General features: G+C 40.4%; 4 protein-coding genes and 1 long non-coding RNA gene across 9 annotated transcripts; 3 read left to right on the top strand and 2 right to left on the bottom strand.

The window, feature by feature from the left end:
- Positions 1–25274: 25274 nt before the first annotated feature.
- LOC122965664 (alpha-N-acetylgalactosaminidase-like) lies at positions 25275–31165 on the bottom strand. 4 transcript variants are annotated; one of them, XM_044329821.1, is made up of 10 exons: positions 31148–31165; positions 29852–29885; positions 29047–29203; positions 28402–28542; positions 27552–27763; positions 27361–27455; positions 27100–27261; positions 26444–26641; positions 26187–26327; positions 25275–26104 (listed from the first exon to the last, which is right to left on the bottom strand). In XM_044329821.1, the coding sequence occupies exons 3-10, from the start codon at positions 29199–29201 to the stop codon at positions 25904–25906; spliced, it is 1305 nt and encodes a 434-aa protein (XP_044185756.1). In that variant the 5' UTR covers positions 29202–29203; positions 29852–29885; positions 31148–31165; the 3' UTR covers positions 25275–25903. The 4 variants fall into 4 exon arrangements, with proteins under 4 accessions (XP_044185756.1, XP_044185755.1, XP_044185754.1 ...); XM_044329820.1 differs by having other exon boundaries at positions 29047–29206; positions 31148–31164; XM_044329819.1 differs by lacking the exon at positions 31148–31165 and having other exon boundaries at positions 29852–30133.
- Positions 31166–34425: 3260 nt separating this feature from the next.
- LOC122965658 lies at positions 34426–39882 on the bottom strand. 2 transcript variants are annotated; one of them, XR_006398279.1, is made up of 4 exons: positions 39793–39882; positions 39354–39403; positions 39042–39133; positions 34426–34883 (listed from the first exon to the last, which is right to left on the bottom strand). It is a non-coding gene; the product is annotated as an uncharacterized LOC122965658 (long non-coding RNA). The 2 variants fall into 2 exon arrangements; XR_006398280.1 differs by lacking the exon at positions 34426–34883 and having other exon boundaries at positions 39354–39469; positions 39793–39854.
- On the top strand, positions 34877–39002 carry LOC122965656. The gene is made up of 2 exons (XM_044329810.1): positions 34877–36203; positions 37392–39002. The coding sequence occupies exons 1-2, from the start codon at positions 36185–36187 to the stop codon at positions 38780–38782; spliced, it is 1410 nt and encodes a 469-aa protein (XP_044185745.1). The 5' UTR covers positions 34877–36184; the 3' UTR covers positions 38783–39002.
- On the top strand, positions 39794–50490 carry LOC122965657 (adenylate cyclase type 3-like). Its single transcript, XM_044329812.1, has 20 exons — positions 39794–40482; positions 41277–41426; positions 42445–42581; positions 42692–42803; positions 43046–43173; positions 43546–43704; positions 43794–43953; positions 44209–44316; positions 44530–44606; positions 44848–45009; positions 45262–45349; positions 45660–45776; positions 47112–47383; positions 47564–47645; positions 47841–47999; positions 48267–48413; positions 48554–48670; positions 48779–48905; positions 48996–49120; positions 49298–50490. The coding sequence occupies exons 1-20, from the start codon at positions 39808–39810 to the stop codon at positions 49472–49474; spliced, it is 3279 nt and encodes a 1092-aa protein (XP_044185747.1). The 5' UTR covers positions 39794–39807; the 3' UTR covers positions 49475–50490.
- Positions 50491–51480: 990 nt separating this feature from the next.
- On the top strand, positions 51481–67781 carry wdr26b (WD repeat domain 26b). The gene is made up of 14 exons (XM_044376920.1): positions 51481–52100; positions 54255–54354; positions 55702–55758; positions 58487–58623; positions 59599–59696; positions 59817–59973; positions 60360–60498; positions 61091–61231; positions 61646–61765; positions 62470–62615; positions 62783–62861; positions 62989–63118; positions 64466–64660; positions 64984–67781. The coding sequence occupies exons 1-14, from the start codon at positions 51796–51798 to the stop codon at positions 65007–65009; spliced, it is 1830 nt and encodes a 609-aa protein (XP_044232855.1). The 5' UTR covers positions 51481–51795; the 3' UTR covers positions 65010–67781.
- The last annotated feature ends 3466 nt before the right edge of the window (positions 67782–71247 follow it).

Below are 71247 nucleotides of genomic sequence, written 5' to 3'. Positions count from 1 at the left end.
TGGCAAACTTTTTAGCATACAGTTATATATTTACACACCCAGCAGATACAGACAAACATTAAAATTTATGTGTTCGTCATGTTTCTAGACACCTGGTGAACGTAAGATAAATATTCACTCTCTTTAGCTCTGTTTAGACTGTCTGACGGAAATATTTGGATCCTTAGCTTCTAAATACTACACTTTGTTCACCAGCTGGTCTTTAATGGTGTCTGTCTGCTGTTTGGCACCGGGCAGGGAACAGAGTGAGCTATTAGAGCGTTTTCGCTGAAAACAGCCTGCTGCGTCTGAAAAAGACAATAACGAGAGCGGTGAATCAAAACAGAAAAGTCGGATGTTGTAAAAACAAAATGAGACGAAAGATGCTAAAGTGGGTTTGTCACTACAAGCAACAACTTTCACATCACATGAAGGGACTTGATTCATTGCTAAAAGAAAAATAGTATAGCATCTTTAAAAAAATACAGCTTTGTTATTTAAGGTTTTGATGTAGGTTTTTTTTTTTTTTTACAAACCAAAGGGATTCAGGTCACAATGCACAATTTTTTCTTGCTCTTTTCTTCTTGTTCATATCCTGGCATACAAAGAGCTGACACAATGTCTCTCTGACTGAGAAATGGAATACTATTTCAGGTCCAAAGTGACTGAGGATTGAAGAGCAAAGGACGAAGTGAAAATGTGGAACAATGGCAGCAGGTTTGATTAAAGGTCCTGTCAGCTTTAAGACCTGAGGCAGGCGACGTGCTCTCAGGCAGGTAAATGAACCCAACGCTGCTGATGTAAAAGGAGAAGAAATCACGACTCGGCAAAAGCCCCTCCCTGAGGCGTGTCCACAGGGTAGTCAGGCGTGATATGTGCTCACTCACACGTACTACGTCTTTAAGGCTTCTGATCTATATTTACCCACATTTCCAACTGATTGTGACACTGAAAAATACCCTCCATGAGTCATGAGGCAGGGAACCGGAGAGGGAGGGAATGGGAATAAGAGTGAAATCAGTTTAAAGAGGGATCAGTGGAGCAGGGTGGAAAAGAAACTAATTGAGCTGAAGGGGGGAGGAAGGGAGAGAAAAGAGGATAACAATTGGATGGAGGAGAGTATGATAGAGAAGGAATAGGTTGGAGGACTTGAGAGAGGTGGAGAGCTGAGGTGGAGTTGCACTGATGTGTCTCCCTCATCTGTATGTGTGTGTGTTCGCTTACGCAAGACAGAGAAAGAGAATCAGTGATAGAAAAACTGAGGTAAAGCCAGGAGAAAATGATTTATTAATTTCCTGTCACATTCAAAGCTCCTGTAAAACTTGATTTATAGATTACAGAAGTTTTAAACTTGCTACATTCTGCATCTGTATAACATTTCAGTAGCAAACACACGGCTGGTAAAGATGGTGAATGTGGCTTTGCCGCTCTGGCTGCACCCACTCACCCCTCACATGGGCATAGTCCAGCTTACACTCATTACCACAGCATTACCATTCACCAGGCATATCTGAGAGTGTGTCTGCATGTGCTTTTGTCCGTGTGTGTGCATTTATGTGTTCATGTGTGCATGTGCTTGCCAACGGTCGAGTTTATTGATCAGTTGGAAAGTCTTCTTTTTGTCTTTTTCACCTTAATTTTCTTTCTCTCTCTTTCTTTGCGTCCTATATACATCTGACAAACATGTCAAATTACACTTTCTGACTGATTGAATCAGAGCACAAGTGTTTGTTTAAAGGAAATATGCAAACTCCCTTTCTTTCAAGAGTTTCTCTCAAGAGAATATCGACACAAGTTTCAATGGTATCAATCTTCTTGTGTCACTCTCGGCAAGACACCAAATAAGCGTATTTCCCAAAATGTCAAAGTATTCCATCAAGATTACGTAACACAGAAGACACTCTAACGATTGTGATATTTCCTCAATCTCCTTGTGGATTTTTTTTTTTCATTTTGCCCCTGCTCAGAGAGATTCAAACACAGGATCAGGAGTAGAGCAACACTGGGGGATGTCTTGCTCAAGAACACAGCAGGACAAATGCTTGCTAGCCCCGTCTGCTTGTACACAGATTTTCGTAGGCCTCCCCTAAAATGTGACTTTTCAGCGGTTTTATTAAATATTTTGAAGGTATTATAGTTAAAAAGTACTTTCACTGTAAAGTATGTCTGCGAAATCTGCAAGTGAGGAAGTGATGTGAGCTAAGGGAATTACAGCAGATCAAGCAGAAAAGAGCTGGATTTATGTTGTGTTCTTGTATTAGACAGGCCCGGCCTTGTTAGAGAATCCACAAGGGCTCAGTGTTAAAAATTTGGCTCAACTATCCAACTCCTGATCAACCACAAATCACTTAGAAAACAGGCGAGGAAGCTGACTTGAAAAAGCATGAAATTTTAGGATTAAGACTAAGAACAACACTGATTTACTCTTTCATTCACCCAAAAGAAAATCAGTGATTAAAGGGTCAGAGATGGTGGTAAATTTGGATTCTTTTGTTGAAGGTGGATACAAGAATTCTCTCACATTGAGACTTGACTCTTATAATCCTAAAGTCCAAAAGGGAGTTCTGACTGTGCATGTGTGTGTATGCAAGTATTGTTTGACTTCTTATCCTTGCTACAAAGGCACACTATAATAAATTGCTATAAAAATACAGCCAAATTCTAAAAGTAAGGTACTGTTCTTTCTAAATACGATGAAATACTTACATTTTGATGCTTTTTGGAGCCAAAACCAAGAACAGACATTAACAGTAGGCTACTGTAAGATTTGACGGTAAAATACACTATTTTCATTTTTGCCGCCACAGTAATGGAAGGACAGAAGCCACATGAAACCATCAACATCATATAATCATCATTCATCCTCCTTTGTGGAATCAAACCAAAAGGTCAATAACATCATACTGAAAAAAATAGAGCTACATTAGTGCATCTGGTTACACAATTAGTGACTACATTTAATTTTTGCTAACATTAAACTGGTATAATCCTAGCAATCACCTGGCAGGCACAAGAGAGCTTTTTTAGGTAGTGTTCTTCAGCAGTTTGAAGTTTGAATTACTGGTATTTAAACATTATTTTCACTGCTGCTTGCAAGTCTAGTTTAAAGATTATTTTTGGATGACTGTTTTCTCTTGAACTACACATCAGTGAATGCTAGCGTTGGTCCGGGTTGGTCTGTACCTACACATTGTTTATCCCACTTGCAATTCATGATAAATAATAGCCTACTATCTAAAGCACATAACAATTGAAGTTCATTCAAATATGTAGCCAAGTTGATTAAGATATGTTGGCTGATGAGCCCCAAAAGACAAAAGAGTGGTTATTTCAGTTATCTTAGCTCAACCCAAATGCGTTTCTAAGCTGTAGCTAGGTTGCTGCAAAGATACTACAGTTTGTTGCCAAGCTGTACTAAAACCTGGGACATGATAGATGATTTATTACATGTTGTTTTCAGATACCTCATTGTGATTAACCCTGAGAGGGGAACAGAGGCCAGCCAGGGAAAGTAATGCCTAAGAAGACGAACAAGCTTGCAGTGAATCCTCATCACCACTGTTCTGAAGAACTTGATGTTGCTTCGTAAAGGAAAGTTAGGTGTCCTTCTTGTTTAAAAGGGTTCTCTCCCCCGTTTTATTGTTTCATTTCTCTTTCTCTCACTCTGTGCTCAACTTTCATTGTTGGTTCTTTCTCACTCAGTAAGCTGTGAGCCTGGAAGCCTGGATGCTGACCTTCTGCCAATTAAAACAGAGGACATTTGAAGGCATTACAAATTGTGTATCCTGTGGTCTGTTTATTTGTGCTTTTATATTTTTAACAGTAGTTTGCAAAGCAGTTGCTGGTTAGACTCATGGATAAGTTTTGCTGGTTTAACAGCTTTACATTGACCCCATGCGAAAGGGCATGAACCTTTTTATTATTTTTTCAAACACACATACTTGAAAATAAGCTTAACATTAAGATTGAAGAAACATTGTTATTTACATTATATGTCTGCAATTTACAGTTGTTTTTATTAATATCAATAAGAAGAAAACTACAGTAAGAAACTGTTAATGTAGATTACAATAGCAACACTGTAAAAAATACAGTATATTACTACAGGCTACCCTACCCTAGCTACAGTATCTAACTGTAAACCTCACATCCTGTAGCAGAATACTTAATATTTTTTACAGTAATTAACTATTAAAATAAATTGTGGTAGTGACACTGTTAAAAAAAAAAATTACAGGGACATTTGTTACAGTGCATTTTGACATACACATTTATTGACATCCTTCCAATAATATCTATGCTTAATAATATAAGTTTCATAGAATGATTTGTGTCATAGTCCTGAAATACAAAAACAATTCTGCAATTTGCTACATTGTTGTTACACTTACAAATGTCACAGCAAAAGTAAATAAAGTAAATTTGGAAACACTAAAAATGAGCAGCAGCATATATGCAGTGGTGGAAGAAGTACTCATATACTTTACTTAACTAAAGTAGCAATACTACAGTGTAAAATGACTCCTTTACAAGTAAAAGTCCTGCATTTAAGATCCTAGACAGTTTAAGTATTATCAGTTGAATTTACTTAAAGTATGAAAAGGAAAAGTACTCGTTTTGCAGAAAATCAGCCGCTGTGACTGTGACTGTGACTGTGACTGATATCAGCCAGATACAGGCAAGAATCAAAAGGTTCTGCCACACAATTTTTGATTCATTTTTCAGATTTTTCTCTAAACTTCACATTTCTGGGAAATATTGGAAAGTCTTACCTCTTTGGGTCCAAACAATTATTTATTTGTTTGAACTGCTGACAACTCAAACATCTGTAACATGACAGGGAGCCACAACTACACACAGAGGCTACAAGCCAAAAGTTTGGGAACTAATGGTTTAATCTTTAACAATCATCTGTATTTTATAAGCTTATTAGGTATTATTTCTAATCTGAAAAGTAACTACAGCTGTTGAATAAAAGTATTGGAATAAAAAGTATAATATTTCCTTCTGAATTGTAGTGGAGTAGTAGTAGTACAAAGTAGCATAAATGGAAGTACAAGTACCTCAAAATTGTGCTTAAGTACAGTACTTGAATTGATGTACTTAATTAAATTCCATTATTATTATGCTTATATATTCTTCTGTTTCATTGTGTTTTAGTGCAAACTGCTCATTTTTAAAATCTGAAGATTATTCTACTATAAATAACAGTTTGCTTGACTTTGTTTTAAATAAGAAAATGTACATAACAGCTCTGTATAAATACACTCCCAGGTCTATACTACAGACTCCTCCACAATGTAAACATTTTGCTCTTTCTCCCACATACACTTTAAATCTTATATTTCTACCCTCCTTAACATTTCACCTATATCTCAACCCCTTCACAGGGTGCTTTAGAGAAACATAGAAATGATAAATGATCCAATGTGTGTCTTATTTTACATTAAGTTTATTCTCTTCCTAATAACTGTGCCATCTGTTTTAAAGGTAACTCTCAAAAGAGGTAACATTTTCCAGATTGTTTGTTTTGTCTGACAGTGTTGTTCTGTGACACCAGATTGTGATACTGCCACGTCACAAGAGTGGAGTTTGTTGTTTTTTTTTCTACATTCGGTCAAAGTTGATGCCTTCTCTTTGTCAACCTCTCCCTCCTTTTATATGCTTTTTTTCACCCCACAACTCATTCTTTCTCTCCCTCCTCTATGACTTACTTCTCTGATCTCACTCCCTTAAGGCGGACACAGGGATAATTTTTTTTCTCTTCTGAATGACCACAACAAACTTTGACCAGAACATTTCACTGGCATCAGCTGCCCAAGACAATAAACATGCTGTGCAGCGTCTCCTTGACTTTTCCCATAATTAACCAAACTCTGCCCCTCTAACCGCAAACTGCTCTGACTGTATGACATTTCAGCATCAGTTCAGTAGAAAAGATTGTGGGGTAGCTCTGCTAATTGAAAAAATACATTTTTTGAATAAACCCACATATTTGTGTTTAGCCAAAAAATAAACAACTAAATAGGATTACAAATTAGTGTGATTAACAATGCAGTAACTTCCAGCTATGACGTGACTAATATGTTGCCATTCAGAGTACATTAAATATATGGTTAACAAACGAGCAGAGAAGTCAAAAGTTTGAAAAAATTGATAAATTGTTGAAAAAGTTAGCTAAAAGTAACATATTAACAGTTGAAATAGCTAAAAGTAATGCATAAATGGTTGAAAAAGTAATTTATAATAGTAATAGTTAGCTACAAGTATGGGTAAGTAGGTGAAATAGCAAAAAGTAATGGACAAATAGTCAAAATATTTAGCAGTTGAAATCATTAGCTAAAAGTAACGGACCAGCAGTCAAAATCTTTGGTAAAAGTTATGAATAAACAGTTGATATTGTTAGTTTAAAATTACAGCTTAACAATTAGCTGAAAGTTGTGGACAAACAGTTGAAATCATTAGCTTAAAGTAAACAGAAATGTATGTTAATCAACCACCCAAAACTGACCCAACCTGCAAACCGCCAACTTTTTTTTACCAACACGATGTGGCCGGGGAGCAATGCGCTGCGCTTTTCTTGTGAAATGTGTGCTTATTACGACCTTTGGACTACCAACAGGAAAAACAAAAGGGGTAAGCTATGTTCTGCTATTACTCTGGAGCTTATTTTCTGCTCCTTCGTTGAGGAAATAATGTTGTTTTAGCTGTGTGTGCTCTGGAGTGGGTGACTTGTCATTGCGGGGGTGTTTTCTTGTGAAATGTGTAGTGATTGATGGAGGCAGCTAGCTGTCTCATTAGCTGGAGAGCTAATATCTGTAGGGTGTTTCTAGTCGCATAGCACCTTTTTTGTTGTCTTGTTGTATTGTTATGCCAGTTGTTTGTTGACAGGGGAAAGGCAAGGCACTTGTCCAAAAACGTCACTTCCATTGGATTTTTGCTGAAAAATACTGGGGCCTTCACATAGAACATTACATTACATTACTACACGTTCACTCATTGGCAATTAAAAAGATTAAGACATGTAAATTGCTTCACAGTTCAACATATAGAAAATTTAAACATTTGAAGCAGCTAAAAGTAACGGCTAAATGGCTGAAATGGTCATATGACAAACCAAAATTTTGTATTAATTGTATTAAAAAATATATTTTTACAATATCCACTTTCATATAATAGTGTTCAACAACAACCACTCTAAAATCAATGAACACATTTAGAACATGACAGATGTGAGGTATCATCTGATATGGCTGTGTACATCGGACAAATAAGGTTGGGAACCACTGGGCAAACAAATTAGAAAGTTAAATTTAGGAAAAAGGGAATACTAACTTATTTATAGAGAGATCATTGATTTTGATTAATAGTATTTGGCTATTTTGTTCAACCTACTATGACGGTATTCTATTTCTTGTGTTGAAATAGATTTAAAATATACACAGTACCGTGGAAAGGAGCCTACCTCAGTGTGCGATACACACATCTATGCACACAAAGGCATTTGCAACATGATATGAGCGATAAAGTCAGGTTCCAGCTCCAGACAAGCGATCTGTACAGCTACGCTAGTTATCCATGATTAATGGCTCCTTTTAAAAATATGAGACGTTATAATGTGTACAACAGGTAGAAGTCATGCAAACCATGCCTCGTTGTTTTATTGCGTAGGCTGACTGGTGGTGCCGCTAATTAGCCATAGCTAATTGTTGTTAACCAGACACACCATGTCCAGGAGCAGTAGATATTTCTGAGAGATTAGCAGTTTGAGGGGCCACTAAAAGGTGAGATTAAGACATTCCCTGCATGTTCTCTGTGAAATCGGCCTATTTCTGACCACTTAAATCATTTACATGTGATTACTTTTGCTTCACTGAGCCGTGCCAGTCTATCAAATTGCATGTGAGGGGATGAGGAAAGGAGAAGTTATGTGGTCAAGTGTCTCGTAGAGGTGATTACACCGTCTAATGAAATACGGCATTCTCGTTAATGTCCAAATGTAACATCTGGTCTGAGAGTATTTTTAGTGTGACCCCAATAGTCAGTAATTTGATGCCTGTTTGTGTGTGTGTGCGTGTGTGTGTATGTCTGTTTGTCATAGGCTACTTACGGGGACAAATTTCATACTAAAGACCAGTTAACTGGGGACAGCTTGACCAATTGGGGATAAAAGTTGTGTCCTCAATTGGGAAAAATCTGATTTTCAGCTGATGGGCCAGTGGTTAAGGTTAGAGTTATGGTTAGGGTTAGGCAAGTAGTAGTAATACTTACAGTTAGGGCAAGTTTCCAGGAAATGAATGTAAGTCTATGCAATGTCCCCAGAAGTGACCTAGGACAACGTGTCTGTTTGTGTGTGTTCTGTGTGTGCGTGTGTGTGTGTGTGTGTGTGTGTGTGTGTGTGTGTGTGTGTGTGTGTGTGTGTGTGTTGAACTTTGTGGCTGTTTCTAGTCAACGTGTTGGGCATGTATCTAAGTGATGAAATGGATATGCTCACTATGTTGAATGTATTTGTCCTTGTTCAACTCTTCTTGGTGCCTCGGGTTATAGTCGGTCATTTCATTTCTGTGTCCCCACAGAACCCACAAATTGGCCACAGCGTGATTCCTTGCATCTTTTAACTTGCCTTAAACAGAAGATGAAAACCACTATAAGTGTGATGAACATAAGATTTATTGATTTGTAATTCAACTCACATAATATGTGACCTTGTCGCATTATGTCTCATGTTGTGATCATACAGTATATTGCCTATACATTAGGGTAATAATCTAAAACCCTAAGTGGATTAGGTGTAATCTTCTTACTGTGCCATATTTAAGGATTTTCACGTACATGGATTGATAGCTACAGCCAATGAGGAAATCTAGCCCCCCATCACTCAAAGCTGTGCAAACGAGTAAAGCTCACAGCTGCGTCAGAAGGCCCTCTGCTGCATCCTGATAGGAAGTACTGCTTCATAAAACAAGCTGCATCAATCTGCAACAATCACAGAAGAAACTGGTTACACAGTATGAACTGCTGCATCACAGGACAAACAGCTGTGCTGCATCGACAAATAAACTGTTGCAGCATGGGAACACCTGTTACATCACAGAGTGAGCTGTTGCATCACAGATTGGACTGAGTTTAACCCACAGTTAAGTCTGTTTCACCGGTAAGAGTTAAATGGAAACATGTCACGCAGCACATATTCTGTTGCCATGGTTACCTGCAGATCAATAAACCTGACTTAAACAGTAAAATTCATCATTATTTTCATTGTAGTGTACCACAGACAGGTCTGTTCATTATGTTGTTTTGTTTCTTTTTGTCCAAATTAGTTAGAAATATGGGTCGCATTGATATATTAATACAATCTATACAGACAGTTGACAAATTATAGTAAAAACCTGAATAAATGAGTGGAGAAACATAATAAATAAAGATGCTTCCACACAGGTGCACTGCATGGTACAAGTAAGCAATTAAGACAAGGCAAGGCAAGTTTATTTGTATAGCACATTCCAACAACAAGGCAATTCAAAGTGCTTTACATAAAACATTAAAAGCATAAAGATAGTTATTAAAGAGTTAAGAGAATAGAAAATAACAAGTTTAAATAGAATAAGACACAAAATACAAGAATAAAAGTTACAGTGCAGTGTAAGAAATGAATCAAAAGCCTCAAATTTGATTTTAAAAAAGGCAGCAGCAAATAGAAAAGTCCTCAGCCTTGATTTAAACGCGCTGAGCAGCAGACCTGCAGTTTTCTGTTCCAGATATGTGGAGCGTAACAACTGAAAGCTGCTTTTCCATGTTTAGTTTTGACTCCGTGGAGAGAAAGCAGACCTCTCCCAGATGACCTGAGAGGTCTGGATGGTTCATAACGTAGCAGCAGATCAGAAATGTATTTTGGCCCTAAACCATTCAGTTTTTTTTAATCAGTTCTTTAACAGACAGGAAGTCAGTGTAAAGATCTGAGAACTGGAGAGATATAATCCACTTTCTTGGTCTTAATGAGGAGCAGCAGTCTGATTGATTTTTTTTTTACCTATAACAACACTGTTACAGAGTCTACTTATAGTCGAGTGTACTTAAGATAAATGAATGAACAAGTTTTTCCAAATCCTGCTGAGATATAAGTCCTTTAATCCTTGATATATTCTATAGGCTGACTTTGTAATTGTCTTAATGTGGCTGTTGAAATTCAGGTCTGAGTCCATGACTACACCAAGATTTCTGGCTTGGTTTGTGGTTTTTAACATTACTGATTGAAGCTAAGCGCTGACTTTCAATCGTTATTCCTTGGCTCCAAAAACAAATACTTCAGTTTTATCTTTGTTTAACTGAAGAAAATTCTGGCTCACCCAATCGTTTGTTTCTTTGTTCAATGCACTTACTCAGTGCTTGTATTGGACCATAGTCCCCTGGCGAAATGGTTATGTAAATTTGTATGTCGTCTGCATAATTATGGTAACATATTTTGTTTTTTTCCATAATCTGAGCCAATGGAAGCATGTAGATGTTGAATAGAAGAGGCCCCAGAATGGAGCCATGGGGAACTCTGCATGTCATTTTTGTCCGCTCAGATGTGTAATTACCTATAGACACAAAGTAGTCCCTGTCATTTAAGTAGGATTCAAACCAGTTTAGTACTGTGCCAGAAAGTCCCACCCAGTTTTCCAGTCGGTCTAGTAACATGTTGTGGTCGGCCATATCGAATGCAGCACTGAGATCCAATAATACTAAGACTGAAATTCTGCCACTGTCTGTGTTTAAGTGGATGTCACTGAAGACCTTAACAAGAGCTGTCTCGGTGCTGTGGTCGAAATCCTGACTGGAAGACATCAAAATAGTTGTTTAGTGCCAATAAGTTGTTCAGAGGTTGAAAAACAGCTTTTTCAATTAACATCCAATCATGCTTTGCAGCATGTATAAAAATGCTGAGCAGGCCCAGTTGATTCTGATTTTGTATCAAGATGGCAAGAGGAAAAGATCTAAGTGACTTTGAAAGAGGGTTCATTGTCGGGGCACGGATGGCAGGAGCTTCAGTCACAAAGACTACTCAACTGGCTGGTGTTTCAATAGGAACAGTGACCAGTGACATCTGCATTTAGATCTATGGGACAGACATGAGTAAATAGGGCCGGAAAGTGTGATCAACGGCACGTCTTTGATAACCATGATGCTCGTGCATTAGTCTGATATGTAAGGAAAAACAGAAGAGCAACCCTTCCTCAGGTGACTGAGAATGTCAATGCAGGACGTGATAAGGCTGTGTCAGCAAGAACAGTCCGTCGACAATTACATAGAGAGGGATATTATAGTAGGGTGGCAGTGTATAAACCCCTCATTACAAAGATGAATGCATATTTGAGAGTTCAGTGGTGCAAAAGGCATAGGCACTGGTCTACAGAGATGTGGAAAAAAGTGATAGGGTCAGATGAGTCATCCTTTAGTATATTCTTGACAAGTGGGCGAGTGCATGTGTGGCGTACACTAAGAGTACGGTACAGGTCTGAATGCTTGACCCCTACAGTGAGGGGATCCGGTTGCTCTGTTATGCTGTGGGTGGCATTTTGTTGGCATGGTTTGGGTCCACTTGTCCCCTTAGAGGGAAGGGTCATTGCAAATCAAAGTTGTCCTGAGTGATCACCTTTATCCTATGATGAAACATTTCTATCCTGATGGGAGTGGTCTCTACCAGGATGACAGTGTCCCCATCCATGAGTTGAAAATGATGTGATTCGTATGCTATGGCCTTCACAGTCGCCAGATCTCAACCAACCTGTGGAAGATTTTGGACCGACTTGTAAGACAACACTTTCCACTACCATCATCAAAACACCAAATGAGGGAATATCTTTTGGAATAATGGTGTTCATCCCTCCAGTAGAGTCCAGAGACTTGTAGTATCAATGCCAAGGCACACTGAAGCAGTTCTGGCGGCACGTGGTGGCCCAACACCTTACTAAGACACTTTATGTTGGTTTTTCCTTTCATTTGTCAACCATCTGTATATACTTATGTAGTTTTGTGAATGTACTGTATGTATATTTTTGTTTCAGTTGATAGATTTTGAGATTTTATGTTGGGAAGAGGCCCTGTGAAATTTTCAGTAAGGCAACACTGAAGACACGTCTTACCATAGGTAGCCAATTGTAGCACCTATCAGTGATGAGTTGATTGACACTCATTGTTGTGAGAAGTTAAAAAGACTCAACCATGAAACTGAAGAACTATTGCACACTGAAGAAGTCATAGCTGAAACTGAGAACTGAATAAAAGCAACAATCTGATTTTTGTGTGGGGTTTGCAAACCCTCTTTTATGCTTCTTGGATGATTTAAGGATTAAAGACTTGAGTTGCAAGGAAAGGGGCCTTTTTGTGGCTGATTTTATTTGTAGATCTTGGGAGAAGAACAATGGTATTTGTTTGTGGGCTGTGCACAACACAAGTAAGCAATTACTACTTGGCTACCTCATTCAGTCATGAGATCTGTGTCATGCTGTTGTAGTGGATTTTACCTGGCCATAGGTGGGAGAAATATCCAGGATATGCTTCAAATTTTCCTTGAAAAAGCATGATTGCTCCTATGCTTGCTGTTTGCAGGCTTACCCAGGTTTGTCTGGCGGGCTCAAGCTCAAGGACAGATAGATAAGGACACACACACACACACACACACACACACACACGCACACACACACACACACACACTCACTCACTCACTCACTGAGCATACAGGTTTCCAAGACTAAATCAAATATTTATCAAATTCAGGGAAAAAGTTAGAAAGGAATGAAACATTGCCTCAAATATAAACTTCAGATGACGAGTGAAACAGTGTGAGTAATCCATGCAGTATTCATTAAAGTGACTGTACTCTGTCCAAAGTTTAGCTCCTCTCCATTTCAACCTAAGGGAATATACAGTATTCTTTGCCCTTTTGCAGTAAACCTTGAGATGTACCTACATGAACTTCACAAGGGATTGTCAGTGATAACAAGCTTACTTTGAAAATGCATGTCAGGGACTGCAAATGTAACCAACCTATCCACAATCAAGCAAGCTCTAATGGGATTTTACTTCCTGCAGTGTGTACACAGACTGTATAAACATGTTAAATCAAGTGGAGATGAAAGCCAGTAGCCTAATCTTAACTCTTTATACACCAAATAGATAATAGAGAAAAGTTAACACTGCAATGGATTTAATAAAGCTGGATCCCTCTCTTTCTCATACCTCCCATTCCTCCCACACTCCCCCATGCACTGCTTCACCTCCCCTCCTCCCACACTTGTCTGTCCTAAGTGTATCTCATTTTAGCATCGACTATCTGTAAGCCAAGAGCCGCTGTCACCAGATCCCCCAGTCCCACAGAGTTCTTAGGAATGGCATGTGTTCTCAATTGGCAGCTTAACCGACGCCAACCATACAACTACAAACCAGGGGCTCTCTGTAGGCCAAGGTGGGCTGAGCCACAGGTCATAGCTTGCATCTTATCAATACCACCATGAAGCAAAACTTAAGGCAAGGATGCACTTGGAAGCAGCTCCTGGTACCTTGATACCTCTGAGAGGTCACTGTATCAAACATGTGCACACAGGTTTATCTGCAGCAGCAGAGTCTGGAGTTAGACAGGTGTTGCTGCTTCGGTTTTTCAGCAAACCCCCTGTCAAACCTTTCCAGCTTCTGCACATAGATAATGTCAATGTTGCTTCTCAGATTTCAGAAAAAGCGGCACAGGGAGAGCCAGAAGTTTCTTGGCAGTGACGATAGCCTCTCTCAACTCCCCGAACTACGCCAGCCATCAGCAGACTCTGTGTATGATGAGCGCAAAGTGTGCAAAGTGTGCAAAGTGTGTATGTGTCTGTGACTGAGTGTAGTATATCTTTAAGTATATAATAAGAGTGTGTACAGCATACCCGCTGCCCATCATGTTTGTCATGCAATACCCACACTTGAAGATGCACACATTTTCATTTACATTTCTTCTCTGGCACATGGAAGATTTAAAAAAAGAAAGAAACACGCACAATTTATAGCTTTGGCTCCAGAGCATGTGCCACAGAATGTCACTGGGAGTGGCAACATTAAGAGGGAATAACTTATAAGGGAATACTCAGTAAAAGGTCAAGGTGACTATGTAGACAAGAGCAGGATAGAAAATTATCTTGCCACAGTTACACTGGTTCTTCCCTTTTTTTTTCTCCTTTTCCCCTCGATGATACAACACACCCTTATTGTTTGGCTGACTCACTCCAGATTTAGTTTTATCCTTTAGCCCACTTCCTGCCCGTAAAGACTCCTCTGTTTCTCCATTTCCTTTATTGTTTTTTCCTTCTCTACTGTGTCATTGCCCGCTTCTCATTTTGTTCCTCATTGATTCATAATCACATAAAGTCTCCACCCCGGCACATTGAGCAATAATTCAATATCTCCTCTATGTTCACTCTCTGCAATGCTGTCTCCAACACTGTCACCCAGTACTGTTATACTTACAACCTTTTATTCACTTCAGATGGAGATGGATATGGATTGCCATGAAATTTGGTACAGATATCCATGGTGCCCAGAGGATGAATCCTAACGACTTTGGTAATCCTCTGACTTTTCCTCTAGTCATGAAGTTGACATTTTTGCTTTGTAGTGAAATTTCTCTTCAAGGATTGGATGGATTGTCAAGAAATTTAGTACAGACATGTCTATGTCCCCTTCAGGATGAATTTAAATAACACTGGTTAACCCCTTTTCCTCTAGCGCCACCATCCAGTCAAAGTTTAAATTTGTCTAATACTTTGCTTTATGAACAAAGCATGTTAGCATTGTCAATGTGATTATGTTAGCATTCTGACATTAGTTTGAATCACCACTGTGCCTTAGTACAGCCTGACAGAGATGCGTGGCTGTATGACTCTCCATCCTTGGCAAGGAATGAAGTAAAGCAAAGCAGCAGAGTCCAAATATAACTTTGAGTTGTGCCAGTGAAAATGGAGTGAAAGTAAGCAAGCTATTTCTTAGAAAGACGGCTACACTATGCGACATCTTTAAACGTTTCCCCTCTGTCTTGTGTCTTTTCCTTGCCTTGTTTTGATTTTTCATTCCCACTCTAAGACTGTGTCTCTATCTCCTTTTATTTATAAGCAGCGGTATATATACTACTTTTTCTGACAGTCTGTTTAAAACACATTTTATAATTGAAGGACTACCGTGTAGCAATGCAGTTAAGGGATTCCACCTACCCCCACCCACATTGTCAACTCACTTTCTCCTGGAGACACTGGCACGGCCAGGCAGAAACACAGAAATGCGCACTCACATGCATTCACTGACACACATATATACACAGAGGCAACCCAGTAATTAGAGGTACTGTAATTGTGACTTAGCATTGTAAACTGGTGGAGCAGTGTTGCCAGGGAAGGTTTGTTGACTGTAAGATTATGACAGGGAACCTAAATGGTATGTGTTTATCTACATTCTGCAGTGGTGAGAGCTGCCGTCTAAAATATCCACCAGGTTCTCAGTAATGGGGTTGGCTCAGGCTGTAAAGTTCAGTGGTCACCATCATCATCACTGTAACTGGCATCTTCTCTGATGTATTCCCGCCTGAGTAGGATGATGTTGGACATAAATGTGAAATTATGTCATGCACGTGAGTTATTTTGATTGTGCAGTGTTTGTTTTGGGTTTTACATAAGGGACAGTTATATGCCATAAGTGCAAGACTTATCTATAAAATATAACTAACTTCAACATAGCAATGAGACAACATGATAACATGTGTGCATTAATCATGTTGTGGGGCCATACATCTGCTCATAGATAAAAGAGGACCACTTTAAAAATAAACAATTCAAATTTAAGGTGAAGACATTTGAACTTTGGTTATAATTTAAAGGTTAGGCATGTAGTGGTTATGGTTATGTTTAAGGTAAGTCTCCAGGGAATGAATGTAACTCATTGCAGTGTCCTCCTAAGTAACAAAAACAAGTTGGTGTGTGAGTGTGTGTGCATGAGGGTGAGACAGGTGTTAGTAATGACAAAGTCAAATATTTGACACCGGCTAATTGCAAAGGTAGTCTTGTGACTTTATGTGGTCATATTTTCCATAGGTGTTGAAAACAAAGATTTTGTTCTATCCAGCTACATGGTGTAAAACTTAACACATGAATGTATACACGCTGTAAGCAGATGTGCATGTCTGTGTGTGTATATGCATGCATGCAAAGTAAGCAGACCCTAACAACAGGAAATCTAGCATCAGATAAAAAAAGAAATCTATCATATTTTCTTTTTCCCCCAGCCAAGGGTTTTTAAATTCCCATATTTAAACACAATAAATCCTCCCACAACAATATTTCCATTCATGCCACTGCAAATCACATTCATCAAAGTCATACATTTCCAGGCTATTATTCCTTTTTAATGGCATTCTCAAACTCAAATTCCCATGTCCCGAATTTCCATATCATTCACATGAGTGGCAGATCAGCAGATTTTCTTTTTTCACAGAGCTCTGAAATAAACAATGGCTGCTTTTCAGGACTTCAAGGTGCTAGAGGGGGTGAGAGGGAGCTATTTGGTGGCATAAAATATCAAGGTGAGAGATTAGGGCTTATCAGAGATTTCCTTTGAGGAAAAAATGTGTCCCTGCAGCTACTGCTGAACTTGAACAGCAACCAGTGGAAGTGGAAGAGGTATCCATGTAGTGCAGCAAGGTCGGGGGGTCAACCACTGGTGATTTATGGATTCTAAGGATGAAGACTATGATCTGGACATGTCGTCCTCTTGTTTCTTCTCATTCATGTCCTCTGTCTGCTCTTTACCTGAGTGTGTTTGAGTGTTTAACCTAAAGTACGCTCTGACCAGCAAAGCCAAATTACAGGAGAGTGTTGACCTCTCAGGAGACAATCATTCACACACCACAGTACCCTATTAATCACCACAGTTTTTGCAATAGTATGGCAGAGGACAAAATATTCCCAAATAGCATCATTGTTGTCAACTTGAGTTGACTTGAAGCATTGTGTTAACAGCGTGCTTAATGAGCGTAGGGCATTGGAGAGAAGGTCAGCTGAAACTGACATGACTCCAAATGCCAGTCATTCATGAAGGTTTGCGTCATTCAGTCAGCAGACGTGTAGCCCTGTGAGTTCTGGAGGAAACTACCTGAGTTATTTGGGACCAGGTCCCCCACCATGGGCCAGTTAATACCCTACCACCCTCCAGTGGTCATGGGGCAGATTAAAATAACCTTGGAGGTCATATAAATGCATATGCCCAGTTGAATATCAAAAATATTTTAAATAATATAAAAAGGGTTTATTGTTTATGACTAATCTTATCAAAACTTTCAGGCTCATGTGTTCCTTATATGGCCTGTCCTCATTGTTGTTTTGCTTAGAGCTTGCAGGCCAGAAAAGGAAATAATTGAACAATGTACCAGAGTGCAACTGCCTTGATAACGTGTCACAGTCTTGCAAATTATTCATCAATGTGCTTCTACTTCTTCAGGCAAGCAGCAGTCAATGAACAAGAACATGAGGTAGCAAGATAAAGCACATCTGATTGTGTACCTGTTTAACACAGCAGTACCAAGAGTCATTTACAGTGCAGTACGTGTCAACATTCACACACAACTATGACTTGACCCAAAATCTCTCCTGACACTGCGCCACAGAGTAGGGGACGTTTTACGTCACAGTTTTGACAAGTAGCTCTTTTCTTCACTACACACAAAGCCTCAACTGTGTTCATAATGGACTGAAAGAACAGCTGCTCACATGTCAGCTCCAAGACTGTGAAGCACGCTGCCGGCTGAAAAAGGCCCCGTGCTGCAGGTGGCAAGGCCTGGTGTGGGTGTGGGATCCACAGCACAGGTGGGTTCTTGCAGGTGCATATCAGTATGGTAGCCAGTAGTGTCAGAAGGACTCTGGTCAGGCTATGCCAGTACAGCAGGTGCTTCTGCACCCTGAACTCTGCTTCTCACCAACACTGCAAGTAAGTGATTGTGACAGAGATTATGGATTTCAGGCAGTAACATCTTCTTCTTTGTGCGTCTGTGTCTCTGCTACTTAGGGTGTTAATTAATACTCTACTACTGCTAGACTGCAAAAGACATCTCTCTTTATATCCCTTCAGGTGTCTTCATATAAACTTACACAACAAGACCACACACTCTTGCACACAGCACACACAAACTCAGACCACTTAGACTAAACTGTGCCCAGTCCCCAGAGTTAATGTTTAGACGCACTATGCCTGCTGAGATATACGCAGCGGGCGGCGGGGGCGCCGGGCTGAAGGTCAGCCCTACATTTGCTGTTTGATCTTTTCCAGCCAACAGCCAGCCAGATGACATGGATTTAAGGACCTAGTAGATGGAGGGGAGGTTGGGAGGGGGGTAGGGGGGGTTGGTAGGATGTGAGCAGCCAGCACAGTCACAAGCTAGGACTGACCTACCTGACACAAAGTCAGCATTTTTACATAAAGAGACACAGTCACCTCAGAAGAAGTCGGTCAATGTGTGGTGGAAAGACAGATAGAGACTGAGAGAGCAAGTGTGCGTGCATGTGTGTGTGTGTGTGTGTGTGTGTGTGTGTGTGTGTGTGTGTGTGTGTGTGTGTAAGCGCACAGGGGTGCAAGAGAGAGGCAGATTGGTAGACGTGCAGGAAAACACAGGTTGGGATATCTCCAAAGAGACAGGATATTCAGGGTATTTGTTTAATAGTCCCGTGTGTGTTTGTGTATGTGTGTTGCCAAGAACTGTTGCCAAGCAAAGTAATAAAGACATCATTATGCTTGTCATAAAGGTGTCAATAGATGTACAATAGCACTTCTTTGTTTCTAATCTAATTTATGTTAACATGGTGTTTTAATTTAAGAATATTTTGTCTTCTTAACTAAAAGCTGCAATAAAAGAGTTAAGATTTTATTGATTTCTCCAAAACATCATTAAACAACAACTTGACTGAGGAACCGTATGTTATGTTGTCTAACACCACAGGAAGCCATAACTCCTGTCAAGCAACAATCTAGTCACTTTTTCACTGCAGCTACTAACAGCTGTCATTTTATAGTATATATGCAGTTTATGTATGACAACTATGAAAAATTGAAAAAACTCAATGACTTAAACAAGACTAAGAGTCTATAGCCGCTAACATCGCAACGCTAACATCAGCATGCTAACATGCTCACAATCACAATGCTAACATGCTGATGATTAGCAGGTATAATCTTTACTATGATCACCATCTAAGTTTAGTTTAGTTTAGTGTGTTAGCATGCTAACAATTGGTTGATTTTTTTGGCCTGATAAAGGCGCTTGATGAAAAGTCAGGCGATCACCAAAGTCATTAGTATTCATCCTCCAGGGACCTTGAATATTTGTCTAAATTTCATGTAAACCATCCCTAGAGCTGTGCTGCTAGCGTGGCTAATAATCTAGTGAAACAGTTAATGTTTATGTAGCAGGATTTATGTTGTATCGTCTTACACTGCTGAAAGGAGAAGAAATCAAGCTGTGGTGATTTCATTGGCGTAAATGAAATTAGCAATGACAAGCTATGACCTCTATTCAGGACACCTTTACTTTACAGAGTTAGTGATAGAGTACAAACAAGTGACAGATTGACAGGCAGCCAAAAGAAGTGTTGGTGACAGACTGGCAAGCGGAGAGAGAAGAGATCACAATCACAAGCATAGGAATCCAGCTAAATAAAGAAGAGAAAGTCCAAATGCTGACTGACACAAACAAAAATAGCACAGAAAACCATGCACATGGATATCCGCAGACCAGACTGAAGGTTACAAGAGGCATTGTTGACCGATCACGTCCCTATTTTTATTGGCTGCCCCCCACACATGACTCCTTTTTGCAAACTAATCTTGTGAGTCAACTTTCTACAGCATCATGCTGTGTTTCATTATGGGGCTTTACCCAAAAATAGATGCATTATCGGTGGCAGCTCAAAATGGCATCATATTACCTAACAAATTGTTGCTGTGTGAATGCATATCAAAGATCTGCTGGTAATCTGACAAGTCTCTAATAGTGTGACCCTCGCCACATGCACGCACGCACACACACATGCACACCCGCAAATGCTCTTTCCAAAGAACTCCACCTGCTCTTTCCAGTCCTTTCCAACCATTCTCCTTGAAGCTGATTTGTGCCAAATCCTGCTGCTGTGTTGGCTGTGCTTTGCTCCAGCCAGTGAAAGGGAAGATGGGGTTTTGTTCTGCTGCCCAGAAAGGCTTCGGGATCTGATGCGGAAACCTCAAACAGGGAATACAGTGGAACAGAGGAATTCAGTGAGGGACTGGCCACACACACCCTCTCTCACAGATGTACAGTGTATGTCTGCAGGAAGGTAAATGTGGTCACTGTACCCTGTGGGATCCAGGATATAAGGGATTTGTCTGTGCAGGACAGGACAGCATAGGAAGTGCAAAGGAGAGAGAAAATGAGACCAGGTTCAGAGGTTGTGAACATGTGTGCAACGTCAAGGGGGGAAATACAGAGTTAAAGGGAAAGAATGAGATCATGACTGTGTGTGTGTGTGTGCGTGTGGTCGCTGTGTCTGTCTGAGTGTGTATGAGAGGGAGAGAGAGAGAGAGAGAACAGCATTGGCTGCAGTGTCTGACTTTGACCCACACAAGCTGCCAGTAAGCAGGCAGCTGACAGCCTGGCCCATTGCCATGCGAACCCAACGCCTCGGCAACGTGCAGCTCGGCTCGTACACAGCAGCATCGTGGAAACAGTTACCAGGCGCGTCTGTTTGACTGAGTCAACAGCAGCCACTGGTGGACAAATCCAGACATTCATTCATTCATAAAAATTACAGAACAGCATAATCTGACCACACATGACGTTAAATGGGTTATGTGTGGGCAAAACCTGGAAGTATAAAGTGCTAAATCATGAAAATAGTTTGCACCTTGACGTCATGTAAAGTTTCATCATTGATGAGACAGATGAGTCATTAACTGTATCCCTTCACAGTTGCAGACATAGTACATTTTTGCCATCATGCACACAAGGTCCCCAACTCCCCATACATTAATATACACATGCATTCTCGCTCCAGCTGAAACAACAGCATCTCCATACAGCCAGCAGGACATCCTCGGCTGTAACAGCTTACAGGACAGAACAGGGCAGAACAACCTTCACCAGGTGTCCAGTGTCCAAAACCAAATTAATTCAATGCCCCAGTACTTTTGGATTAAAGGAGAGAGTAGATGAGTCTGCAGCAAGTACACCGTCCTTTGCCTCATGGGTCACAGAATCCAACAGAAGAGTGTGCAAATGTAAGCCACGAGTTCAAGTTCAAGACCTTTATTTGTACCTGAGGCACAATTGGTTCTGACGCAGTAGCAATAAAAAACAACACAGGGCGAGACACACAAGATAAAAACCACACATAATAAAAAACATATAAATACAGGAGTAGCGAGGCAGTGTGAGGACAAGGTGTCTGGTCTTTGCCTAATGTGTGAGCGAGTAAAAGTAGGAGAAGCAAGAGCGAGGCCGCAACAGAAAAGCCCCTGTTTAGTAATAGCTTGCAGACTTTCTATGTTTGCTTAAAGACCCACTCCGGACATCTAAAATACAAAAAGTTAAATAACCTTGTTAAAAACTTGTTAAAATGACAAATGACTCCTTCTCCCTCATGAAAATCCAGAATCTGTGAGGGCATATTGTCATATTGTCCATTTCAAAATTTTAACTGCTGAACACATGGTGTCTCTTACTTCTTCACTGAAAAGTCAATTCTCAGCATATGAGAAGTTTCCACATCACATTTGTGTATGTTCCATACTGAATCACGATTGGCTCCAAAGTAGTTATGATGTCACAAATCATATTTATATGCCCATCCCTTAAATTCTGAACTTTGCCCCAGATGAAAACAGTCTTCTGGTGTCAAACTCTGCACATACATCATTAAGCAGTAAGCAATAAGAAAAATGCATTTTTGAGAGGAGGGGCATTTTAAAATAAAACCTGGGTGTCCAGTCTGAACCATTGGGGGAAATCTCCACTGACAGGAAATGATAAATCAAATCTTATTTGACTATAAACTAGCAGTAATGTGCAGGTAAAACAAGCAGGATGGTCCATGCTTTCTATCTCATCTGCACTTTAATCAAAATGGAGCTACAGGATAAAGCAACAGTGTAGCATACCCTAACAAACAGTGCAGTTATCCATTTTACCCTTTAGCAAACTTTGTGATGCAATATATAATATGTATCTTAGGATGGAAAACAGCAAGCAAAATTAGCAAGAAAAAAGAGGTAAAAACAAAACTGTAGTGACTGCACTCTGTCAGAGGCTAGCTTGTGAGATAGCTAAAGCTAAATTACCCGAGTCTTACTGTTTTCTGTAACTGAAAAATCAATGTTGATGCTCCAACATCTTAGTAATTAGGTTTGTTACATCACATAATAAGGCAGTACCCAAATCTTGTAAAAATAAAAACTAAACTGATTGTCCCGCTAAAAAGTAACTAGCCTAGCTTAGCCTGTTTGTTGATACTGCTAAACTAAACTAAATATGTGCCTGCTTTTCCAAACATAGAGTGCAGTATCTAAATGTTTTTTATTACTTTTATTTTATTTAAAATCTGTTATGACAAGGGTTTATAATCAGCCAACATCTTCCCATTCACTTGAGTGAGAGAGTGTGTCCAAACTTTTGCCTGGTACTTGTATATATCTAACTGCCCTTGGAAGACAGTTTAATGTTTTCTCTACATGTCAATACTGTAAATACAGAAAGATGAGATAGCAGTGAACACCTTTTCTGCAATGTATCAGACCTTGGGATAATGTTGTCATGAGTCAGCAACCAGCCATGCAGACAGACAGATGATGTCACCAGGATGAGCTTAACAGCACAGTACTAGTGTTTTTGTGTGTCTGTGCATGCAGGTAAACAGATTTCAAGATTCGAATATATTCATCGTTTATTGTTGTTATATCCAAAACTGCAACTCATGTGACTTGCACAACCAGAAATGAAAATGTTAGATCCCAAAGCAGACAAAAAAGATCGAGGCACAGCTCAATTACTTGTCTTTTTCTGTGGTAGCACCTAAGGGGTTTTGAATGTGTTTGGCCTCCTTTGAGACCATGCATATATTCTGACCTATATATAAAGTCCTGTCTGCATCCTGAGTGCAGCCATGAGAGGCCAAACCCACCCCCCACCCCTTCATCTGGGTTGAATTTTAGAGGTGCAAGGCAGAGAGTGTGACTAGCAGCGTGACAACAGCACGTGTTTTGGATGAAGGAAGGGGTGGGGGGGGGGCTACAGAATTGAATCAGGGGTGCTGTTGTTGGTGGTGGGGGGGTACAAAGACGAGAGTGGCAACTGCGCCTCTGCAGCTGTGGGCCTACGTGAGCATCGGCAGGAACGCTGTCTCTCCTTGTCTCACCCCCCCCTCCCTTACCCGTTCCCTCGCTCTCGCTCATCTCTCACATTCCCCCCTCCTTTGCTCATTTGCACCTTCTAATAGACTTTTGACAGCCCCCCCCCACTCCTTCCCCCGAATCCTTCTTGCACTGTTCTCTCTTTTCTTTCTATCATAACTCCCTCACTTCTCTCCCACGTTATGTTCTCAAACAGCAGGGACCTTGACAGTGAGAGATGTGTCGTATTCGGCCAGCCAATGGATATCTGAGACGACTGAAAGGGAAAGAAAGGAAGGCAAAGATCCTCTTTCCCACACATGCACACACAGACACAGCAGATCCGGCCTGAAATGACCTAGAGGGGATATGTGTGTGTGTGCGCGTGTGTGTCTGTGTCACTCAGCGCAAGTTTACTCATGTCATACGTACGCGCATGCAGTAGCATGCATGCCAATGCACACACTCATGTGACCACTCCAGTATCTTGAGACTGACGCAGGGTTTTGAGAGCAAGGTCAGAGGTGATACTATGCACAACATTCAGCAGAATGAGACAAGAAGGAGAAGGAGGAGTGAAGGAAGGAATAAAGATGAGGAGGCAGAGTGAATACAATGGATTAGTAGACGATAGAAAAGGAGAGGAATGAAGGACTAGTATAAAAGGAGTTGATTTATAATGTTGTGCAAGTGTGAAAATGGAAGAGAGTACCAGACGAGAGGAAATCATAGCAAAGAGATAAAGGGCCAAGCCGAATGAACTGACTGTCCTTGTGCTGGTCAGCAGGTGCATTTTTTGGCAGTAGATTTTTGACTGGAGAGCCCATCTTGTCACGTCCATACAGCCAAAGAGCAGCGCTGACCTCTACTGGCTGAATGTGGATGTGTGCCTGTGTTTATGTTTGCTAAATTATTCCGTTTTCCTCTCCCTGTCTTAATTTTCTGTACTTTGTACAAACAAATCTGTGAGTCAGGTTTCTACTCATGCTGTGTACAGTATCATCATGGGTCATTCCCAGAAAATGACATTATTACACGCATCATGTTACCTCTGCATAACAATCTGTTGCTGAATGAATATAGATCAAAGCTTCGTCTCCATTGATCCACAATAAATCAACAAGTTACTGATGATCTTTTTTTAGAAAAATGTGCCTTGTAAATGAGTTTAGTGCACAAAGGCTGAAAATAAGGCAGCAGTATTATAATTGCACATATGAAAAAACAATCTGTAAATGTGTGTTTATTCATGATAAATGTATCCTGTACAGAACTAAAGCTGAACCCCGGCATAAATTGAGACTTACTTCAACAAGCAATAGTGAAGTGAAAGCTAAAAGAGAATAACATCCTTTCACCATTTCAGGAACCTGAAAAATTCTTTAGAAACTGAACTGAAACTATGTTCTAAATGTGCCACATTTTACCGAGGAAAAACATGAAACCCTTTTTTATATTACTGCACAATTATGGCTTTATGGCTGTTAAATGATGTGAGGTTGAAATTATAAAATAACTATCTTATCACATGTGCCATATAGTTGCACACATAAAAACAGCATTCTGCTGCTGAACCTATAGTGCATTCACATGTTTGTGTGAACTGTATGAGCCTCAGCTGTCCCTAAAGTAGACTCAACAGGACCCTTCAGTGTAATTGGGACTGTACTGCCAGGCTTTTGGGTTAAGGTCATTCAAATAAAACGTGTATGTATCCATAGACGGTGTGTGTATATTGATTTTAAAAAGAGATCTTAAGGGAAAAAAAGCAATTTCAGAACACCATTTTTAGTCTGATGAGCAAGTTCTAGATCAAGATGGCCCATCGTATACGTACACCTAAAGAATTTCAAATACACTCACGTACAAATACACAAACGTCGGCCATTGCCTGATTGAAATGAGAAATGTGTTGTTTTATTTAGTGAGAAATAACACATAATTCACAAAATGATTTCTTATAAAACCCTAAAACAAAATAATAAAACAATTAGCCTTCAAATACAACAAATCCAAAATGTAAACCTCATTCAGAAAAACTGGCATGGCAGTGGCCTTTGTCATCCCTCTTAGTTTGCACCTTTTCTGGAACAGATTATCCTGCTTCTTTTTCAAAGGGAATGCATGCTTGAATAAGAAAAGGTCTTTCATAAGAAAGGTCTTTCAGCTTTGGTAATCACAGCTGAGATCGCAAAACCAATCAGCAGCTCAGTACAAAAACAGTTGACATGAGTGCCAAATCATCGCTTTTCTCACTGTGGTATTAAAAGCACATTGTTCTGGAGCCATTCAATTGATCAACATTGATACTGCATTGCAGAATTTGAGAGAAGGATCACAGAGAATGAAAAAACTTCAGACAAGTGACATACAATACATCCAGATGCAAACGTCTGTCCCTGAGCTCACACTGATTTCATTTTTTGCAACAGATAGTGCCATTCACTTAAGGCAAACACATTCAGCACTACCCATTGGCAATAAGTCCTTTGAACACTTGACAGTGTATGTGTGAAGTTTGTCAGAGGAAGACGGGAGGGATGGCATTTTCATGGTCATCATAGGCAGATCCCCGGACCCTACTACCTTTATAGAACTGGTGGAAGCCCAGTTTGGTGGGCGCAGAGACGTACCACATGACCACACCTGTGGGGTTCACTGACACCACGAAGTCAGTGGAGTCCGTCAGCACCATGGTCTTGCCAGTGAAGACGTCGAAGACCTGAGGAACAGTAAAAAAAGAGAAAACAAGTGAGTGATTTTCTTGCCATGGTCATACGTGTTGCAATAAACAGATAACTGACCTCGTAGTGGCCGGCGGTGTAGTTCAGTTTGCTGAGGGAAGTGTGGTAGCGGTAGGGCATGTCAGTGCGACGACTGAAGAACACCAAGGCACTGGAATTCTTTGACAGGGGGCGCCACAACACGTCAATGCCGCTCTTCTCCTGGCACAGAGAAAATGACCAAAAATATGAATAAAGGCACAGAGAATGAGAAGAAATGTGAAAAGGGGGATAGAAAGATAATAAGAAGCTGCAGGATCAATGCAAAAGTGTGTCACCTTTACAATGCGTTTTCCTTGAATGCCCATGGGGTCCTGGTTGATGCTGATGGCCATTTTGTTTTGCAGGATGCTGCGGGCCCCGCTGCTGATGGTGCGCAAGTCATTGGACATGAAAAGAGGAGCGGCCATAATTGCCCACAGAGCCATCTGAGAACGAGACTGGTCCATGCTGAGGCCAAAGTCGCCAATAATCAGCTGTGTAGGTCAAAATCACACAAACAAAGAAGATGAAATGAATTAGAGGAATTTCATACATGTAGCACTTTTTGACTAACAAGAGAAACAAAGAATCAAGATCAAGACAAAACAGAAAAGAAGGTATATGTGTATTAAAAGTATTATAATTATTATTATTTTGGCTGTTAAAATTGGTTCCAGTAATACTTGAGAATCCGCACTAGGAACTCTTAATTTAGCATTCAGTAAATGTCAGAATTACATGTTATCATGAGGTAATTTGAGTTATCTGTCAGTAGGTCCTTGGCCATATGCTGAAGGATTATTTGCAGAAAAATATTTGAGAAAATCCGGTGGAGACATTAAGGCCTTTTTTTTTTTTAAAAACTTGTATCACTTGTTCTTCCTGACTTTACTGATGGACCACATAGGCAATATGTAAAAATTGTGTCTTTTATTATGTTGGTTAAACAGACCATATCTGGGTCATTCCATCTTCCAGGTCCAGCTGCAGACATCAGGACATCTTGGTTGTCAAAGAACCAATCGACAATGTCCAGTACACTGTCCCAAGAGTCCTGGATGTCACCATAGTTACGCCACAGGTTGCAGATCTCCCCCAACTGAGTGTAATTTACCTGGAAATATAAAGCACATTTCACATGATGAAACTAAAAAATGTTTTCAATGATAAGAAATTGAAAGACATGAAAGAATTTAAGATATTCTGATTATACCTGAGGTGGCAGGCCACCCTGGTAGGCGGGCCAGCTGCAGGAGTAGGCAATGGGACGGTTCGTAGCATTTAAAGCCTTTGACATGAGAGGGTAACCTATGCAAGATGCAAGAAGAGGAACAAGAATCAAACAAGATCAAATCAGCAGTATTTCAATAACCACAATCTAAAAGTCACATCTCCGGTCCTTACCCTGCTCTTGCTCTGTGGCGTTAGAATAGCAGCCGTCAAATTTTAACATGTCCACCTCCCAGTCGGCAAAGGTCTGAGCATCTATCTTAATCTTGTCAAGTGGGGTGCCAGGGTAGCCCCCACAGGTGTGTGTGCCCATGTCTCCGTAGATGCCCAGCTTGAGACCCCTGTCATGCAGGTAGCGTGAAAGCTTAAGGATTCCTCCTGGGAACCTGGGGTTAAGGAGGTAAAGGGCGATTATAATGTTATATTCAAGCGCATAATATGAAATATACTTATTAGGGACAAGGTTTTCAGTTCAACAAATGGTCAAGCAAGCAATTTCAAATCATCAGCTGTGAAGTACAGCATTTGTTTTTTGTTAAATATAATATGCAGCCGAGAGACCACTCTAAATGGATCCAGTGAAACATGGTTTAATTTAATATAAAATTGAATGTTATGGAGATTAGCATGATATAATGCAACTAAAAAGGAACAAAATCCTACCAAGAACTGAAAAAGTGAAGCTCTAAAGTCAACAAAGCCTTCAGTTGTTTTTTTGCTGTTTTTTGTGTGTGTATATCTGGATTTTTACATCCTTTTTTCATTTCCACTTTCCAGATAGGTCAAGGATCAGTTTGTTGTCTTTATTATACTGAAGCTGCATATAATATACCTACAGGTTCACCACACACTATTGAAATGACTGACTCATGTTTTTTTGTTGCTGTCATATGATTGTATGACTGTCACACTGTCACACCTTCAGTCACAGTTTTATTGACTTACAGGCTTAGAGGTTTTAGATAAGTGTTTGCATTGAAGAACAACAGCTGCAGTGTGTGTGTATGGGTGGGTGTGGGTGTACCTCTTAGGGTCAGGTTGGAGCCGTCCCTGCTTGTCTCTCTCCATGGAGGCCCAGCAGTCATCTATGTTCACATAGACGTAGCCAAGCTCCCTCCAGCCATCCTCTGAGAGTCTGTCCGCCATGTCGATGAACAGATTCTGACTGCAGGAAAGACAGAAATGGCTCATTGGGAGGCAACACATTTGATGAGCAAATATTGAAAAAGGGATGGATTTAAATAAAGTCATTGTTGCATTCCAAAGATAAGACCACAAAAAGCACTGTGATTGGGTTTTGGTATGTGAAGGTATTTGTTGAGTGCGGTGTTTGGTTTAAGATTGCTGCCTCGAGCTCAAAAGAAAAAAGAAAAAAAGGTGCTAGAATAAACAAAAGACATGTAAAGACACCATGAGGCCTAAAGAAAAAAAAAATCTGTTGACGACTTACAAATGCAGATTGTTAAAGTGGCAAACAGTTTGTTCACAAAAGGTTTTTTGGTTTCCCCAAAACTTGTTTGGTTTCCAGAGCTCCACACCCACCTCCACTAAAACAGGGTGTTTACAGTTAATTAAGACAACAGTAGCATTACTCACGAATATCACCTTGCAGTATTAGATACTGAGCTTTTTTTCAGTTGTGTGTAATATTCATATTTTGTTGGCTTGCCTGATGCAATTCTTTGGGTCATGTTCACAGTCAATGTCACAGCGGAACCGTTCCCATGCCAACCAGCCCATGGGAGGGGTCCTCATCAGCCCGTTGTCAAGGGCAAAGGTGGCTGCAGAGAGCGCCGACGCAAAAACAAGCACCGCCAGATGCATTCCTGCTGAATAGACAATACAAAAACAAACTCGATGAAGCAGAAGGATGTCAGAGCCGTAGTGTGAATGACATCGAACCTCAGTTGCTCTGACTGTGGCCCGAGAGACAAGCTGACCTGCTGGGAAGATGTGGTTTACTGAGTACAGCCAAGACGGTTAAAGTCTTTGTACATACTGACAGTATAGTATACTCAGTGCCAATTGACATGCATCACTCTCTCACACACACCTCCTGAGTCTCAGCTGACTAGGCGTGACCTGGCTGAAGGTAGCAACAACCTGCCAGGTGACTTCTGACATCAAACAGTCGTAAACATCAGATAAGTAAATCAAAACCAACTAGTTGTTAGAGAGAACATTAAGTTCTTACAACAGGACAAGTGCACAGCTTACAATACCTACATGTGGAAATGATCACGCTTTACAAAAAAACATAATACATAATACAAAAATACAATACTACGTAAATCCCTTGTAGCCTTTTTCATTTTTTAATTAGAGCCTGTTAAGAATGATACAACGTATTGTTTAAACTAAAATGAAGGGAATTACAAATTAATTTTAAAATTCGCTATTCAAAAAAGATTGAACAGCCTATATATACTGACATATATTCACATAATTAACCACGTGTTAAAAGATAAACTTACTGAAGTTATTTGAGCGCCCCTCAGTAATGGCAAGCTGAAACAGGAAGGAAGATAAATGAGGATGCGTTCAAGCCTTCTGAACTACCCTAAATCTCTGCTCTTCTCCTCACACCGCTCTGTCCTGTAAACACTCGCCGCTTCTTCATCAAAATCACTCTCACTCACTCATAAAACTCCTCTCGGACCGACTGTAGTGAAATGTACTGAGCTGCTTCTATAAGGAAGCGGCTGTCACATGACACAGCGGTTCTGTCAGCTGACCACAGAGGAGGCAGCAGGAAAAGCCCACACAGTCTATGGAAAAATCACAGGGGGAAGACCGGGCCGCGTCCCATTACTTTTCACTCAGCCAGTTTCCTTCAATCAGTCCTTTCCCCTCTTTATCATTGTAAGATGAGCATAGACTGTAAAAAAATAATGGATGTAGCCCCCATGACGTCACTCACTGGTTTGTCGATTCCTGTTCATGGATGTATAAAGTAAACAGGATACAGTGTTGGAGGCAGGGGCTCTGTTCATTCCATGGATGTATAATAAGAGCTGGATAGGGACGATGCTTAGCCTTGCAGCCAATTTTTCCCAGTGGCCACTTTTTTTTGGCATATGCACTAGCCAAGCAATTCCTATAGGACTGAATGGGTGCCATTATTAGTGCAGTATCCAGCTCTTATAATACATCCATGGGTCATTCCTATTAAAGTTGCTCAGTAGCCAAAAAAATCCACCTCCGCTGTAAAGAAATACCCGGATGAAAACATACTGCCCATGCTCTATGTGCCCAATGCATCAGGAGCATGCTCAGTAGAGACTTCTGCCAGCCGAGATTGCTAACTTCTGGTTTAGCCCTCTGACTACCTTGAATAATGATAAAATGTTTCAATCGTGTGGCTCTTCTAGATCTTTAAAAGTGAAACACAGGGGTTGTGATGCTCAAGAAAAAAATATCCACTGATTTACAGACGACGCTTTCAAAATGTAAGTCTATGGGGAAAACTCTTTTTGGGCCCAATAGCATAATGTGATATTGTAATTACACGGTCTGGCCACTATGTCAAATTAGCTTCAAAACCAATTCAAAGCACTCTTCCTGGGGACTTGCTCCCGTTTTGAAGCCTCAGGTTTGCATTTTGATCATCGCCATCTTGGATATTTGAAGCCAGAAGTGACTGGACAAGAGGGTGGAGCTGACCCTAATGCTAGCTGCTAGCTTTGTTAGCACAGTGAATTTACAGTCTATGGTTAACTGTGATAATGCTAATGCTAATTTTTCGCTAGCATCAAACAAACTGTACTTACCGGAAAAAACTGAACATCGGACTTCTTTCTTTTAGTACAACCAAACACTGAACAGGACTTTTTAAGGCAACAAAAAGGTTACAGTTTACTTTCATGAACTGAAAACACACTGAAATAGCGACAGCTACGGCTGTACTCTGTGAATCTGGGGTTACGCCATGATTACGTTACGTAACCAACGTTGTTGCCGTGGTAGCGTCTTGTCCGTGGTACTCACCTGACACTCAGTGGCCACCTATTAATTATGCAGAAATGTAAGCCTTAATAAAATTTAAACAGGTGAGTTATATAAAAATTTAACCCTCATACAGTTGACCAGAGACCAAAACCGTTTTTTGTACCAGGCTGTAAACATGTTTATTTCTGCTGTAAAGTTGGGCATTTTAACATGGAAGTCTATGGGGATTGACTCGCTTTGGAGCCAGCCTCAAGTGGCCATTCGAGAAACTGCAGTTTTTGCCACTTCTGTGTTGGCTTCATTTTTTGAGAAGGGCCTATCTGCAGTCTTGCAGATTTACATGACAAACCCACTTTACTACACAACACACCCCCCTAATGTTGTTATCCTAACGATATGCTACATGACACCCCCCCGACCCTTAACCCTAACCCTAACGATCCCCATCCTCACACCTAAACATAACCACGTGGGTGTGTCATGTAGCAAAGTGGGTGTGTCGTGTAGATACTGCGAGTCTGCAGATAGACCTTCTTGCATTTTTCATCCCAGGAGGTTACCGCTTTAAAATGAGCAAGCAAAAAACACGCTGACACCTCTTTTGCTGAACTATATACAGTGTGGTAGTATTCAAATGCTTTACTTCAGTAAAATAACAAAACAACAATGTAAAAATAGGCCTACTCCATCATAAAATGTCCTGTATTCTACATTTTACTTGAGTATCCTATTATTAACAAAATGTTCCTAAAGTGGGCTATTTCTTAAGTATGCATTTATGTAATGTTTTACTTGACCTAATGAAGAGGGCACCTCAATAGAAACCCTAACTCACTGTTATGGGCTTTATGTTTGCTAGTAATGGTTATTTTCATTATCAATTAATCATTTAATTGTTTTGTTTGTAAAAAGTCAAAGTCAAAATTCATAAAGTCCAAGGAGAAATCTTGAAATTGCTTGTTTTGTCTGACCAACAGTCCAAACCCAGACTAACAACAGACTAATCAATTAATTGACTAATTGTCTCAGCCCACCATGGTCTTGTCAGCATCTTCCATCATCTGGCATAGCGTTTCTTAGCAGTACTGTCCCCCGGAGGGCATTCAGAGAACGTCTGGGGGCGCTGAAAGCAATGTTTTTTGAAAAATGGGCATCAGTGTTCTTGGGGGCGTTTGTGTGTGTATGTTTTTAATGGCAGTTTAGTCCAACATTCCAATGCACATTTTCACAATTTCATCATTTGACCTCAGGGTTTTTCTATGTTTTTAAGCGCGTAACTGCATGCAAATTTGTGTATAGGGCTTCGAAAACGCGAGTGACCCACGCTCGACACTGTACCTGAACGCCTCCTGTGTAAACACGGGGAAACTATGCTGAGTCTCTACCGCGTATTGCTTCATGTATGGTTGCGCTAGCTTCTCTGTCCTCTCCTCTGCTCTATTTGTCGGTGTTTGTGTTTAGCTTAGTTTGTAACGTGTAATAAAATTTGTTAAATTCTTGTAAACTTAGCTGCTGAAACAGCCCCCCCTCTCAACCAGCAGCAGAGGGAGGAGGAGGAGGAGGAGGACAGGATGAAGATACTGTCTGATGCCTGTGTTCTTCATTCTCTCTAAACTTCTCTCAGTATTTTAATGCCAGGAATATTATATATTTTACTGACATTTTTTATTTCTTTCAAGTGAGATATTATTGAATTTATATAATAACTTTGCTGATGGAAACATTATTGTTGCTGCTGTAGAAACAATATTTTATCATATTTAAAAATGAAATCTATTCTAATCCTGTTCTGATTTTATTCTTTTTTTAAATAATAATTCAAAAAAAACAGATTCTTTAGTGATGAAAAAGAACCAATAAGAGTATTGATAAATACTCTTATTTCTTTCTTCTGGAGTTTCTTCATTCCACCAATGTGGTCAACAAAGCAAAATAAAACATCACTATAACTACCATCTCTGCTGTTAACAAATCATTTTAACACCCGCTGACACAAACATGATGAAAACTGTTGGTTACGTTACCTTTAGATGCTGAAATCTGAATCAAGTTGATGAGTGAAGGTGAAATGAATCAGCAGCTTCAACCAGGAAACCAGCCAGAAGAGGAACAAACTTGTAACTAACAGCAGGAGGTTTTTAAGGTCTGCTGATTAACAAACAACCCCAACTCTCTGTGCTCATCTTTAACCTGAAGTGTTCTTTAAGGAAATCTGATCACAGAACAGCAGCTCTGAACTTCTGGAGCAAAAGTAAAATATTAACAGACAGTAAACATCTTTATCAGCTGAATCAAGATAAAAAATAAAATTTTAACCATAGCCGTCCCTACAGCTGGCTGGACTGGACTTTTTCTTTGATAGGCTGCTGTTGATTTCCGTTGGAACAATTAATAACAATGCTTCTTGTTTAGCACCAAATTACCGCTTCCTGGTTGGCTGCTATTCGTGATCAATAAAGAGACCTAATTCAAGTTTGACTGGCAAATATCTAACCATTACATTTGTTTAACACTCATAAATATAATTTCTACTCACATGGCTTTTTTGCTCCCCTCATGGGAAACTAATGATAATGATGTTTAAAATGTCCAGTTAAATTGAATCTATTATTTGGCATCCAATAACATGCTTTTTTAACAATATAACACAGAATAATAATCAACATTAATATTCAGGGGAGACAATTAGCCTACATTTTAATTGATGGGGGGGGGGTGGTAAGGGACCTGGATAATGGATAGGGGGGCGCTGGCCCAAAAAAGGTTGAGAACCACTGATCTAGCACATAGGAAACCTGTTCAGTCTCTTTACTGATGTAGCCAAACTTCTTAGTTGATCTCAGGTTGAATAAGGTCGATAGATGGATGCTACTGTCCATGGCTGTTTAGTTTTTTAAGGGCACTGATACCAGGAGATCCCGATATATTATCTGAGAAACCCTTTAGAGCTGTTTTCTTTGTGTTTCTGTTTTCTTGTGAGGGAGATTCTTTTTTTTTTTTTTTTTAAATATCATGCAACTGTAAAATGATATTCTCATGGCAAAAATCAAGATAAACATAAGGTTAAAGTGATATTGAATCAGCAAGGCAATATCCGTACAGCATTTTTTAAATGAAATGACCACAGGTACAGCAGTACATTGAAGGGATCATAGCTGAAAAGGATACTCTGATGTGTTGAGTTGTTCACAGTACTTTTTTGTTTTCAACTACATCAGACACTATCTCTGGAGTTCAGCACAAATAAACCTACATTCAGTTTTAATCTCATGAACATTGTTATGACCTGGTTCAAGTGGCCATAACAAAAGGGAGACACACTAGACATATCTACAATATGGGGTATGGAAATCAGTGATCAGTGAAATAATGTGTTGCATGAGCGGAGAGTGTATTGTAGGGTGCATGAAAGCAAAAAACAAGGAACTAACGTAACATAACCAAAACAAACATTGTGCCTGTAGAAAGAGGGGACAGAGAGCTGCAGCAGCAAGGCAGCCGAGCATCAGAGCGAGAGCTGTCTGCTGCAGTCAGGCTTAAATAACAATTAACAATCACCTGCGGAACAAGGAGAGATACAGGTTAATACCAGATCAAACCCCAAGATTACATCACAACATAGAAAAAAACTCAAATAATGCATAACAGCATGTCTACTGGTTTATGTTGTGGTTATGAATATGTATTATGTGATAAATAAACAACATTAAATGCCTTTATTTCACCATATGCATGGTTTATACACCAAGAGTATTTAAATTTCTATTATCATTTACGAATATTCTACTCTGATACACAGATTTTTTTTTTTTTCTGAATGGTTCTGCCTCCTGTGGACTAAGTGTGACGTTAAACAGGAAAAGGTGGAGCGAAGTCTTCAAATATAAGAAAAGAGGAGAGAGTAGACAGAGAGGAATATTAACATTGGGTACAACAGATGGATCAAAACACTCAGATAATGATCATGTATTAGTGGGTATATACATGTCAGAATTCAACAGAGGAACTGTTAAGAGAATTTCAAACAGGGTATCAGTATACACAACAGAACTGACAGCAATAATCATCAGTCTTCAGAGGAGGTTGAACCAGTTAAAGTAGTGATATGTTCAGATTCTGGAAATCAGGACAAACAGATCGATAGGATCTTTTAATTGAGGTTTATATGAGCTTATTGAATCTACTACAGCTGGGAGTAGATGTTCATTTCTGATGGATACCGGCACATGTTGGAATAGAGGAAATGAGGTTGCAGATAAATTTGCTAAAAATCCACTAAAGAAAAATGACAATGACAGAAATTTAGAAATTTGTTTTAGGAGATCACTAATCACTAATTCATCACAGAATAATAACATCTTGGCACGAAATATGGACACTAGGGGTAGAGATTACCACAAAATTCAAAAGTCAGAGTGAGAAATAAAAGAGGTAAATGTAGGAAAGAAAATGTTATTTTTTCAAGGTTAATATCAGGACATACAGGACTCAATGCTACTTCATACACCATGAAGAAGACAGTGTCAGTGAGACTTGTAACTGTAAGGAAACTGTTGAACATGTTCTGATAGGTTGAAGGAAGTTCAGTACAGAGAGAGAGAGAGACTGAAGGGCAGGATGGTTAGATATGAGAATCAAATGTCTGTTAGAGAGAGGGGACAAACAATTACAGGTTCAAAGGGCTTTATATAAATATCCAGAATATAACTTCTTTGGAAAGTCATGATGTTACACACTCTGGTACAGTAGGTGGCGGCATGCACCTTTAATGTTGGTTTGTAGTCCACCAGTCCGCCAAGAAGAAGAAGAAGAAGAGGAAACAGTGGAGCATGAGCACTGGTGCACAGACATAAGGAGCAATGGCAGAAACAAGCATTGGTAAGATCATATCAGACACACTCTTATAACACTTAAATAACACACATGTCTGACTTTAATGCAGCTGCTTTCATGTGATGGACAGAGAACTCAGAGTTGTTATGTGAACAGGATGTAAAAGCTGCAGCCATGTCACACACAGTTGTTGTTGCTGTGGTGATGAGTAAAAGTGATCATCTATCATTTAATCAGTATGCAGACAGACCATGAATAACCCACTTAAAGCAGAAAATTAACTGTACTGACACAGATTTCTTGTTAGTGAGACGCTCTGTTGAAATGTTTGTTGTTCTTGCCGTAACTCAGACAGATTTCCTGGTTTTAAGTTTCAGCGTGGAGCCACTGAACTGGTTTCACTTTCCTCTTAAAGTGACAGGAGCAGTTCATACTACTGGATAAACAAGTAAAAGTCCTGCATTCAAAATTGTCATGCATTCACTGCATTCAAAGTATCATCAGCAAAATATACTTCAAGTACCAACAGTAAAAGTACTCCTAATGCAGAATGACCCTTTTCAGGGTTTAACTTTGTTATTGTACATATTATATGATTGTATTATTACTATTTTTGTATTAACATAAAAGAAATATTTAATTGAGATTATTTTAACAACTTTGATCTATAACAAGTCATCATATTTAATATGTTGGTCATGTTTTGTTGAAAAATCTTAATCGGTTAGTATTGAGTAGTAGCAGTAATTGCAGCTGTAAGATAAATAGAGCTGCAACAAATAGTCGATTAATCCGCATCTATTTTTATTGTCGAATAATCATTTTGTAGTCATTTTATAAGAAAAAAATGCCAAAATTAGTTCCAGCCTCTCATATTAGCATAATAATCATTGTACAAATGAATATTTTCTGGTGTCTTTAGTCTTTACTGATAATGTTGACTGTTGGCTGGGACAAAAAAACCACATTTGAGGACATCACTTCTGGAAACAGTGATTGACATTTTAATAGACCAAATGACTAATCAATTAATCAAGAATATAATAGACAGATTAATTGATAATGAAAATAATCTTTAAATGCAGTACTGGAGTAGAAAATGTGAAATGTAGTGGAGGAGAAATATAAAGTAGCAAAGAATGGAAAGTACAAGCACCTAAAAAATTATATCTGAGTAAATCTTATTTACTGCTAGAACATAAGACTTAAATCTTGCATTTTCACCCCTCTCAGGTGTTTTCGGAACGGTCAGGACGTTCCTTGGAAGTGCAGTGGCGGGTTTTGCTTTTGGAGAAGCTGCATTATTCGCAGTTAAACCCACTCTAACTGAAGATGGTGTCCTGCTGTCTGCTGCCACTGTTGCTGCCGGGCGAGTCGGTTCTACTGGAGTAGGTGTGGTCGCCGCGTGTCTCGTATTCACATCCATGCTCTTATCTCTCGGAACCAGTTTTCTCCTCGCTGCAATGGTGATAAAGCTGGTCAATAACGTTGGAGTGAGGTTGCCGTGGTTATCAGAGATGACAACAGGAGCCTCTGTCGTGGTGGGCGCTGTCACTACTGGACTTTCAGCTGGAATCGTTCCACCATGGATCTACATCACAGCTCAAGGCATTCTGGTCCTTATGGTCTACTCATACTCCAATATTAACGACATGACCACAGCTTTGTTAATCATCTTCACCACTCTCTTCCTCAGCCTCCTATACGGAAGGATGGGTGTCATAACTGGACTCTTTGTCATGGGATTTACCATCTCTGCCCTCTTTGCCCTTCGAAAGGCCCTGACAGAGAGGATGACACAGAGACCAAAATCTAAAACTGGTTGCCGACTGCTGGAGAGGATATTCTTCTACTCTGTTGCCGTAGGGATTCTGGGATTTTCAGTAGGTGTAGGGGCAGGTGAAGCAGGAGAAGGGTCACAGGAGGAGGTGGTTTTGATGCTGCAGTCAGTCCTCTGGGTGGCGTTTCTGTCTGCAGGGCTGCTGGGTGCAGGTCTGGGAACAGTGGCCATGGTCGGGCTGGGGCCAGAGGTGGCTGGAAAGGTCGCTGTGGGTGCTGCTATAATATCATCAGTGGCCTTGAGAGCCATCCTGCAATCATACTCTTCTCTAGGAGCCCGAAGCTGCACGGGGGGAACGTTAGGAGTCGCTGCAGCCGCAGGGGTGTCACTTGGGGCTGCAAGTGTTGCAGCAAAGCAGGCATTTGGGTCTAGAAATTCAGTGTTAGCACTTTTAGGTTCAGTCGTTGTCGGTGCAGTTCTGGCCTCGCGAGGTTTAGCACTGACAGGAACTCTGCTGACGACATCAGAACTTATAACAATTGCTCTTGTTGCAGTAGGGGCGTTTGTTCTGGGTGCACCAAAGAGCCCGTTCAACACTCAGGTGAATCTACAAAGGGGCCTCCTCACAGGGCCAGAGCTAATTAAAGGAATCGGCATGGAGACGGTCACCGCAGCAGCAGCACCTATCGGCGCCGGGGCACTTGGGGCCGCAGCGTTAGGCACCGCAGCTCTGGGGAAACTGGGAACTGTGGGAGTTCTGGTAGCTATAGTGTTGGCTTTGGGAAGTGCTCTGAGCGGCATGATGGGAAAAGCACCATCGACAACAAACGCACACAGAGACTGATGGACATCTGAGTGTAGATCTTTTTCTCCTGCTGATCAATAATGTGCCTGAAACTAATAATAATACTTAATACACCGAAAAGCACATTTGCTTATCAATCAGACATGATTATTGTGTCATAAACGTGTATTATTGTGGATATCAGTGTTGAATTAAAGAAATGACAAATGTTAACAAAGGTTTGTGTGAGGAAAAAAATAAATGTTTTGGATTTTTTTGATATTTTGCATGTGTGTCTTTAATGATCCCTTTTCTTTACCTCTTCACTCCACAGTAGCCACATTTCCCAAGACATTGTTGCGAGCTGACAGTTACTTTGGTTTCATCTTAGCAACAGTAACAGAGGACTTGCTGTTTAGAAAAAGGAGGAGGGAGTGGGAGGAGAAAGAAAGAGAGAAAGGAACAGAGAATAATATCAGAAGAGCATCTTAGAATAGATTATGATGCGCAGGTCTGATCATGATTAAAAGAAATACAGATTTATACATCAATATGTTGTGTTATTCATCAACAATAAACTCATATAACCCTTTCTGAAAAGATAATATGCTGCATGTAAATGGATATCCACCTTTGGCTCAAGATTCTGTTGGTCCACCATGGCAGCAGACTGGACTTCAGCTGCAAGAGGAGATTGCGAGAAGTTTTTCCACCCGGACAGAAGGGTAGCAACAAGACTGTGAGATGCTGTAAGAATGTTCTTTATTTTAAGGAGTTAAATTGCACTATATTAATATGATGAAACATGGTAGCTAATCGTGTCTAAGGGTAGAAGAGATTTCAAGATGGATAAATTGTGAAACTAGTTGTTGGAACAGCATCTTGGTGTTACTTGGCACCCTGGGACTATTTTTTTATTATTAATTTTGGCACCATAGTAAAAGTCTGACAATGTTTCTCAGATAGTAGCACAAAGATGACACATATCAAGACTTTTCTGTTAGTTTTGGCATTCAGGGAACTTAAGGAATAGTGTTTTACAACAGTATTAAATAAACCAAGAGGATTACCTTTATTACACCAAAATGTCTGTGAACCGGATCCATACAACAGACACGGATCAATCTGCAGAGTACTCTGTGGAATATTCGGTGGAGGTTCCCGGTGATCACGGCGGAGGTCGGACGCGTGATGTTACGGTGCTCCGGTCGAGCTGCTGCCGCTGCCTGCCGCGCGCGGTGCTCCTCACCTTTGCGCCTGAATCACTGGAGCGACTTTATCAGAACTACTTCCGTCGGCAGAGACAAGAAAACTTACTGGTGTTGGCGATGTTCGCTGCTCTTTTCAACAGCTTCATCATCATCATGTGCGCAGTGGTGTACACTGAGGATAAGCTGGCGATGGTGGTGGTGGCAGCTGTGGGGTTGGCCGCAGACATTGTGCTCTTCGTGCTGTGCTGGCTGCGGAAGCTCCCCGCGTCACCAGTCTCACGCGGAGCGGTGCCATATATACTGTGGCTGATGGTCACCGTCCACGTTTTATGTTACATGGGGCTCAACTACCAGCGTTTCTCCCAAGCCAGTGACTCTGTGGGCTGGCAGGCCTTTTTCAGTTTCTCCACCTTTCTGACACTCCCGCTGAACCTGGTCCCTCTGCTCCTGCTCACAGCCCTCTCCAGTGGTATTCATACCTTGGTTTTGGGGGTGACTGTGGCTCAGAGGTTTGAGGATAACCTGCAGGGGCCCATGCTGGTTAGACAGGTAAATATGGCCCTAGTTCTAGTGACAATTTAAAGGATGGAAGAAGCCAAGGTTGTAAAAGATGGTCACACAGGTTTGGACAACAATGGGAAGAGAAAGGGGAAGAATGCACATATCCACAGTTTATTATAGGGAATAATATGATTGGTGGAGGTGTGAGAGCCAGGTGAAATTGTTCTGTTAGTGCACAAATGCAACTTATTTCCCTTTTGTGCACATTTTTGTCAAACTTAAATGTGCTCACATACGATATCATAAAAGTGCATTTTGTCACAAATATTCTAAATCAATGTGGTAAAGATATTGTAATTACACTATAATTATTCCAATTCATTGTCTTAATTGTGTGGTATTAAATACATTCAGCCACTTTGTACCAAGTCATATAATACATTTTGTTTGAAAAAACACTCAATTAGAACCTTTCTGAATGGTCCAAAGTCAGAATTTATGATCCAACCATAAGACTTTCTGTAGTGCAAAAACTTTGTAGTATGAATGGTTCAAAGTAAAATTTGAAAATAACACAAAAAAAAAATGAATTTCATGCATCCCAAAGACATAAATTAAATAGAGGTTTAATAGAGAATTTACATTTTGATCTTCCTCCACCTAAACCAAGTTAACTAAATCTGTATCTGAACATGTTTGAGGCAAGAAATACTACACCATACAGCATCTGAATCCAGCTAATCAATACATTTCCTGAACTGACAAACAATGGTTACAAAGTGACAGCAGAAGCAAACTGACCATCCCACACACATTCACACATCCTTTCTGCCTCTCTTCAGCTACTAGCCAACATCATGCTGTACCTGTGTGCAGCCACGGTGGGTATGATGTCGTACTACATGGCGGACAGGAAGTACCGGACAGCCTTTTTGGAGGCTCGCCAGTCACTAGAGGTCAAACTCACACTGGAGGATCAGAGCACTCAGCAGGTACCCTAACCCTAACCCTAGCCCTAGTAGGGCATACACAAAAACTCATACACACATTCTTTGCTTAATGAGATAACATATCTTCTTATTTTGGGCAAACACACACATACACATAGGCACAAACACACAAATACACTTGTGAGGTAAGAACGCCCTGTGCTGCTTAATTACAGAGTGTTTTGCTCACCTCAGGGCTAATAAGGTTGATTAGAGAGACTGTTGTTTTCACCAGCGGAGCCACCGTCAGGGACCCGCCTCAGTACGGTCAGCTTAAGCTCTGTGACAACCAATAGAACATTTTCCGAAATTGTGGGAGGATATAATTAGATATTTTAGATAAGTATTTAAAAAAGATTCCACTCATAGCCAGAATCATTTTATTTGTATTGCTTGCCACACTTTAATCAAATCTCTTTTGCAGCTACATGTACTAATTAAATGTACTAATTTTTAACTAATGCTAATTTATATAAACTATGAATGAACTGGCAATGACACAATGTTCTTTCACAGCTGGGTTATGCAATATTAGATCATATTTCTTCTCATGCCAGCAGCAGGGTGTCAAAATTTGAAAGCTGATGCCAATCCATGACTTGAATTTATTGAAGTTAAAAATAATGTAACCTATGCTGTCTCCAACCTTGATTTTATTCATTTTTTTCACTTCCGTGATCCTAACTGTGACTATTTGCAGAACAAAGAGAGCAGACCTATGAGAGGTGTTTACAGGCGAGTGGAAAGGATGGTAAATGGTGCTGGATATGTAGAAGATAGGGGAGAGAGACAGAAAGAGAAAGAAAGTGGAGATTGAAATCCCAAAACAGCGCTGCATTGGTAGAAGACAGACAGAAGCAGGCAAGCAGAACACGTTTGACCAGTTGACAGGATCTCTTGAGGCCTGCTAAGATTCATTTACTGACTCAATCATGCACACATAGGAACAATTCATTTTTTTTCCCTTTGTCATTAGTGAATATGGTAAAACTCAGTATCCACTGACTCTGTCTCCATTTAGGAGGAATTATTATTGTCAATCCTGCCCAAACACATAGCTGATGAGATGCTGCAGGGCATGAAGAACGAGGCCAATCAGAAAGAGGTCCAGCAGCAGCAGTTCAACACCATGTACATGTACCGCCATGAAAATGTCAGGTCAGGATCACAAAATCAACCTTTTTGGAGTTTTTTAAACAATCGTTCCTAAGGGAATGTTTTTAAAACCTGTCAAATGTCACATTTCATCCTCCACACTTGCGTTGCAGTATCCTGTTTGCTGACATTGTGGGCTTCACCCAGCTGTCTTCAGCCTGTAGTGCACAGGAGCTTGTAAAGCTGCTCAATGAACTGTTTGCTCGCTTTGATAAACTGGCAGATGTGAGTATCTGATTTCTTCTGTCTCTGCTGTATTTTACTGTTTTCATTCTGTGCTCTTCTCTCTTCCTGTCCTTAAATGACTCACATCATGAATCAGATTTAATAAGGATAATGGACTATTACTGGTAGGAGCATGGTTCTGCATTTATAATAAATTCTGCTAAATGAACTCATTGAACCTCAGCTATTTCTAATGTTTTGCTCTGCAACACTTCCGCTCTTGCTCTTGCCTCATCTTACAGCAACATCACCAGTTACGGATTAAGATCCTTGGAGACTGTTACTACTGTATCTGTGGTCTTCCTGACTTTAGAGATGACCATGCCGCCTGCTCCATAAAGATGGGCCTGGCGATGGTTGACGCCATCTCGTAAGTAGTGACTTTACAGAAATAACTTATACACCCAGAGAAGACCACAGACGTAGCCAGGGGGGTGAGGGCAGGGGATACTGTTAGTATAGAGGAAGAGACACAGTCATGTTAACATGTAACAGTGACACAAAAAACACATAGATAAGAAAAGAATGATGGAAAGGAAGAAGGGAAGGCATTAGAGGAGGAAGGAGTAGAGTGTTTCTGCATCAACTGCAACAAAAAATAAAGGAATACATAAAATCATGCTTAAATCTTGAAGTTGCACATTATGGAATATGGACAAATAAAAGGGGTTTTATGGGTGAGACAGACATTTACATTACATAGCAACTCAACAGAAATGCTCTACTTTCCCTCTTGCTCCAGGTATGTGCGAGAGAAGACTAGAACTGACGTGGACATGCGTGTGGGCGTCCACACTGGCATCGTGCTGGGAGGGGTACTCGGGCAGAAGCGCTGGCAGTTTGATGTCTGGTCTACAGATGTCACTGTAGCCAATAAGATGGAATCTGGAGGGATTCCAGGGTAAGAGAAAAATACTTTTCCTTATTGCTCGTGGAGATCGATCCATTTCTTTCATGTATTTCATTTTGAAAAGTATGTGCGCTCCACAGGAGAGTGCACATCTCCCAGAGCACCAAGGAAAGTCTGCACGGAGAATTTGAACTGGAGCCAGGGAACGGTGGAGAGAGGTGCGAGTACCTGCTGGAGAAAGGCATTGAAACTTACCTGGTTCTTGTGCCTAAAGAGACGGCAAATAAGCTTAATGGAAATGTGAGTGGACTGTGCCTTTGTAGAACTTTCAAGGCAACTCTCATTTGATTTATTTAAAACATTGTCTTGTTTCTTTCAGGTCATGAGTTAAATAACTCACAGACCTAAGAGTTGCTTGAATCAAAACAAGTAGTTAAAATTCATACTTTTCAAACACTACATGAAATAAAAAAATCTATTAAATGTTTTCATGTTTCCTGTTTTCATATAGAAATATACTATTGATGAATATTTTTTCTTCTTCTCCTCCCTCAGAAACCAGGCACATTGTCCAACAGGAATTCAAACCAGCTGATTAATACAACGTCAACCAATGGGAACCCAGCCACATCCCAAAGCACGCCCACTGAGACTAAACCAGAGGTGAATTATAATAAATGTCCAGGACTTTGTTCACACTTATGTTACAATGACACAGGTCTTCATATCATGCATAGATAAAGAGTGTATTGATATCTAGCTATCCACAGAAACACACACATAATCCTCAGTAACATTAAATTCACATGACATTCGTCGCATCAAATCTCATAAGTAGACTTGATTTTACTTCTCTTTTCTTGCTGACGACCTCAGAGGAATAAGATGGTTGAAGAGGAAGTGATCAACAGAAAACTGCTGCAGGAGCTGCTGGACCGAGAATCTCAGCAGATGTAAGAAAATTAGACAAATGGAAAGAAGATAAGAAAAGCAAAGGCAGATGAATACAGAGTTAGAGGGATAAGATGAAGGTTTAAGGTTGAATTTGTAAATCATACTGTTAATATATATATAAGTAAATCTGTCCCCAGTCGTTTCATCGCCCACCTTAAAGGCATTTTTGCCCCTTTGACCACTCTCAAGTCCTTATTAACACTGTTTCCTTACTGCCATATCTCTCTGCATCCCTCACAGAATGAAGGATCATAAGATCAACCCTGTATCATTGCGTTTTGTGGATGGGAAGTTGGAGGAGCACTACTCCTCGGAGAAGGAGAAGCGAAGCGGAGCGGCCTTCTGCTGCTGTGTCATAGTGCTCTTCTTCATCACAGCAATGGAGGTGTTCATAGACCCACTGTAAGTTCATTTATATTAATCCTACAATATATATTTAATACACATGAACCAATTGCATGCAGACTTTGAAATGCTTCTTGGCCATCTGTCACAGAGCTCATATGTACTGGCTGTGCCTTAAAAATGGCAACAGTGGTACATGTTTGCTCCTATTAATTAGCCTTTACTTTATTATTTGTGCTTTTAGGGATAGATTACTGTATGTGTCATAAATTCTTAGAAATTGACTTAAAATGTGTGTTCTTGTTCTAGGTTGGTCGTGAACTATGTGACTTTCGCAGTAGGAGAGGTCTTGTTGCTAATCCTCACAGTGTGCTCCCTGGCTGCCATCTTCCCCAGGGTGAGAAAGCAAAAAAGTATTCATGATTATGGTGACGGGACACAGAATTTATTGTAAAAATGTCTTTTATCAATGTTTGATAGACCATTTTGGCTCAAGATCTTAAATAACAAAGGAGTTCAAATTTGCAGTGTCTTCTGATTCAGGCATACATGCACTGAGAAAGAGAACTCTGACACCGAGGCAGATGTTATAAATAGTGACATTACAATGAGTACATTTTTTTGTGAGAATGCACATGCATATTTTTTTTACTGACTGCATAACACTTGTCGGTGATATTGACCCTGATGATGTTTGTTTGTTATAGATGTTCTCCAAGAGGTTGGTGTCTTTCTCGACGTGGATTGATCGCACACGTTGGGCGAGAAACACATGGGCGATGGCAGCAATATTTGTTCTTACCATGGCTGTGATCGCTGACATGGTACGACTGCAGGACACTCTGGCAGACTGTGATACACTGTGTGTGTGTGTGCGTGTGTGTGTGTGTGTGTGTGTGTGTGTGTGTGTGAGTGTGTTAGTGATATGGTCAATGTTTTCTCTCATGATAATGTAATTTTACATCACATTATCAAAATACATCGTGATAAAGCAAATTTTCTAGAAATTCACTTGGGAAACCCTTTGAGGAAATGTCTGTTTTTGGATAATCCAGTGTATTGAACATCTGGCAAATCAAGGTACTTGATTTAACACAGTACAACTATAGACACAGTATTAAAGGGATAGATTCCTTAGCTGAAATGGTAGCCTAAAGTATAAACTCCACTCGCTGACAAACCTTTGTCATCTCACAATATATCATCCGACCCTAGTGTGTGTGCGTCTTTCCATTTGTGTTTCCATCTTGTCCTCATCAAACTATCACTGCCTTTAATGTGTCTAGCTCCTCGTTCCCTGTGGGGTCCATTAGTAGTGTGTCTTGCTGCCTGCTGGCTCATTTGTCATGGCCCCACAGGAGCAGCCTGTTACACACACTGCTGCCTTTTAGGTTTGACAGGAATAGAGGACGCCTAAGTGAACATTTCATTTCTCTGCTTTAGCTGTCATGTGGCGGTGACAGTCGCACTTTGAAAAAAAAAAAAGCTTGATTCACCACATATAATTTATTTAGAGTAGCTAGATTGGATGTTCAAACACGGAAATCAGGAAATGAATGTGCTGAAGGACATTAAGTGTAATTTGGAATTTTAAGGCAGAACATCCAGTTGAATTCAATGGCTTAAAACTCAGTGATATTGATATTGGTATCATGTTTGTGGCTCTGTATTTTCTCTGTATTTGCATCCTGTTTTTTCCCACCTGCTACAAATGTTGAAAACTGTATCTTAGCTATCCAAGGAGGGTTGAATCGAGGGCAACTGGACTTTGCTGTAGATACTTGAAGACGTTTCACCTCTCATCCAAGGGGCTTCTTCAGTTTTAATGGGCTGGCAGGGAGTCCCAGCTAGGCTATTTAACCTCTGTGGGGTTGTTATCAAGAAGATATCAAATCTCATATAATAACGACCCCACAGAGGTTAAATACCTGGAACTCCTTACCAGTCAGTTAGAACTGAAGAAGCCCCTTGGATGAGAGGCGAAAAGCTCTCAAGTATTTATAACTAAGTCCAGTTGCCCTCAAATCAACCCTCCTTGGATAACCATGACCTGGATGACTGAGAATCTTCACAGACAACTGTATCCTAGCTTGTAATATTGAACTAAATAACAAGTGCTCGCTGAAAATCATTAACTTACTTTATTTCTGATGTCACAGCTCAGCTGTGTCCCACCATCCCTCCGAGTCTTCAACGGCACCTCTGGCTACGTGTTGGAGTCACTAGATGACCGAGGCTGTGCAGAGAATCCTAAACACTACAGCTTCATGGCTGTGATGTCACTAATCGCCACCGCCATGCTGGTGCAGGTCAGCCACCTGATTAAACTGGGCCTCATGGTGCTGGTTGTCACAGCAACTGGCGCCGTTAATATCTACAGCTGGCGGGACATCTATGATCTATATGACTTCATACAGTTTGCCTCCTACAGGTGAGCAAACAGATGAATGAAAAGTGTCTTAAATTAATAAAATAAATAAATAAAAAATAATGATTCTGCTAAATGTCATTGATTTCAAAGTTTTCAGTGTATCAAATTAGTTCACTGTAAGACCAGCGTAACTATCAACACAAAGTGCTGTATGCTGTCTTTTTTTCTTTGTGTCTCCAGAACATCCATAGTGCCATCCAAGTACCTAATGACCATGATGATCATCGTCATGATGATTGGCTTCTACTTCTTTGCCCGCCATGTGAGTCACTTTCTCCTGTACACCCACACACTATCACGCTTTGTTAACCCACAGCTTGTCTGCTACAGCCCTGAAAGTCAGCACCTACTGTACTGAGGAAATATCATCGCCAGGGAAAGTTTCTCATTCCATTTCATTATTTCATATGTTTCTCTCCAAATATCTTATATGACTTTCTATGTTGTGTCTGTGTAGTTGGAGCATCAGTCCAGGAAGCTGTTCCTGTGGAAGGTCAGCGTGCATGACCAGAAGGAGAGGGTGTTTGAGATGAGACGCTGGAACGAAGCGCTGGTCACCAACATGCTGCCAGAACATGTGGCCAAACACTTCCTGGGCACTAAAAAGAGAGATGAGGTGTGTATGAGTCAAACAGCTCACGTCTTCATCAGGAAGAAAAATAACTTTTCCTAGCTTTGTTAATTGCATCATTAAAATAATCAGCGCATAGTGTGTGTCACCTACAACTTCAGTGCCATCTTGTGGCCTATTTCATACTAACATATTACTGCTCTTATCTGATGCATTATATGAATCAGTGATGATAAGCCTTTTAACTCAAGGGGAAAAAGTGGGCAAAAATAAAAACAGAGTACACTGACATTTTGTCATTTGTCATTTCAGGAGCTGTACAGTCATTCTTATGATGAAATAGGTGTGATGTTCGCTTCCATCCCCAACTTTTCTGATTTCTACACTGAAGAGGGTATCAACAACGGAGGCCTTGAGTGCCTCCGCATTCTCAACGAGATCATCTCCGACTTTGACAGCGTGAGTCCTGGCAGTGTTTGTTCAGAGATTTAACAACATAACTCATGTGTGACATCATATTTTTAGTAACAGCACAGAGGTTTACACACCTGGGCCCCTCCCTCCCCCCGTGACTAACCAATGTCCACTTTTTCCACCAGTTACTAGATAGGGACGATTTCCGCTGCATCACTAAGATCAAGACAATAGGAAGCACCTACATGGCTGCATCAGGACTCACCCCAGAGAGCAACACTAACAGATACAGCAACCGCAAGGTTTGATACTCTTGACTACATCTGTGTTACAAATATAACAATCTGTTGCACCGTTTGATCTTTATGATGCTATGATTACTATGAAAGCTGTATTTTGTTTTTACACAGTCAGAGGACCAGTCACTGGTTGAGCGCTGGCAGCACCTCTCTGATTTGGCAGACTTTGCCTTGGCTATGAAAGTCACCCTCAACAACCTCAATAAACAGTCCTTCAATAACTTCATGCTCCGAATCGGTCAGTGGTGTGTGTGTGTGTGTGTGCCTGTCTGTGTGTGCATTTGCAAGTGTTTCATGTGTGTTCATGTTTCCTTGTTGATCCCTTCAGGTCTCAATAAAGGGGCAGTTCTGGCCGGTGTGATTGGAGCTCGTAAACCTCACTATGACATCTGGGGCAACACAGTCAATGTGGCCAGCAGAATGGAGTCCACTGGAGTAATGGGAAACATCCAGGTAGCACTAATACACACACACACACACACACACACACACACACACACACACACACACACACACAACCCTCCTGTTTTTATTCAGCTTTTTTTTTCCAATTTTATGTTTATCTTCAACTTCTGATTTTAGATTTCTGTGTCACTCCTCCTAAAATGTTTTGCTCTTCTCTGCCCTCAGGTGGTGGAAGACTGCTATGACATCCTGAAGGATTACGGCTTCCGCTTTATCCGAAGAGGGCCCATATTTGTGAAAGGGAAAGGGGAGCTGCTAACCTTTTTCATGAAAGGAAAAGACAAACCCAGCAGCAATGGCGGTCCAGTAACCACTGCCCTTCCGCACCAAGTGGTTTCTTGACTCTGTTCACCTGATGAAACGTCAAAAGGACAGACCTGGACAGAGTGTCCGTTTTGCTACATTTCTCTCATATATACAGTTTATTCTACATAGACCTTTTTCATAAACTCTGTAGCAATGTAAAACATATGGAAGTAGACCAACACAACTATCATGACTATTACAACAGTGAGGAATTTAAGAACACAAATTTATTTTGCATAATTGTATATAATTCAGGATTACTCTTGAATATCTCACAGTTGTCCTGCAATGAAGACTTGTTTGCACTTGATTCATAGAGTGCCCCATAAAACAAACATATAAATTACTTCCCTTTGTTGTTTTACCTTGAGCTCAGATTTTGTAAAATAATGTAGTTTGATCACACTGTATTTATACGGTTAATTAAACTTGTTTGCACTACATTTTTGAGATTTTTATTTTAATTTTAACATGTGACATGGATCTTTAGATGAAAATGTCTGTTGGGTGGTCTGTTGGTTCAACAGATGGTGAACTTGATTTTAAAAGGTGCCAGTGCTCTACACAGGCCATATCTGCACAACATGCACATGCAGCTTTTACAGAGAGGAGGTCTGTATTGAATAGATAAATTACTGATCAGTGGGCTTAAAGGCACACACACACACACACACACAAAGGTGTTATCAATTATTCCGGTTAGACTTCTACGCAGTGTGAATGTGGTAGGGACTATGTTTGAAATAAAGTCACCAAATTCAACCAATCTATAGGAATGGTAAAAATGTAAACTGTTGCACCGTAGTTGTAACAGAAACTCTGTCTGTTCACAACCACACAGTCCTGAGATTTGTTCTAATTGGGCAAAATAAGTGAAGTTAGTATTAAAGTAAGTGAATATTAAGTGAAATGTTGTGTAGTGGATTTATTAATTTTATCACAGCTGATCATTTCCAGACAGAAATAAAATCTTGATTAGAGAGAGAATTCAAATTTATATTTAAATGATGATGCCAACCTCACTTGTAAAAGTAGAGTTGAGTAAAAGTTGTTTGTTGTATTTTCTGTTGTAGGAAAAATAAGAACAAATTATCTATGCCAAATTACATGCTAAATGTGATCATGTTGTTATGCTAATGTTACTATGTTACCATGTTAAAGATATGGACTATTACAAGACAAGACCAGCTCAACTGTGCCAGATGCATTCAAATGTCATTCATTCATTTAATCCGATTGGTAATTAGAATTGATTAGTGATAACTGATTGAATTACAAATACAATGGAGGTTTCTCTAGCCACTTTTTTTATTATTATTTATTTATTCAGCCATTGATTAATTTATTCAATCAGAATCAGAATCTGTTTCTTTGCCAAGTATGCAAGCATACAAAGAATGTGTCTTGGCATTTGCTCCCACAAACGCAACATTGGCTTCATATTTAAATATGGTCAGGTCAGTAATAGCTATTGTTGATTTTTTTTTTATTATTATTATTTTTTTTTATTGTGTGTCTGATATTTCCCATTTAGTGATCAACTTTTATATCCCAAAATCTAAAAACCTTCCAGCCCTGACTGTCATACATTTTACTATTAGGTACAATATTTTTGGAGATGATTATTCTGGGTCTACGTCTGACTATTTGTGATTTATTGATTATTAGAATATCATTATTATTAAATTATTATTGATGTTTGTGGTTTAATTAGTTAGAGAGGTAAACTGGACACCTGTGGAGAGTAAATTTGAGGTTCACACATTTAGAGTCCATTTCAAATTCAGGATGTATTGAAGTCAAGTCTCTGGAGACATTCGAATGAATTTTAATGTGATGTTTTATTGTTGTTAGTTCATTATTATGATAATTAATTCTCAGGCACCAACCATGGATTATAATTCTACCCGGAAGCATGGTAGTGTAGGAATTTCCGGTTACGTCAGGGCGTCAGGACTCCATTAGAGCTGCAGCTGTTTTGAGAGAAACAACAACAAAAACGGGCTAACTGACAGAACCTCCACAGTGACAGTCCGCGCTGAGCCCGACAACGAGGCCTCAAATCTGGAAGCTACTTCTTCATTTCCCACCCGGAGCTCCGCCGGCTTCTAACCACGGCCGCTCTCGGTGAGGAAACTCTGGCCTCCGCTTCCTCCTCCTCCGACTCGGACACCGGCGGAGCGTCGCCGCCCCCGCGGAAGAAGCACCGAGCCTCGGCGGCGGAGGGAGCAGGAGAGCCCGGGGCTTCAGCAGTTGTAACAGGCCCGTCCGGAGTTGTCTTAGGACTTGCTACACACTCTCAAGCCACCTCTGCCATCCACTTTAACCGCAGTGTTGTCAACAACCTCAGCAGCAGCATGCAGGCAAACGGAGCAGGACAGGGACAAGAATCCTCCGAGCTTCCCTGCCTAAACAGCGCACAAAACGGGGAGTCGTCCACGGCCGGCGGAACCCACTCCAACGGGCTTCTCTCCAGCACAGACAACGGGAATAGTGTCGGTACCAGTAACGGGTCTTCAACCGGGCCCGGTACGGGGACTTCGGCTGCCTCTACGGCTTCGAGCTCGGAGGTCGGCTCGCTGAAAAAGAAGAAACGACTTTCGCAGGCGGAGGAAGATGTCATACGATTAATAGGGCAACATCTCCACGGACTAGGGCTGAAGTAAGTTTATTCAATGTGTCAGTCGAGGAAAAACCCACAAAAGCACCTACTGCTCACGTTCAGCATATGAAGTGTAATCCAGTTAACGGTTCTTTTTTGTTAAACTGCGAAATAGCAGTTGATAAAAGCGCTGTTAGTGCGCTTGACAGACACAAACATGGGGGGATGGGGCAGTTAGCCTGTGAGCTCGGCAGTTGGTAGAAAGAAGGGGTCCATCTTGCACAATAACAGTTAGCTTTGGTCGCTAACAGCACTAGCATGCGCTGAGGTGTTGTGTCCTGACATTAAACTGCTACACAATCACAAAAACACAGATTCAGAACATTTGGCTGCTAAACACATCAATCGAGGGTTGAACCGTGTTTTATGTGCCAGTTACGCCGCGATGTGTTAATTAACGTTATAGATTTCGCACTGAATAAGAGGCATTACATCATCTAACGTTAGTAACGTTTATTCAGAGAAAAAACAAAATCCGCTGACTTGTTGTGTTTTGCAAAGCAGAAAATCAATGTCATGAAAACAAGGGGAATAAATTTAGCTGTTTAATTAAACACACAAGCAGGATTGTTGAGTTTGTAGTGTATATGTTTGCGCTTCGAGGGCTATTGCGCAAAATTGTGAAGGAAATGTTAATGTGCGGATTGTCAACGTCGGTTTTCGCTTTGATGGTGGGTTTTCTTCATTTTTCCAGCTTGGGCTGCCTCGGGAAAAATAACATGTTTTCTGCTGGACTAACATTAATAGGTCGACCACTTTGTTATAACGAGCATGGTTATAAAAACAGTCCTGGTTATTTTAGTATTCTCAGTGCACTCTTTGCACATCTTGAGCTGTCATTTCGAGCAACTCTTAAATCCATCATGTTAATCACCATTTTATGTAGCTATGTCATGAACATAACAACTTTCTTCTTAGATTACTGTCTTCATTTTTTGTCACTGTCAGATCAATGTGTCAACAGTCAGTCACAAACAGTGTCATGCATGTATTAAGGCTCCTATTTATTTAAAGATTGCAGCCGGTACCATGGGCGACAGTTGGTCCTGAATTTAACAGAATCGGCTGGTTTCATGGCGGCTGAGGAATGCTCCTTCTGCCAGCTGTTTCAGATGGAAAGGCTGTGCTTGAATCTAATTATAGCATAGTGGGGTTTTCAAAAAATGTATGTCTAGCCCTCTTCTTCAAAGTGGCTGTGGTAGACACAATTGGACAGATAGACACCCGCTGATCTCTTGCACCCAGCAGAGAAAGTGTAGCTGCCATTACAAAGCACTGTAAAAGACAGTCTAACATCAGTATGTTTACAGAGAGGGTGGGTTAGGGGGATACATGGTATTGCCTGGTATGAAACAGAGCCCCCATATTTCAGCTGGGGAAATGCAAGTGAAATCAGTGTAGCAGCCAGCTGGATGAGAGGCTCAACACAGAGCTGCTGCGCCACTCCATTGATACCTGAGAATGATGTCATCATGCTGAAGGTGTCAGCTATCCCCCCATCCCCAACCCACTTTCATTATCACACACACACATACACATACACACCCCAGCAGACCTGTTTGTGTAGGTGGAGTGTGCAGAGATGTGGTGTTTGGACAGATGGTTATGGTTCATGGTTGACAGGCTGATATGGTGATGTCAACTGCAGTGAAAGCTCAATTCACATTGATGGACCTCCTGCTGTCCACAAACAATGCTCTGATGACACAACTGCTCTGGGCTGGCTTCCTCCAGACGATCTTGGCCACAAAAATGCATTTGTGCCATTGTCAGCTAATGACGTTAATATTGCCCCCGTGCTAAAATTATTGTTGTAGATCTCCCACTCACTTATTTCTCTATACTTGTAAATATGACATAATCTGACATGACGGAAATGCTAGAGACAATTACTAAAAGTTGAATAATCTGCCTTGAAATGACGCTTCATATATCATAAGATAACAACATAATGCTGATTGAGCTCAGGTTCTCATAGTACTGACTGTGCTTTAAAAGCTGAAATATCATCTCTGTGGCTGATTCTTAAGTTTTAAAAACTCTAAAAACTCTTCTTTCTTATATTCTATCTGTCTTGTGTCTATACGTCTGCCTAACTTTGTCTGCCCCTCTTCCTGTCTTTCTGTGTCTGTCTCTCTACATTTCTCGCTGCAGTCAGACAGTGGACCTGCTGATGCAGGAATCAGGCTGCAGACTGGAACACCCCTCAGCTACCAAGTTCCGCAACCATGTCATGGAGGGGGAGTGGGACAAGGTTAGTTTTGGGTTACCATGGTGACATAATAGCAGTCGTTTTTGATAGAGAGGGAACTGGGGTCCTTCCTAGTGATCTGCTGACTGCATACTGTGACATGAAGAGCTTGTTTGGTCAAGAAAGAAACAGATATGTATCCTCGCAGATCAAAGTCTTCTCATATGACTTATTGACAAAAGGAAATATGACTCCTGTCGGGAGTTGTCGAAGATAGGTTTGCAAAAGCATAGTTTAAGTGGTCTGCATAGTTTGCTTTATTTGTGTTAAATACGTGTGATACACATGGCTGACAATTACCAATTTCTTGACCAACAGCTCTTACTAAAGTGGTATATGACTTTAGGAGAACAACAACATTTAAAGTGCACATAGCTCTATAATAATTATGTAATGGTCAACCACAGAGTTTATGTAATGTATCCTGTTTGTCAGAAGGGTAGGTTCATCTTCTTATAGTCATTAATATTGAGAGCTTGTTTGGAAAAAGCCAGACTTCTTGTGGTTGAGAAGAACGTTTACTCGGTCAACTCATCTTAAATTTCGAAGTAAGAGTGTATGTTAAAGTAATTATTTTGTGTACTGAAAAGTCTTGCAACACAATTACAAGGTATGTGATCCATTATGTGTCAATTATTATTATATCTTATTGCCAAAATTAATGTTAATCGGAAAACCGGAGGCATAGCAGTGCATTATTGCAGGATTGTAAGGCTCCATTAGACCCAATAATGTGGGATTCAAAAACATTATTTTTATGCGTTTGCACATTCAGAATAGTTTTCATGTAATTGGCTTTATTATATTATTGTCTTAATTGTCTTATCCTGCTCTTGCTGCAGAATTCTCATTCCAATATTTTAGAGATGAGGGTTATAAAAGTGTACATCTTATTAAAATGGCCTCGTGAATCTTCTTGAATAATGGACTCATCTATGTCAGTACTGCAAGCTGGAAAACTAGCGCCAGCCTTGAGCCAAATGATGGTAAATCTTTGGATGTGTTTGACAGGATATAGCCAATAGCAAAGTAGCCACTTACTTTTTGATTCCATAGCTCAAGTTAACTGGCAGAGTAGTAAAAGCCAAGTATTTTTTGACAGCTACTAGAATCTGCGAACATAAAGGTTGTCTTTTAATGTTAGCTTTTAGAAATATGATCACAGCATATCAACATCACTTCCGCTATTATTAATTAACTCATCCTCAACAAGACCGTGAACATAAGATCTGTATTACAGCTCATGTGATGAGTTTTTTTTTTTTTTTTTTTCTGTGCAAGCGTGGAAACTGCTGAGCTAACTATTTCTCTGTGTCTCTCCCCTCCATCACCCTCTTTGTTTTGGTCCAGGCTGAGAATGATCTCAATGAGCTGAGAGCACTGATGCATTCGCCCAACGCTATTGTGGTAAGCTCCCTTTACCCAAACCTGAACTGTTTCTAGAATGGTACCGCCATAATGCAAGGCTGCAGGTTCTTGTTGTGGAACATTGGAAGCAAAATGTTCTGGATAACGCCTCGGAAAGTGTAGCAGCACAAATGGACACCGCATTCGCTTTAGGGAATGAGTGTATGATTGTTGTTTTTAGGCAAAATGCGGTTCTATTTTGTTGCAAGCACGAAACCACCGCAGTGTCCTTAGATTGGTTGAAACGAATGGATGGAAAATAGGCCTGTAGTGTTTACTGAGATTTTCGGGATGATGTGATTGAATGAAGATTCTTTGTTTGTATTTGAAATATTGTTAATTCAGATGCTATTGTGCGAGTATAACCACAATTGATTTTCCCCAATCTCACACTACATAGACATTTCAACAGGGCTTTGAGTATGTTTACTCTGAAAAAGTGATGAAGTATACTCAGATATTTCAGTATACATGCAAATTTTAATTATTTTGCATGTGCTATTGTTCCATAATGCAGTGCACAGTGGAAATACAGGAGCTACTCACAGCTGGGAAAATGGCAATTAGGTAGTAGGGAATGTTGGAAAGATGGATCTAGGAACATCTCTGTAAACAAAAACAAAAAAAAAAGCATTTTCAGAAAAATATTTTGCCTTCTCTGCAAATTTCAAGTTTGTTGGATGTCTGTAAGACTCCTTGTATCATTTCTTGTTCATAGGGAATGATAAAATGAGTACATTTATTGTATCCTAAACAAAATGGTAGTGTGACGATTTGTTGAACAGAAACTACTTTACAGTGTTGGTTTGGAATTATGTACTCTACTCACGCTAATTAGCCCCAGCTAGCATGCTAATTAGCAGACAAGATGAGCTCCAAAAATGGTCCCCTGTGTCTCAGTTAAGTGCCTGCTGCTCTCTATCTGAAGTCTGTCTAGCTGCCATTGCCAGCTGGTTTATTGAGAGGGTGGTTGTAGTTGTTGATTTTCATCTGTATCTGCAATGTGGGTAGCCATTTTAGGTCTTGAGTTGTAGCAGGTTAGTGTTGTCATTGTCAACATGATTTTCATTGCAATGCTAGGAGTCATTTACTTGCAGCATACCACAGGTTTAGTTGTTCAGGAGATGCACTCTTTTGTGGGTGGATGTTTTTCTTGAATTTATGTTTAGTGGGTCTAACTGTGCTTGCAGGGCTGCGGTTCATGCTGCATACCTGAGATAAGACAGAGACTCTTAAAGGAAAAAGTCACCGCTGTGGATATGATGATTTCTTAAAACTAGGTCACCTGTGTAGTAGAATTGTGCAATTATTTTTGAAATTGGTGCCCTATGACTAGAGAAAACTGAGGAGAAAGGCTGTAGATTTCCCATACTGCTCTTAAGGGGGGAATCCTACAACAACCAGAATGCCTTGCGCATGTCTCTCACAATGAGTTTCCAGTGAGCTACTCATGGTGTCTTGACGACCAGTCAGCAAAGACAAAGTGAGCAGCGTTATATATCTTTCCTGAGGCTTATTCACAAAACTTTTTTCCTCATCGAGTCTTGATATTTCGTACCAGTGTTTCTAACTCCACTGTTTCTTTTACCTGTTTTGGATGACGATGAGCCAGAACAGATTGTGCTCAAAGCTGGATGCAACAAGTTAAAGGTAACACAGTCACTGATATGCTGCTCTGTATTCAGAGTTGGTAAAGTCCGATATCATATTCTCAGAGAACAGAGTCAGCTCCTGTAGTCGATTCCTCTTCCGTACTCTGTTTTGTCTGATTACACAGCACTATATTTGGTGTCACTAATTGTAATAGTGACGCCACATCTCTGCTTTGATACTGTAAGTAGAGCTAGTGGGGGTTTTTTGTGTTGGATTCAACTCGTCTGGATGAAATCACGGAGAAACTTAGCAGCTTAGCTTAGCTTAGCTTCGCCGGCCCAGTGGTTGCTTCCTCGTCCAGACTCTGTTGTGTCTGATTCAACAGCATGATCTTCCGCCTTGTATCGTGAAACTAGTTTTCTTCCAAATATACTGATATTTTAAAGTATTTAGTAGTATGATATTTTAGGGACTGCTTTTCTTTTCCTACCGCTGGCGTAACATGGTAGACAGGAGTGTTTTGGGAGACCTGCATTTTACCATCTTTGAAGGCACCACTACTGAAAATGAGGAAACATAGTTTGTAGTGTTAAGGCACATCTCCAAAGTCTGCTAGATGACACGTTTTGCATCACCTGGTGGACATATGTGGGCAAACGAGTGGGGAGCTCTGGGTGCAGGCAACATGGAGGGAAGTTAAACGTTGTTCATTTGCATAATAACCACATTGTAATGATACAGTTGAAAATTGACAAAGTTTCCCTGTAATACCACAATGTTGACCAGCAGAAGTTACTGGTAAACACTGTTCATGTTAACATTACCATATGTCTTGGGCACATCTATAAATATATTCTGATAATGAGAACATGCAGCCTTGCAATAAGTTACCACGCCTTAGAGTTTTGATGACATGAATTTAATTTTAGACTAAGGTGATTTATTTCTGTGGTGCTTTTTGAAAGTTTATATGTCCATATGTCTTCTCACAAATGTTAAAGGGAAACACAGTAGTTCATGTGTGTTTGGTTCCTCCTGTGGTTTTGAGCTAATTTGTTTCTTCCTCCTATATCCTTTTAAAATCTTTTCTCTATACTCGCGCTTCACAATCTGTCTTTTCTGCTCTTCTACTCAGCGTATGAAGTTCTTGCTGCTGCAGCAGAAGTACCTAGAGTATCTGGAGGACGGCAAAGTCCTGGAGGCTCTGCAGGTGCTACGGGGAGAGCTGACGCCACTCAAGTACAACACAGATCGCATCCACGTACTCAGCGGGTACTGCTACAGTTATAATATTGCATCTTTCTCATAGCGGTCATCAGACACTTCACCCTTTCTGTACTAATACTCACCTATAAACAGCTGCAGTATATAGAGAATATATATCCATCTACTGTACCTCTCAGATACCTCTATAGTCAATAAATATACACTTATGGCAACTATATAGTAAAAGTTTAGATTTTACTAAAAAAGTTCTTCTTGGTGAATAATGTGCCAAATTTTGTCTTGCTTTCACAACATTTTAAAAATCAGTAGCATGGATCAATGTTCCTCTGTGATTTAGTTTATTATTAATTTGATTCTCCAACATACATATTATATGTTGAATTTGTTCTTCTGACATACTGAACAATGGTGTCACTAGCTATAGGATCATCTAATCCACAGTCTGATCAATGCACAGCACCAGTGCTCTCAGCAAACAAATTCTTGTCATTCCATTACGTAATCAATTAGTGGGCATCGATCACTCAACACTACCTACAAGCTTGTTCTTCTTAACAGTCTGTCACTCAATTGACTGAATAATTTATTGATCTGTCACTTGTCTTAGGTCTATCAGCCGGCTGTATCCAAATGTGCCCTTGACGCTGTTGATGTATTTCTGTCATTTCTCAAACAATACCTGCATTCAGTGCACTCAATTTCCTCATTTAAGGTTCTACAGCATATAGGATTTCTAGCAACTAGAGGTTGCATTCATTTTTTGTTGTTCATCTGTATGAAATCGGATCTGTTCTGCACTGGGTGTAGTACTAGTGTTGCTCTGAGTAATCTGTACTTGACAGTTTCCCTCCATACTAATCACAATTTTGTGACAGTTTTTGTTTCTGCTCACCTCTTGCTGACAACTGATCGTATTATTTTTTTGTGTTGTATTATTTTATGATCTTGCCATGTACGTTATTGTTTCCTCTCAGTGTTTTGTCATTTTGCTTAAGCTGTGTGCTTTGCGTCTTCCTGCAGGTACCTAATGTGTAGCCATGCTGAGGACCTGAGGGCCAAGGCAGAGTGGGAGGGCAAGGGCACTGCCTCACGTTGCCGACTGCTGGACAAATTACAGAGTGAGGAGACAGGTTCACACACTGACTCTGTAGAGTTAACATATACTTCCTGACTACAATACTACAGCACATGTGATCCATAAGCAGGATGAACTAGTCCGGTTTTATCTCTCCTTGTAGCATACCTGCCACCGTCTGTGATGCTGCCCCCACGGCGGCTGCAGACCCTGCTGCGGCAAGCAGTGGAGCTGCAGAGGGACCGCTGCCTGTATCATAACACCAAGCTAGACAATAACCTGGACTCAGTCTCTCTGCTCCTCGACCATGTCTGCAGCAGGTCAGTACTGCACATCTAGCCTGTTGCTCAACACACTATGGACTCATGTTGCAGAATCTGATAATGGATGTCAGTCAACCTTCTGTTATAAAAATAAAATATTAAGGCACCTGCACTGAAAACATTACCTTGCGTTGCCAAAATGTTGTCTACTGTGTTGAAGGTCTGATTTACCCTCTTGATTTTTATGTCTCTGGTGTCTTGTTCTCTTTTTATGGCTCCACTTCTTGCTGTGCTTCCCCATGTTGTTGTTCCTTAAGTTTATCCTTTCTAATTTTCTCCCCCCCTAACTTGCACCATGTTGAGATATAGACTATATAAGAACACCTAACATTGCTTACTTACACAATGAAGATTTAACCTTTAGTCTTTCTTGCGTGTCACAGGAAGCAGTTCCCCTGTTACACCCAGCAGATTCTGACAGAGCACTGTAATGAGGTGTGGTTCTGCAAATTCTCAAATGATGGCACCAAACTAGCCACTGGCTCCAAAGACACTACTGTCATTATTTGGCAAGTGGACCCGGTGAGTATGAAAGATGCCTAAAAAAACACAGGTTTTCTCCGTTTTATGATTTAATCCACAGCTAGAGTTACCCTACAGGAATGTGGTGATAGGGCTTCTAGGTGTCATGTGTAAATTGTCTTTGTGTAGTAGAACAAAGATTATCACGTGTCTCTTTGATGTAGTTATTTTTTCCATTATCAAAACAATATCTGCAGAAATACTGTTACCGCTCTTTAGCCCTTAGATGTAGTCTGTCAGTATTTCAGTTTAATTACTATTTATTACACATTTGTATCCTTTCTGTAATGGAGAACCAGTGCTGGCATCTGTTTTTATAAAAAAGTCTTTGTAGTTGACTCAGACGTCTGAAAGACTTCTTTTAAAAGATTCTTTTGACTTTAATGTCAACTGGGGTTAGTTATACATTTGGAGCAGTCTGGAATCTTGTTGAGTTTTCCCACTTAATGTCATGTAACTTCTCAACAACTAATTTGCACCTGTTTGACTTTGGTTTGAGTACTTGTTATCTTAGCATCACCACATAAGAGGGCTAAGCCTTCAACGTGTATGAATATATCTTATTATCATCTTCCGTCATATTTTTGTGCAGGAGAGCCACCAGCTGAAGCTGCTGCGAACTCTGGAGGGTCATGCGTACGGTGTCTCCTACTTAGCCTGGAGTCCCGATGACACCAACCTGATCGCCTGTGGACCTGATGACTGCTCTGAGCTCTGGCTTTGGAACGTTCAGGTAACATTTATACACAACATTTCACACTATTCTGTTTTAAGCTTTACATGATCCTATATTTATGATACATTTTAACCAATAGTGCCACCAATATGCCAGCTACTGTTTTACCAATGTGCATCATGGCGAAAATAGTTAGAAAAGCAGAGTGTTGGTGTTGTCAAAGACTTGAGATGTCCTTCAAATTGAGTAAACAATTGGCTCCCTCAGAGAAAAACACGCCTCAAGCCTCCTATAGATCTGCTCTAGGCTGTGTACTCAATGACCTCTCCTCCCATCACTGCCCCTCCCCATTCTTTTTATGTACCCCTCCCCCATTCTTATTTAATGCTTCTTCTCGCTGTCTCCCCTCCCCCCTATTTCTCTCTTCTTTTCTGCTCCCCTGCTGTCTCTGCCGATCCTCTTGTTGACCAGACGGGGGAGCTGCGGACCAAAATGTCCCAATCCCATGAAGACAGTCTGACAAGTGTGGCCTGGAACCCCGACGGCAAACGCTTTGTCACCGGAGGACAGAGGGGACAGTTCTATCAATGTGTAAGTGGATGGATCATTTTGTATAGTGTTGTATCAATATTTGTCCTTTTTCCTCTTGAGAGTTATGTATCACTCCTGTATTCTATCAGTGCTGAATGCCTGGTGTGTTTTTTAAAGGCGGAGGAGGCTCACAGGAAAGGGGGGGGCACTGTATGTGAGTCATGGTATATGTATAGCAGCTGTTAAACATACCCAAGTGTTGCTCTTACCTTTAACAGACAGCTTCAAGATAATTGGATCCTTCCATGTGTTGATTTGCTGGTCATGAACCCGATGAACCCATAAAGGTGTGGGTGGGGCTTTTTTTCACATTTCACTAGCATGATGGTACATGCTTGTGTATTTTGTGCCTGAACAGGTCTCTGTGCAGTTGACAATTTATGTAAATTGCTAGTAATGAATATTTTAACTTGTCACACGTTTATAAAAAAGTGCCAAACTGCAAAAGTGTAATGGAAACGCCAAAATGTGCAGCTGTTTAATTGGTGTTGTGTGACAAGCCATGTTATTCTGAAATGGACTGGCCTATATTTGTAAGTCTCACATCAAATCTGAAATGTTCAGACACTGGCCCACATCTTCCTTAAACTCTAGTGTGTTTTCAAACTGTGTGATTGTTCCAACTGTGTCAGTGTCTGAGCAGTAAGAAAGCTGATTAGCGGCATCATCCGGGCCAGCAGCTCATCTACTGTCTGTGTTTTCAGGACCTGGACGGTAACTTGTTGGACTCCTGGGAGGGTGTGAGGGTGCAGTGCCTGTGGTGCCTGGGTGATGGCAGGACAGTGCTGGCCTCAGACACCCACCAACGTATCCGGGGATACAACTTTGAGGACCTTACGGACAGAAACATGTATGTGTATATTATATATAAGTTTTGAAAAAAAAAAAAAGGAAAATTGCAGTTAAAAAGCACCCAATATCAGCTTCCATATCAACTACAATATTATGTTTTTGTATATTTACATTATAATACATGGTAACTGATTGGCTTATGTTTTGTTTATATGTTCTTTACAGAGTTCAGGAGGACCACCCTATCATGTCTTTTACTGTTTCAAAGAACGGAAGATTAGCTTTGTTAAATGTAGCAACTCAGGTGAGCCTTTTGACCAACTCTCCTATTAGCAATATTATGTATTGTATTATTTACTGCAACTTTGTTTTGAGACCATTATACAGGATGTTTCAGTAATTAATAGTCTATTCCCCTACAACTTTTGTAGGGAGTGCACCTGTGGGACCTACAGGACCGGGTGCTGGTCAGGAAGTACCAAGGTGTGACCCAGGGCTTCTACACCATCCACTCCTGCTTCGGAGGACATAACGAAGACTTCATTGCCAGTGGCAGCGAAGGTACAGTCAAAAAGCACTGTTATGATACCCCAACTGTAGTACTTAGGGCTTGTGTGGCATGGTGCAGTTTTGAGTCATCTCTTTGTATGCGTCCATGCTAGCGACAGCCGTGGCCGGAAGATTTATGTTTTTGGGTTGTCCGCCCCATTCTTGTGAATGCAATATCTCAGGAACGTCTGGAGGGAATTTTATTACATCTAGCACAAACATCCACTTGGACTCAAGGATGAACTGATTAGATTTTGGTGGTCAAAGGTCAAGGTCACTATGACCTCACAAAACACATTTTTGGCCATAACTCAAGAATTCATACGCTAATTATGTCAAAGTTTCACATAAATGTCCAAAAGGTCAAAGGTCAACTTCACTGTGACATCATAATTTTCTGCAAAAACACTTTCTGGCCATTATTCATCACCATAACTCAGGAACAGAAGGGGAGATTGTGACCATATTTCACATTTGGTCGGATACTGAATCAGTGACACTTATCTTATCTTATCTGTCCACATTGAAATTGTTGTGATTGTATTGACCTTTTGTGCTGCCGGATTGAAGATGTGTGTGAAGCTTCCACATTTTAGAATTTGTAGCTTCTTTGCAGCAACATCCGTATCTGAAGCATCGTCTACTGGCATGGCTACAACTTTGTGTTCTATCAGAATCAGCTTTATTAGCCAAGCATGTGAACACATACAAAGAATTTGACTCTTTTTTTTTTTTTGTTTGTTTGTCTCAGTGAACGTAAACACTAGTAGACATACAGCAGAATGAGAACAACAAAGCTGAGGCAAATGACAATGAATTACAAGCTAGACAAAAACAAAAGGAACAGTTTTCCTAAAGCACTTGACTAGAGAGGTTTGCTTACCACTGTAGCTGAGAATCTAGACAATCTTGCAATGAATGGGTGAAGAGCCGGGGCTGAGTTATTCACTGGAATCATACATATCAGTATAGTGATAACTTCCATTTCACCACAAAATACACTTAATACCTTTTATTAAATTCCTTCAAAGTCTTCACCACAAATATTATGTGAGTCTGGACAGACATGGATGTAAACTGCAACTTCACTGGTTGGCGGAGGCATACAACCACGAGGCAGTATTTCTGGTTTACTGCATAGTGTACTGAATCACTTCTGATCAGCGAAGTAGTATTGACTTTTATGAACAGACTTAACATAAATCTGTCTATGGAAGTGATTTGTTAGTTGGCTTGTAAAAGAAAAAAAAAGTATTTCCCTTTCATGTTGCTGCTCTAATCTGTAACAGTTATCCATGTACGCTCATGTTTTCTTCTGTGTATGTCTTTATGTTGCCCCTTTTCATCCCTTCTCCACAGACCACAAAGTGTACATCTGGCACCGGCGTGGTGAACTGCCCATTGCAGAGCTAACAGGCCACACGCGCACCGTTAACTGTGTGAGCTGGAACCCGGCAATCCCAGGACTCATGGCTTCCGCCTCAGATGACGGCACAGTGCGTGTCTGGGGTCCTGCACCCTTCCTCGACACGCAAGAGGCGGACGGACTGAATGGTAATTCTCCTTGTTACACAAGCAGTGGCAACATCAGCCAAGTTTATTGGTGTGAACTGTTGTGCAAGTGAGCTTTGTTAAGTTAAAAATGTACATGGATTGCAGCTACTTGAGACAGTTAACAGATGGCCTGGAGCTAAAAGCTACTGTTTCAATTAAAGCCTAAAAAATGTGTTTAAAAGTTTTGTATTAACTATTTTAAAACATTCTGTAGAGAGAAGGAGTTAAAGCTTTTTGATAAAACATTGCTGTCATGCAGAATGTTCTGTATTTACAATGTGTTATGTCTCTATATTCACTGACTTTTTCTTTTTTCTCCTCAGAGAACTGCAGTAACATGGACAGTTGATAGTCACTGATGGAGCAGATGACATCTCTCTTTAACAACAATCCAAGAATCCTACAATAAAAATAAAATCTAAACGGGCAAATAAAATCTAACACCAACCCAAAGCAAGTCAAGAAAAACAAACAAAAGCCACCAAGACAAAAGAGCAAACAAAAGTGAGAAAAAATCGTCTCCTGGCTGGCCTAGACAAAATGGTGGAGGTGATGACGGACACTCTGAAATTTCAGGTCCTCATCCAAAACCTGATCCCGACCCAGAGGCCTGGAAAAACCAGTCAAACGCCCAGCGGGATACAACCGCCATCCACTGGTGAGCTGTAACGGCTTGTTCTCCTCCTCCAACTGACCCTTCTTCCCCCATCTCGCTGCATGGCCACAGCCATGCCAGGTCCTCCCAGAGTTTCCAAGGAAACCCACCCTCCACCTTGAGCCCGGAGCACATCAAGTCCCCGTGACGCCTCCAGACAGACACCGCAGACCAGCCGTCTACTCATTGGACTACATCTGTCTGCCTGTTTGTCTCTCACGTACCTGTATAATGTCTCCATGGACAAGGGTGGGGTGTTGTTGGGGGAGGATGGTGCATAGGGGGATATAGCAACTCTTCTGTATGTATGTTTTCCTCTTCCCCTTTATCTTGCTATATTCTTCGCATTCGATCTGTTGGACAGAGGCTGAAAATCCACCGTTAAAAACACTTGACTGACCGACCAGCTGACAAAGAACACAAAAAAAAGGCTATGCTAAATGTTGGATTTTTTTATGATAGTCATAGCATTATTCTAATTTAAGAGGTGAATCTTAGCTCAAGTAGTGCCCGTGGAAAGCTTTAGCGTGAAGATTCCACTTTGTTTCTCGACATTAGGAAAACAAACTTTTTATTCCTTAATTTAACTTCTAACAAGGACAGTTGCCGTAATGTTTCCAACTGACAGCCCCCCCCACCCCCCCCCACCCCTCTGTCGAGCTAGCTACCGCACAACTCCATTACATCTGCCTAAAAGGAGGACAGACAGGTCACATATCAATGGTGTGGGGGGGAGGGGGGGTTCGTCAGACGTTGACGGTGAGGAGGGGTTTCCACTGTCAGGACATATACTATGACCTTTCTCAAAAGACATGCTTTCGGATGTGAAAGAGTTCAAGTGCAACTTGCATTGCACACTAGTGACTGCTGTCTCTCCTCTGTGTGTGTGTGTGTGTGTGTGTGTGTGTGTGTGTGTGTGTGTGTGAGAGTGTGACTGAGAGCGATTATGCATGCACACATTTGTTTGAGAGTTGACATTTGTGGGTGCAGGTTTAATTGGCGCGTGTTTTGTATGTGTGTTCAATTCACACCAGCAGAAGATTCTCGCCCCCCCCCCCCCCCCCAACCCTCTCCCTATTGCTCCTAATCCCATAGTAAAATTGTAAAGAGGATTTTAAACCAATTCTAAGTTATCCAAAGCCCCATAGGGACCTCTATCTGTGGAACAAAGAATACTTGAGAGCCATTTCGTAAAAAGAAACTTTTTTTTAATCTGGGGCTTTAATTTTTACAATAGAATTTTTTCTCTTTACCACGTGGCATTCAAACGGCACTGAGTTATTGGCATTGAATCATCTTTGTGGGGAAAAGAAAATTTCAAAGAGCGATTTGAATGAGGCATGCTTCAAAAAGCTGTAAAGTGTTGTGTTATTAGCAAAGGGTCATTTCATATGAAAAGTTAATGATTGTAATTATTGGACGAGTAGTTAGCAAGAGTGAAGAGGCACCAATAACAAGAACCACGCTCTGACCCCCACAGTGTTAAGGGAGTGTTGTTGCAATCCTAAAACACACACACACACACACACACATACACAACTGCCTTCCCGTTCATACACTTGCACACAAGCATTCAGTATGTATGACACCTCCACTGCATTTTGAGTGGTCTTTTTGCTCTCTCACACCTACTGCAATGGTCTAGGTTCTCGTATGGTTGCCATACTCGCCAATCTGATTAAAAGGTTGCATTGGCAAAGACTTAAAACCTAACAGGAGATGGCTAAAGGAATTGAGCCCTCACTATGCCTCTATGCACCCAAAAATCAATGACTGATTATCTTCTAGACATTATAAAGCTCAAACTTACGCATATAAGGCATAGAGGCCTCATCTCAAGGGTACCACTCTTGGAGCTTAGAGATAATTCAGCATTAACACCCCCTTTGCTCTCCAGCCAAGTTATTCAGTGCACCATTCAAAGCTTTCTTCTTCCCTTTTTCAGGGTATGTAATGACTATTTGCTACAGACTGATATACAGTAAAAAAAAATGTTTAAAAACAGTGCTTTTCTGTCTGTTTTTATTGAACTTTTTTGTTACTTAAATTTTTTGTTCACATTATATCATTTTTGGTTGACCTCTATCCCTGTATGATCATATTAAAATATAACCAGACATTTGGAGTCCTCATTTTTTTTGTAATCTTTATAATCCCTTTTATCTTTCTTTTATATATATATATTTTTTTTGTTTGTTTGGTTCTTTTTATTCAGTTGCATTTTATCTACCACTACTATTTCAAAATGAATATGCACAGTAACACCCATCCCAATAGGAGTGGGAAGAGTCTTTAGGAAGTGTGTTACCTTTTATCAATCAGGTTCGAACTATCCACCCCTCGCCTTTAAAGAGTTTCCTTCATGTGAAAATCTATTTCACCGCATGTCTGTGTAATTGACCGAAATCTCTCTCTTGGTGTGCCATTGTTGATTGGCAGTTGCCACTTATCTATCCTTTATCAAAGCCAAATCACTTGAGGCACTCGGTGGTGTTTCCTGTAGGTTATGTATGTCATGGTCTGATATTCATTCTGGAAACCTCTATCTCAACTCCTGGACTGCAGAATGGACTACTTCTTTCACTCCCTACGTTATGTCAGAAGACTTGAGGCAAACGATACACACTTAAAGAACACAAACAAGCGTTTCAGTCGAGCCCATCATTCACCTGCTGGTGGCAAATGCTATGTCTGTATGCAACCTGGTGTCTACTCTGTTCTTTTGTCTGAGTTTACCAAGGGAGTTGTTTCTGATTTAACTATGTCTTATTTCTCTCTCAGAGGTGATGGTGGTGGTGGTGGGTAGGGGCTGGGTGGGGAATATTAAGGGCTTACTGTAGCATCTCTAAGTTCCTTGGGCTAGGGCGGGAAGGGGTGATGTGTGGGTTTGCGTTCACGTGTTATTTACAAAAGTGATTGTACTGTTTTGTATTGTTGTGTAGGAAAAGTGTTATGTATGCATATTTTTTAATAAAGCATTCAGGGTTTTGAAAAAAAATGGCCCATGAAAGTTTGATGGGGCAGGAGATTATGAAGCCCCCCTCCCAACCCCCTCCCCCACCCCAATACCAATTTCGGACAACCATCTGATACCCAGAATACCCATTTCTCCCATCCATCCTGAACGGGTGTAGATCCCAGTTGCCCCTGAATCCCTGCTTTTGGCAAAGCATGTGTCAGGGGGGTTTTCCAGTGGAAAACACTGGGTTGAATTTGTGTCTGAATTCTACTTTGTATTCAGTCATTTATTTCTAAATGTCTTGAAAGCAATGTCTGGGACCAGACCATCTGGGAAGAGGCTATCCTCAGTGCCAAAAGTAGGAGTACCGTAATAATTGCCAATAAAGTGACGTTATTCGAAGTAAGCCTTGTTGTTGGCCATACATTTCCATACAAAATGAGAGAAATCTGCCATGGAGACCCAAAGTATTCAATATAAAAAAAATAACACATGATGATGTAAGAAAGATATATGAGTTAATACAGACAAAATATACAACCATATAATTATAAAACTGTCAAATACAGTTTATTCCATGAAATGTAGCAAAATATACTAAAGCCTTTTTTTTTTTTTACAAGTTTTGTTTGAATGAAATGTAGTATAGTTTGCCTATACTAGGAAAAGAGATACATGATATATCAGCTGTTTTTCAAAAGGGGCCTTATGAATTGGATTTAATGTTTATTTGTATGGGGACAAGTATATAGCATGAACTAATTCCACTAATACCACAGCATTTATAGCCTAAGCTAGTTTGCAATGCCCGTCCCTAAATGGGCCTTTGAAATGCATCAAACTCATCAGTAAAATATATATGAAACTGCAGGAAACAATACATATACATACATTATATATATACATATACATACATTAAAACACAACAATACATACGGTATACATACAAAGCAGCACAAAACACAATTTACAAGCAATGATACAATAAAAGTATCATAAAGTGACAAGCTCCAGATCACTCATGACTACATGACTGATCCCTCTTTCAAAACTGTTTCAGTTTGAGTTTAAAATGATCCCAGTTGTGATCCATGTTAAGTTCTGTGGGTAAAGAGTTCTCTGACTGACAATATTAAGGCTAATATTAAAGAGTAAAGCAGTATGACAGAGTATTAGCGCCACATTGAGAGGAAAAAAACTCTGAGATTTAGAGAATAAAGTCATGATATTACAAGAATAAAGTAGAAATATTATGAGGATAAAGTAGTAATTTTACAACAAAAAAGTCATTTTTACGAGAATGAACTTACTACAAGAAAAATGTAATAACTTATTTAAAGGGGAAATATCGGAGGAGCAGTCTGCTGCCTGTGTTAAAATGAGGAATGTGGAGTAGGGGCGGAGCCAAATCCATATGCTGTATTCGGAAAAGCACAAATAGTGTGTTTTTACAAATATTTATTTCATACAAATATTTTTAAAAGTATTTGTTTTTGGGGAAGCAAGAAAAAACAACCAAAGCCTGCAGGTCGAGACTCACAGCGTAAAGTTTTGTGGAAGACCAAATAGCTGGAAGTGATCGACTGCAAGGCTATCAGTGGTTACATCTGATATTACTTTTTTTCTTGTAGAATTGCAGCTTTATTCTCATAATCTCAAGAAAAGTATTTTCTCTCGGCGTGGCCCTAATACTACGTCATACAACAGCCATCAAATCCATATAGAAACTAGAGGAGTGCACTCAGTTGAGTGCAGATCTCCACCAGGTGTGTACAGTCAAGATGGCGGCAAAGATATCACAAACAGGGCTTTATTTATCTCGTATCATGCCTAACTTTAGTGGATCATAACATATCCGGCGTTGAATTAATCTGCAGATACTCTGGTTCAAGATTAGACCAAATTTTTCTATGAATGTCAGTTTTCGAGCTACAACAAAGGCCAAAATGTGGCCTGCAACAGACTAGGTGAACTTTGACTTTAGCCTAGCCGATTGCTGCAAATTCCTTTTACTATTTTATAATGCATATCGTAAAATGGCGAGGACTGCTGAAAAGACAAAAGTCTAACACTGTGTCCGAAATCACATACAATTCACTACATACTCAATATGTGTACTATTGTTACACATACTTTTATGTAAATAAACAGTGGCATGTATCTTTTCGGATGCACTGAGCTGTAATTATCTCGTCACTTCCGGTGAGCCTGCCTGCTGGTAGGAGACATGTAAAGTATAGTAGCCCACTCCAACCATAAAGTCTGAACTAATTCAAAAAATGTATTATGCCTTGCAAAGTGAAAATGTACTTAAACTGAAGTGCTATTGACATTACGCTAGAGCTGCCTTGGTCGCTGTCTACCATTTTCTGTTATGTTGTTGTCGTCACTACTGCATTGACCTCTTTTGTGTCCCATACTTGCATACTGAAATAGTAGTAACAATAGGTGCCAGAAATACTAAAAAATCTCACATACTGTATTAGCGTACTAAATAGCATCTTAGTATGGAATTTCGGACGCAGCCTAAGCTTTACACTAGGCTCATAATGAATCTTATCAATATTTATTTGGATTCACAACACTCAACTCCCAAGGTAACGAAATTTGGCGCCGACGGATCTAACGCGGCATCATGGCATGTTTGGTTGTCCCTATAGTGGAAACAAGATTACAAACTGAAGTAGTTGGTGATCACTTGTGGCCCCTATGGCCAGTTAAGAGGATTGAGGAGTCAGCAGTCAATGGTGGTGTAAAACAGAGCAGTCATTATAAAATAGGTTTTTCAAAAATTGTAAATCGCCGCAACCACAAGAGGTCATTGAGCGTACAGTCGTAAATGTGCACAAAAATATTAGGCCGAGATTAGCTATATTTTAATTTTAATGTTGTGTTATTTTGTTTCATTGATTCTTGATGCTTTGGCAATATTGTTGTTATGAAATTCATGCCAATAAAGCAAAAAATTTGAAA

The sequence above is a fragment of the Thunnus albacares genome, chromosome 16 (genome assembly GCF_914725855.1).
Source record: "Thunnus albacares chromosome 16, fThuAlb1.1, whole genome shotgun sequence".
Classification (NCBI taxonomy): Eukaryota; Metazoa; Chordata; class Actinopteri; order Scombriformes; family Scombridae; genus Thunnus; species Thunnus albacares.
The sequence above is the reverse complement of the archived record's forward strand: the minus strand, read 5'-3'. Positions and strand labels throughout refer to the sequence as shown.

What these genes read in the sequence shown, in the direction of transcription:
- LOC122965664 (XM_044329821.1), bottom strand. Translation starts at nt 29,201, where the DNA reads ATGCATCTGGCGGTGCTTGTTTTTGCGTCGGCGCTCTCTGCAGCCACC. An exon ending in AGGGTGGCCTGCCACCTCAG is followed by an intron (nt 27,262 to 27,360) that starts GTATAATCAGAA and finishes TTATATTTCCAG; the next exon opens with GTAAATTACACTCAGTTGGG. An exon ending in ACACCGCCGGCCACTACGAG is followed by an intron (nt 26,105 to 26,186) that starts GTCAGTTATCTG and finishes ACTGTTCCTCAG; the next exon opens with GTCTTCGACGTCTTCACTGG.
- LOC122965657 (XM_044329812.1), top strand. Translation starts at nt 39,808, where the DNA reads ATGTCTGTGAACCGGATCCATACAACAGACACGGATCAATCTGCAGAG. An exon ending in GGCCCATGCTGGTTAGACAG is followed by an intron (nt 40,483 to 41,276) that starts GTAAATATGGCC and finishes GCCTCTCTTCAG; the next exon opens with CTACTAGCCAACATCATGCT. An exon ending in TGGCTGCCATCTTCCCCAGG is followed by an intron (nt 45,350 to 45,659) that starts GTGAGAAAGCAA and finishes TGTTTGTTATAG; the next exon opens with ATGTTCTCCAAGAGGTTGGT.
- wdr26b (XM_044376920.1), top strand. Translation starts at nt 51,796, where the DNA reads ATGCAGGCAAACGGAGCAGGACAGGGACAAGAATCCTCCGAGCTTCCC. An exon ending in GGGGACAGTTCTATCAATGT is followed by an intron (nt 61,766 to 62,469) that starts GTAAGTGGATGG and finishes CTGTGTTTTCAG; the next exon opens with GACCTGGACGGTAACTTGTT. An exon ending in GACCTTACGGACAGAAACAT is followed by an intron (nt 62,616 to 62,782) that starts GTATGTGTATAT and finishes TGTTCTTTACAG; the next exon opens with AGTTCAGGAGGACCACCCTA.